The following is a 72,089-nucleotide window of genomic DNA, read 5'->3' as shown; positions in this document are numbered from 1 at the left end:
TTATATACCAAGTGATCTGGTCCCAAAAGATCTATCCTTCCAGCAGAGAAAGAGATTTATGCATAAGGTAAGGAATTTTTTCTGGGATGAACCTTACTTATTCTTAATCTGTGCGGATGGGGTTATTCATAGATGCCTCCCTAAAGTGGAGATGATGAGTATCCTTGAGGCTTGTTATTATTCACCAGTTGGGGATCACCATGGAGGAACCCGCACAACCCATAATATCTTACAATGTAGGTACTACTGGCATACAATGTTCAAGGACGCTCATGGTTTTTCTTCAGCCTGTGACCAATGCTAGCGTCAATGACATAGCCCAAATCAGGTCCTAATGATGTCAGGTATCTCAAGTCCAACCCCTACTGGAGAACACCCCTAATATCCAACCATAACAACCATACAACCTATGTCGGATGAATTCCAAACACATAACAAGATAAAGCAATAATATTTTAAAGTGAATAAATAAAGTCTATAATCATAATCCAACAACCTCAACCAATTATCCAATCGGTGCCAACCCCAATGCCAATACCAATACCAAGCCTGACACCAATACCGACACTGCCAATCTCGTAGTAGTCCAATAAAGCCTCTAACTAGAATTAATAATATCCGGTCGGGACATGCCCTCGACCATAGTCAAAACCAAACCAAGCAAATAACCAAAAATAAAAGAAGTCCCATGAAATGGAGCCTTCTAGAGTATACCACTTCAGTCTGACTCAAAAATATCCCCAAAATCCATGTCACTGAGCAGGGTGAATAGTAGTATGGCCGGTTTATGCATCACGCGAGGATAAAACCCCCAAAGATGATTAGCAGAGTGAATGCTAGAATATACTCAGGTATAAAGGTAAAGTAATGCCATCATTCAAAACCAAGTAAAATAATGATATGGAAACAAATATATACATATATATCGTATTAGGAAAGGGAACCGCGTTTAGAGTGTATTTGAAACCTTAACCTGGGATATGTAGCTCTGCCTTCCTATTTGTCTACCCACAAGCTATATGGGTTCAGCTCCCCTTATTGAAAGGGCCCCAGTGCGTGTTAGTCACACTAACCAGAGAATAAAACCTGAGATGGCTAGTACATCTCCCAAAATATAAGTATGACATCATGCACACTGTTACCAAGACAGAACCCCACATCGACAAATATGAATTTCTAGTATTGGTCCCCCTGGGACTCCACCTTCCATGAATTTGGTAACACAACCCCCTTAAGCCCATATTAAAACTAGTTACACATTCCAACCATTTACCTAGGAGTCTTTTTAATTCGACATTAACCATTGGTATCATCATACCAAAATTAGAGCTTGAAAGTCTATATTTTTATGCCATACCAAAATCATTAAACCAATTTAACTCAAAAGTTTTCAATTAAACTAAAACCATGTCCACCAATGCCTTTCCAAACCATATAAAATCAACCAAACCAATTCATGTTCCATTACCATTTATGTAGTGGAAAGATATCAAAAGTATGTGATAAAATCATTCTCATTGGCATTTTTAACAAAAGGGTTGAGGGCAATTAAGTTTTAAAACCATAACCAAGTAGATTGGGTAATCCAAAATACCTTGAAATCTAGTTACCATAACATGTGTTCGACAATGTCAAAATCATACCAGAAGCATGGAAGAAAATATAATTAAACTATGAGAAACATTATTCAACCATGAACATCCAAAATCCCTAACCATTATTTCAAATCATAACAATATAATGAAGAATCATACACTAAAACATATGGTCTTTGTAAAATAACAATGAGAGAGGAGTATCATGCCTTAGACACCAAGAAAGATGAAGAGAATCACTCTTAGAAGCCCCTAATTAATTGTCTTGAAAAATCCCTAGCCTCTTGCTTCAAGGAGAGTTTTGAGAGATTTTTAAGAGTGTTTAATTGAGAATAATAGGTTAATGATGTCCCAAAAGGTGTTTTATGTTGTGGTATCCAAAGGGGTTAAAATATGAAAATGTCTAGAATACCCCCAACTTAAAACTGTAAAAATACCACAGGTGGTTACGAGTCAACCCCGTGACTTATGACCACAACATACAACAAAGATAGTGAGTTGGACACCCAGACACTATCCACTATACAACTCCCTAACCCTCACTCGTGACCAGACTATACGACTAGTATGGTCCAGTTGTACCCAAGACAGAATCCAAAAGGATTGACACTGCATAATATACGACTCCACCTTACCACTCATACTCTATCCTCACGAATCATAGTGAGCCACTCATACTCAGAATCAAGTCAAGTCACTAAGTTATTGATTTGATTAAAGGACCAACCAAAAAAATCATTACCACCCTTAACAACTCATACCAACCCAATTGTAACCATACGAGAACCCCAACTACCATTCTCTAGACTTTTAACGGCTAGGGTTACCTGAATGTACCCTTACCATATGACTCGTATAGTGAGCCATTACTAGGACAATAAGCTCAAAGCTTACAAAATTTCCAAGGGCAAAAACCCAGGGTATTTCAATCAAGACAATACCTCTAGGTGCATGAACTTTCTATGACCCTTATTTTAGAATTAGAATTGTTTGATGTATGGGGAGTGTACTTAATAGGACCATTTGTGAGCTTTTTTGGTATGAAATACATTCTTATGTAGGTGGACTAGGTATCCATGTAGGTGGAAGAAATTATGCTCCCCAATAATGAAGGAATAAGTGTCACCGCCTTTTTTAAAAAGTATATCTTTTCTCGATTTGGCATACCACATGCAATCATTACTGATGGTGGGTTGTATTTTTGTAATTGCTTGTTTAAGAGTCTGATTGAGAAGTATAGAGTGAAGCATAAGGTGGCAATGCCTTAATGCCTGCATACTAGTAGACAGGTTGAGGTGTCCAACAAAGAAATAAAGTCTATTTTGGCAAAGACTATGAATGCCAATAGGACTGATTTGTCAAGAAAGCTAGATGATGCATTATGGGCTTACAAGATAGCTTTCAAGACTCCTATAGGTGCTTCCCCATATCATTTGGTGTATGAAGAGGCATGTCACTTACCTGTTAAACTTGAGAACGAAGCACTATGGGCATTAAATAAGTTGAATTTTAAGTGGCAAGATGCAGCAAAGGCAAGAATAAGTAAGATGAATGAGTTGGATGAATTTCGAGTCAGGGCTTATGAGAGTTTTTTACTTTCCAAAGAGAAGATAAAGTTGCACCATGATTGCAATACGAAAAAAAGAATATTTGAGCAAGGTGACCAGGTTTTTCTATATAACTCAAGACTTCACTTGTTTCCAGATAAGTTGAAGTCTAGGTGGTATTGTCCATTGACTGCGGTGAGAGTGTTTCCATATGGTTCCTTATAATTTAAACATGATGGTGAAGCCCTGTTCAAAGTGAATAGGTAAAGAGTGAAACACTATATGGGTAACACTGAAGAAAGTAAGGTAATTGAGAAAATAGACCTTGGTGAAGTCTGAGTAACCAAGATAATTGTGTTGTGCCCTAATGTTAAATCAAGCGCTATATGGGAGGTAACCCATGGGGTTGGTTGGTGAAGTCTGAGCATCCAAACTAGCCACGTCATGCCATGATATTAAATCAAGCACTCGTGGGAGCTAACCCATGTTTTGTACTTATTAAATTATAGGGTAACATACTGACTCATTGTGCAAGAATTGATATTTCAGGAGTCAATCAGGAAAATTGCAGAAATCTTGACCCACGGGACTCTTTATGAGTCGTTACTTGACATCAGACTTATAACCAAAAGTTTTATAGACCTGGAACTCAGCCTACTCAGGTATTTGTTCTCTGAAGTCATTACGACTCCCAGAATAAGTCGTAGCCTTTGGTTATGACTTGTCACCTTGATTCGTATTGACTAGGGGACCCAGGTAAGGTTCCAGTCATTTGTAGAGTGAGTTCAAAACTCATAAGCAATAGTTATGAGTTGTATTGATCACTCATAACCAAGCCTACCAGTGCAGGCATCGCGGGTCAACCTGACCACATATCACTAATTAAAACAATAAGGAACCCAAATTAAGGTACCTAAATTGCAAATTCCCAAACTCCCTTTATTACTCTTAACTAGCATAGCTAAAAAACACTCCACTTTCATTCCTAAAAATAAGAACTAAGCAAGCCTAATCTTCCTAAGTTTTGAAAGTCTCAAGAGGAGGCCACAAGTTCACTGAAGACAAGAATTCAATTCCCTCCCAAAATATGTAAGTGTTTATGCTTAAAAACTCTATGTATTAGATTAATTCCTAAAAGTGGTGGAAGTTTCTTGGATTTCATGAGTTAAAAGTATGTAAAAATTAGTAATTAAACCTTATTCTTGAGAGCTGTATATTGAAGGATGTTAATGAGAGTGAAAATAGGCTTTATGTTTAATATTTATGCTTAGGAATGATTATGTGGAGTATTGGTTTGTCATTGAATAAAAATTTTTGTAAGGAGATTGAGTTTTGGAACCAGCTACATCTAAAACTCCATGTTGCAATGGATACGAAACTCTAAAAACTTGTAAACTCCCTTAACGAGCCATTCAGGACTCCTAACCACTGACAACATTAAGGATTAGATGAGTGTGGGTTCTGGTATTATTATAACTCACTTGAACTAGTCGTAAACAATCTTTATGACTCGTAATAAGGAGTCATAATGATTGAGGATGCTTGTGAAGTATATGAACTTATCTAGTCAGCTTAGGAGTGTTGGTAATGAGTCATGGTCTAATGTTACGAGTCATTAGGAGGACTCGTAATCTAACCAACAACTACTTATCTTGCCTCTGTCTACCTTATGACTCATCCAAACATTTCGTACCAGTTGTTATGACTCATACCCCTCAGTTGTAATGAGTCCAGTAAAGGCATAATGATACCAAATTTTCTTGTCTTTCTTTCCTCTTCATGAAATTCTCTAATTGGTCTTAGGAAAATAGGTTCAAATGGCTCCAAAAGGTGATTCATCATCAAACCAACCACCAAAGAAGAACACCAAGAAGAAACTTCCCCAAAAGTCTAATTACCATTTAAGAAATGAGAACACAGATAAATCAAGTGGTGACCTTGTAGAATACCCACTGAAGGGGAAGGCAGACCTAAGGGAGAAACTACCTCAGAAAAAGAAAATAGTCATAGAGGATGACAAACCTCCAAAAGGGCCAAAAAGATAGAATCCCTACACCTTACCACCTCATTCACTATCCCAGTCTGACGAGGGTAGTAAAAATAACACGAGGAGGTTGAATCTAACTCAGAAGAAAATGGTAAGGGTGAGGAAGAAAGTGGAAACAACGAGGAGGTTGGCTTTAATTTTAGAAAAGATATTGATGAGAGTGAGAGTGAGGAGTATGCTACCCCCATTAACATACAACCACCACCACCACCACCTCAATCCTCTTATTCATTGAACCTGCTTCGATACCTATCATTGAATGGTGGGGGGTACCTTGAGATACAGGATACCTATAATTAGGGGATAAAAGTAAACGCGACCATAAGAAAAATGAGAAAGGGGATATATTTGGAGAAAATCTTAACTGCTGCAGACATGTCTAAGATGCATGAGTTTGAGACCAGATTACAATAATATCAATTTTAGTGGATGACCATAGATTTGAGAAAATTTTGTCCCAAACTAGTGCGAGAGTTCTATGCGGCCTATAAGGTTGAGCTAGAGAGGAAATACCCATAGGGAAACTTATGAAAAAGTGGAGATCCAATTACTTCCCTAATGATTCATGGATTTTAGGTAAATATTTCACTGCGAAATATTTCAAGATTCTTGGCTGGACCCAATTTCCAACCACCGGTGAATACAGTCGAAATTGAGTACTACATGGATGAAATACACAAATTAACAAGAAAACAACTAGGTACAACAGTCAGGATGATGCATTTTCGATAGATAACAAGTCTGATTGCTATAAATGGAGAGGAAACAAGTTAGGTGGTTGGTGGTTTAGAAATGAACTTTCAACAGATTGCAAGAACATGCTAAACTTTGAGTCAAAGGCGTGGTGGACTATATTCTGACATAGATTATGTACCACCAATAGGGACAATGTTCTTAGTCCTGACCGTGCAATATTGATAGCTAGATTCATGGTAGGGTATGAGTTCGATGTTGCATAATTCATTGCCAGAGAGCTATATGATCGAGCTGTGGGTACTGATGTAATTTTGGCATTCCCATGCTTGTTAAATCAGATATTCTTGGATGAGGGTGTGCCAGTACTTCTAGATGTGGATTAGTTTATTGAACAAAAGAACACCACAGAATTGGGACTAATTTGGAATGCCACAAATCCCATAATTAGGCAGGCCAAACAAGGAGCAACAATGCTAGCTAACATAATGCATAATAAAGAAACCTAGGGGACCACTACTGCCAGATTTACTGAGGTAGATAACACTCTAGTAGAGAGTGGGCCATCTGAGACTCAGCCTTTTGATGTAGCAAGTATATCCAGTACTCCGACCCTTCTACAGACTACTGCATCACATCCACCCATGTCCAGAACAATTCCACCAGGACACGTGGTCATTGCACAGGCTATGTGAATAAAGTTATGAAAAGATTGAGCTCCCTAGAGAAAAAGGTGCAGTTGATGGAATCAGGAGTAAAACCCTAGGTTGAAAACATACTAGACGATCAAAACACAAGGGTACAAAGAAGGTCAGTTTGAGATAAGGCTTACTTGATAGCTTGGAGGTGTTCAAGCTCTTGATTTAGTAGGAGTTAAGGCTGAAATGGACGGATTACAAAAGTTGGTAAATAAGTTGCATGGGAGGCTAGTTTTTACCAGATCGGTTATGATGGAGATCTAGTTAGAAGAAAAGGTCAAAAATATTTAGGGTATTAAAATCAAAGAAGAAGGAGAAAGGAGAAAGAATGAGAAGAAAAGAAAAATATAAAGAATTGAAAAAGAAAATATTAAAGTGACAAAAAAATAAGTGTACAGAGAGAGAAGGATCGACAGGTAAGGGTCCAAGAGATGGCTGCCGGTGCTAGTAGTTTGAGATCGGCTACGGATGTTGATACGTACAGTGGCACAAACCCAATACCTGATATACCATTAAGCGCACCGGCCACAACTAGTTCTACTACTATGAAAACAGTCCTGAAAGCTGATGGAACTACTATTGAGAAGAGTTGGTCTCGATATGAGGGTCCCCATGATGACCTAGTATGAGATGGCACCTAGGATGCCTAAGTATGTCCTTGATCCCAGTTTTACATTGCTATATGCACTAGGGACAGTGCATAGGTTTTAGTTGGGGTGTACCACATTCACCACGGGTTGTGGTTGCTATGTTTCAAAATCCGTAGGCCACAATAAGAATGATGAACCAACATGTGTATGTGTGTCTGGGTGTGTGATTCTTAAGTGAGTAGAATAATAGGCATAGGCAGTCGATAGTTTTGTTCTAAGTGATACGTGATTCTAGTTGAATTTTATTTTCGAAAAATATTCATACCTCTCCTAAAAATTTTAATTATGACAAATTATGTGTTACATGTATGTGTTAGGGACAACCGTGAATCTGATAATGGCATTAGAATTAGAGACGAAACAACTGCGGTAAACAAATGCATAACTGGATAAGTAGTAACTAGTAATGTGACCCTGTACGATGTGTGTGTGAGGTGTTACCGAGTTCCTGGTGTATATGGAGTCCACAACTTGCCTGATTACTCTTGTCGGTTAGGAGATAATCATATGACATTGTTGCTATTAGTCCACTTTAGCCTAAATTGCCCAACCAAATAATATAAGTGTCCCTTGATCCTAATGTTTGAGCCTTAATAAACCTAGATTTTTTGTTTATCCTAATTCACCTTCTTGTTCAGACTATAATGAGCCTATTTTGGCCGTGGTCCTTCTTGAGAACTGTGCACCTCAACTCAGCCAAATCGGCTAAGTTGAGGGTGGCTATCATAGGGGTGCGTGGTATAGAGCAGGTATGAAGAAAGGATATGAATAAAAAAGAAGGTTGGGTGTGGTATAAATATTTGAAAAATAAAAGAAGATCAAGAAAAAATTATGATAAATAAGCAAAAGAAAAGAATAAGGAACCACACCCAGTTTGAACAAATAACAAAAAGAATAAAAAAGGAGAAATAAGGATGGAGTGAAAGAAAAGTTGAGAAATAAGTGGCCACCAAAGTAATCATAGTGTCAAGGAGGCATAGTCACTGAAAAATTCCCAAAGATACTATACTAGCCCCAAAACCTCCATTACAAGCTTAACAAAGTCCTATAGTGATCCTAACCCAATTGTTCGAAAACTCAAGTAAAGAACATAGGGGCAAGCCTATGGAATTCTATGTACACCGACTGAAACTTGTTTGTTAGTGCGAGTATCTCTTGACCATCCCCAAATAAATATGTTGATCTATCTGAGTGAATGGGACCTCTTTTATTGTGAGAATACATTGGTTGCATTGTTAGATTACTACACTGTTCGGGTAGTGTAATTTGTATTTATGCCTAGTTGTCCATTGCTAATGTAATTCCATTATTGGATTCCTTTTTGTCACATCAGTGTACCAAGTCACTATACACAGTAGTCTTTTTAAACAATAAAATATGAGGGGGTGAAAAGTGTTCATGAACTAATTGATAAATCGATTGCCAACTGTGTGGTAGACTCTTTGAAGTTAAGCATCATGTTTTTCTAGGTTTGATCTCTATTTTGCCTGAGTATATGCAAATATTCAAAGTTGAGGGTATTGATGTTCCATGGAAACATGGCACATTTCAATGCTTAAAACAAGGAATTTATGCTTGGACTTATGTTATCTTGTTGGATATGATGTGGTTTTATATGTTGTTAAAGGTGAAATAGGTTAACATTGGAGTTAGACTGAAACTATTGAAGAAAATTCAGAAAAAATTGATGAACTGGTAAGGCTACGAGTCAACCAGACACTATATGACTCATAGGCATACTCATCATGACACATAAAGCAAGAGTGAAGCTGAGAAACCAAGTAAAGTGTGATCACGACTCATAAGAAGTAGCTATGAGTCATTGAGAACAATCGTAAAGTAAGCAGAATAAAAGCAAAAGTCCATAGGAGAAGTCATAGACGACTACGATTCATAAGGTCTAACTACGACTCATAGTGGAAAATCGTAAAGAAACCAATGTTCAAAGCCTTGAAAGTTAAGGCACAAGTGATAACGAGTGAAGGCCATGAGTCGTAAAGACTCTCTATGACTCATGGTGATGAATCATAATGAAAATATAAGTTTGGAGCCTAGAAGATGAGAATTCACTGGAATGCCTACGACTGACAACACACGCCTTGTAAGGAGACCTTATGAGTCGTAATGAGTGCCGACTTACTTTTTTTATTATGTTTTTATTAGGATTTTTTTGTTATTTTGGGATACTTTAAATACCTTAGTGTTATTCCTTTATTAGGTTACGCACTTTTATATCACTTTTGATACTTTTAGCAAACTTTGATCATTAAGATTTAGTTCTTGAGATTTTGGGTTTGCATTCAATTGGAGACTTTGGATTTTTTTTCTCTTTCATTATTGTACAATTAATTACATGTGTTCTTTATTGATTATCATGGATTGTTACATAAACATGAGCAACTAATTTCCTTGACTAGGGTTGTAGGAACCCTAACAGATTATCTACATTAGGGAAGTAGGAGATTTATCTATTCTACTGCAGTTGCATGTATTGCAATCTTTTTTGTATTTATTGGACCCAAGATGTTGTCAAAGCTTGGGGATTTCTTGTATTTGAGAACGTCCTCACAAGGGAGTTTAAGATTGGGAAAAGGAGATTACAATAGTGATTCAAGGATATAAACACTCATCTAATCAACTCAAGACTCAAAAGGTGAGAGTTGTATTGAGGTTATAGACAAGGGACAATAAGGAAACACTTTGAGACTCTCAAGTTAAAGGATGAAATCTATTAACGTATTCACAAGACTATTGATAGTACATAACTTATCAACTTGGCATGCATAGCAATAGGATAGAAGGGTTGAACACGAGAATCTTACATAGTTGTGAAGCTAGGGGGAACACAGTCCTAGTGTTCATCTTTTTTTGTTTGCAGACTCAAGTATTCAAGTTCAGTTACTTATTACTTTTGACTTCAAATTCTCCCAATTTAATTTTACGCATTGCTCATGGACTTTGTCAAGTTTGAGATACTGTTCAACATTATCCTTGTGGGTTCGACACTAACCTAAGTTGGGTTACTATATTTGGCATCGGTGTAACATACTTCTTTGGATGTTATTTTTTGTGTGACATATGGTTGTAGCTTATGCTTTCAGTTTGCTTGAGGTGCATAAAAGGAATTACCCGACTCATGACTTAGAGTTGGTAGCTGTGGTGTTTTCATTGAAAATTTTGTGCCAATATTTGTATAAAGTGTATGTGGATATTTAGTCAGACCATATAATCTTGAATTATGTGTTCACATAGAAGGAATTGAACCTTAGGAAAAGGCGGTCGCTTGAATTGCTTAAGGATTATGACATGAGCCTGCGCTATAACTTAGGGAAAGCTAATGTTATTGATGATGCTCTTAACAGGTTGTCCATGTGGAGCTTGTCTCATATTTAGGAGAATAATAGAGGATTAGTAAAGGATATTCACCAGCTAGTAAACCTGGGAGTTTTTCTTTTGGACTCCAATGATGGGGCAGTGATCGTCCAGAAAGTGGCTAAGTTATCTCTTATGGCCAAAGTTAAGGAAAAGTAGGTTCTGGATCCAATACTTATGCAAATCAAGGATTATGTGGCTCTTCAAAAGGTTATGGCTTTTAAAATAAGGGGAGATGACATTCTGAGATATCAAGAGAGGTTATATGTTCATGATGTAGATGGGTTACGGAAGAGGATTTTGACCGAAGCTTATGTGTCCAGGTATATGATTCATCTGGGTTCAATAAAGATGTATCATAACCAGAAAGAAACTTTACTAGTTGAATAATATGAAGAGGGATATGGCAAGTTTTGTTGGCTTGTGTACTGTTTGTCAAAAAGTCAAAGTTGAATATTTGAGGCCAGGTAGAACTTCTCAAGAATTAGCTCTAACCATGTGGAAGTGGAAAATGATTAATATGGATTTTTTAATTGGTCTTTCATAGTCTTGAAATAATTACGATTCTATTTGGGTCATTATGGGTAGAATGAGCAAGTACGCTCACTTCTTGCCTGTAAGGACTAATTACTCAGGAGAGGATTATTCAAGTTTATACGTTCGGGAGGTAGTTTGGGTGCATAGATCCACAGTGTCTCTTATATCTAACTGAGGTATGTAATTTTCTTCTTATTTTTGGTATTCTTTTTGAGAAGAGGTTGGGTACTCAGGCGAACCTCAGTACTGCTTTCCACCATCAGACAGATGGATAATCGAACCGTATAATTCAGACTCTAGAGGATATGCCAAGGGATTGTGTAATTGACTTGAAAGGAAGTTTGGTTAATTATTTGCTATTGATTGAGTTCACATGTAATAATAACTATCATTTCATTATTCAAATGCCCCCTTTTTAGACTCTTTATGGTAGGAGGTGTAAATCCCTAATTGGATGGTTTGAGGTGGGTGAGACTAGGTTGTTTGGGCTGAATTGGTACATCAAGCGATGGAGAAAGTGAAGGTAATTCGAGAGATACTTAAGACTGCTCAGAGTTTCCAATAGTCTTATATGAATGTAAGGCAAAAGAAGTTAGAGTTTGAAGTCAACAATTGGGTGTTCTTGAAGGTTTCTCATACAAAATGAGTTATGTGATTTGGAAAGAAGGGGAATTCCAGTCCCCATTGCATTGGATTGAATCAAATTTTAAGGAGAATTAGAAGGATTGCTTATGAATTGGACTTACCAGAAAATTTGGCCTCGGTTCAACCCATTTTTCATATTTTGATGCTCAAAAAGTGTGTGGGTGATCCTTACTTAGTGGGGGCCATTAAGAATATAGGCGTTAAATACTCATTGTCCTATGAGGAAATCCAATCAAAATCTTGGATAGGCTAGTTCAAAAACTGTGAACTAAAGAAATAGCTTTGGTAAAGGTGTTGTAGAGGAACCAAAATGTAGAGGAGGATACATGGGAATCAGAAGAGGATATGTTCGCTAAACACACGTTCTTGTTTCCAATGATGGGCGAAAGAGCATGAGGTATGGTTCTTATTCATTCTCTTAGAGAATTTCAAAGTTATTCTTGAGTCCCTTAATGTCCTTCTGTATATTGTACTAAGTGTGTCCTAATCTCTCATTCGGGACGAATAATCCTACGGGGGAGAATGTAACGCCTTAGGTGTTACAAGGTCTAAGGCACAATAAAAATGTTCATAACTATGTTAACCCCTAGATTTTTCAATGAAATTAATTTGGTACCTCTTTAGTGTTTTAAATATAATTTTTGAATGGAATTATGATATGTTATAACAGGACCCTTAGGAAGCATTTTGGAATTTTGGAACATATTTGGGTCATGTTGGGACCCCTAAAAACTAAGAGTCTGCATTAAAGGCATGCCACGGAGGGGTGTCACACTCTTACCCAGAACAAGTGAAGGTCTATGATAAGAGCATCCCACGTTTTTGTCACTTCATGATAAAGGTATGCCATACCCTGGGGTTGGCGCGATAAGGAAGTTCCACACCCAAGGGTCCCAAACGTGAATTCTTATTTTTTTTTAGTTTGGGACGTGGGCTTTTTGGTCCTTTGCCCTTTTAAACGACCTTAATCATCCTTTGACCCTTATGTCCCATCAGTTATCAAGGTTTTTTATGTTCTCAAAAAATCTTGCTCCAATATGACCTAGCTGGCGAGCGATCCCAGTTTGTGATAGAGAACCAGACAGCAAGCGAGCTTACTTTTCTTCGCTTCTTCTCCACCAAGCACAGAAGTTTAAGGACAAATGTTGATCGGTGACTACCTAAGGAGAGGTTCACTATGATGGGGGGTACTTTTTTTCCCTTAAGGAAAAAATGAAATGCATAAAACTATGCTTCTTCTCTCAACTCTCAAGAAAATCAATTAAGGTTCTTCCCAAGGATTCCACCGTCAGTTCTCTAAATTCAAGTGCTTCTTAAAATTCCTCAGTCACAAAGGCTTGTTGAACACTACCCACTTAAATTATTATTTTAATGTGTGAATTTTGCATTAATTTTACTTATTTTAGTGATGTTCTAAAGTTGGGTTTGAGTATTGTCATTATACATATTAATCATTGATTTTCCTCTTTATACATGTTATTTCTTATAGATTGTGAAGGATTTTGGTGATTTGAACATAATTATTGAAAATATGCATTTCATTACTTGAATTTTTAAGTATTTAATATTACGAATGATTGAAATTATGACTTTCAAGTTCTTTGAAAAAGATTTGTTCTAAGATGATGAATATAGATGATACCCCATCTTTTGATATGTGAATAGTGTTGAACATTATGACTTGTTTTGAGATTTTTATGCACTTTAATGATGAATATGATTATGATTTTGAATGATGGGGTTAAGGAGTCATTAATGTTTTCTGATAATATTTTCTTGGCATGATATGAACGGCTTGAAAGTCTTTCTATGGCTATACCAATATGAATATGCCTAATGAATGACCATGATTAATGTTATGTGAAAAATGTTTTAATTGGGCTCTAAATGGAATTATGTACCTTCATCGCAAAGGCTAAATCCTCGTGACCAACGCTCGAAACCTATGTTTAGCAGTATAAGGATGTTTTTCCTTAAATGGATGACCAGATAGTATCGTTGACATGATGATAGTCCTTAACATGAGGACAATATGTATGGTGGCTCTAGTCTATACCTCACTTTCACCTAACTCAGTACGTGCGACCAACATGGACTGGGGCCTACAGATTGGGTATTTTTTGACCCATATATCCCATGGGTTACTAGATGATGGTGAAAATATAATGAACTGCTGATGATTTGGGCAAAATATTTATTTTTGTGGTATTTGACTATTTTACCCCTCCCCATGATTGCATTATGGTATTTCTGGGGTGTAGAGATGATTGGCATAATTCCCTATGTATTTCAACGTAATGATGTAAGTTTGTGTTTTTTGGTGCATTGAAAAGTCTTATAGTTGACAATGGCCAATATCTGTTGATCTGTGTGTCGGATGAAAAAATGGACTACACCAGCAGATCTGAAATGTCAGTTTTAGGTTGGTAACATGGTTGGTGTGGTTTTATGGATTTTATATCTCATTTAAACCCTCAGTTTGTAAAGTTGTCAAATCCAGTTTCGGGAGTCAACTCTATGAAAACAATATCTTTTCAAACATGTGATATCTCTATTGAGTTTGGAGCATTGACTTTGAAAGGGCAGCATAGTCTTTTTGTATTCTCAAGATTTTGAATGATTCCCGAGGGGTTTATAGAGACTTGGTGCACCCACATAAGCGACATTTTGGCTGCTTAAGTGTAACGCCCCAAAAAACGAGTCCCAGAGCGTCACACGATGCTTGAGGCTACGAGTAGCCCTAAGCTAACCCTTTGAACCATTTTCATTCAGTTCAACACAAATCAATGGGGTTTCCATAAATAACCCTCAAATATCAACAGAGTAATCATTATCCAAGAATAAAAGAATTTTAGAAAGATAACAAAATAGAACTTATTAGTCAACTCCCAACATCTATACTATTCTGAGAAGCCTCTAAGAAAATTAATAATACCAGCGAGCCATTGAGACATGCCCCAACTGACTCATACTCAGTTATCAAATGTAAACAATTCCATGAAACCAACATCAGACATCACATCCTCGGAACATGAGGACTCACTACAATAGAGGATGTAGAACAGCGTGCCCAAAGAATCACTGTTGAACTAGAACTGAGCACCTGAACCTACATTCTGAGAAAATGCAGCCCACATCCGAAGATGTGGATCTGTACCATGGAAAGAAACTGAGTATATGGGGGGGTATGCAGTTGTATAAACATCATCATGATAAATATTTATAAGAAATATGCAGGATGTATGAAAGATTCACATAGCCCGAAGAAAATCATCATAATCATGAGAGGATGAAATAAGTACAATAACACATGTGAGTCATCATATAATTTGTCAATCACTTTCAGTTCATCAAGAATATCAATTCTCATAATGTAAATATCATTTAAATCTTTCGAAAGAATAACTTTCTCAATTCCACTTTCAAATCACTTCACCATTCACCATAGACATAAGGAAACACACACACACTGGGAGATCTTATAACCGACATAAAATATGTGAGCTATATGGATTCCAACGTACAACCCACGTTGGGGAGAGTGTCCTATCTTTGCCATCGGAGTACGACTATCGATTTCAAATCCACACAAACTAGTGATCACTATATAAATCAGCCTCGAGCTCACTCCTATGGGGGCATGTAGTTCTAGGGAAGTAAGGTCGCTTTATACCTCCCACTGGTTGCTAAAGATTTCTCCCAGACTTTGCTCAAATCATTTTAATGACAATCCACAACAAAACAATTTCAGTAATATATAAATATACATCGGGAGCCATCATGCTTCCCATCTATCAAAATCAACCACGTTGTGGATTTCTTTCACTCGAGTTCAAAACAACTCCATTAAGACCAAAAGATCAAATCATTTAAAATATCTTAAATATTCAACATCAACGTGCCTATAACACACACTTTCTAAAAAAACACAATTTCCAATGGGGATTCATGACCCAAATATCAAAATCATGATAAATATCATTCAAGATTCATGCTTTATATCTCTACACATGTAAATTTATCTTTCAAAATCATAAACATCAAGATTTTATAATAATCATCATAAGATATGGGTTCATGCTTCAAATTCGTAAAACTCAAATAAAAATCATGCCTTTGTAAAGAAAATTACTTTTGGGCACAAGAACGAAAGAGAGTTCTTGTTGAAAAACCTCACATACCTTTAATGATGAACTTTAGATCGATACTCATTTTTGAGATGTTAATAATGCCTTTGAATGATGGTTCTTAGAGTTCTTGAACTAGGAACTTGGAATCTTGAATAATTTTGCAGAATTAATGGTGAACTTTGGAGGTTCTTGAATATGATGTAGGAGCTTAGGGTTTTCTTTTCAAGGAATTTGATGAAATATAACATATAATACTTCTAATAGGCTTTAGTATAGGGTTTGGACAGATTTTGGGTGAGGGGGAATGACCAAAACGCCCCTAAAAATTAAATAATTCTTGAATCTGTCCTTTGGTGGACTGTTTTGATAGTTTGAAGTAGATCAACCATAACGTTTTACTCCGATATTCAAATTGGATGAAACTAATTTCATTAGAAAGAACACTCTCATATATTTCCATTGATATATAGTATCTCACCCAGATCATTGTGTACGAGGAGTTATGATCATTTGAAGTTGACCCAAAAATTCATTTTTGATAGCCTGAAGTAGATCGACCATAACTTTTTGCTCCAATAGATAAATTGGATGAAACCAATTTCATTGGAAAGAGGACTCATAGAGATTTCCGTTGATATATAGTAGATCACCCAGATCATTATGTACAAGAAGTTATGTCATTTAAAGTTGGAGAAAAAATACGCCAGGCCTCACTACTTTTCCCTGCACGTTTTATTGTTCACTACTATTCATGGTTCGATCGGAATGTTCATAACTCGTCGCTCGAGTGTCCATTTTGGATAATCCACATATCATTAGAAATATTATTTGATACTCTATGAAATGGTGGGTCATAATCTAAGACATTTTGCATGAAAAATTTATAATTCATTCTAGAAGATAGAACCCAACACGTTTAAGTATAAAATTTCAATGAAAAATTTCCTGGGGTATTACATTAAGTGACCCAATTGAGCAGTAGAGATTTCACTTACATGACTCCTGTGTTGTGTATCCGAGCGTCGCCTAAATGACAATAGGGTCGTTTATGCGATACTCGCTGATAGGCGATGTATCGCATAAGCGACACCTAGTCGTGTAAGCAGTAGTCACTTAGGCGAACTGGTGTCATAACCCAACCTCAAGCCTAATCATGATGGGTATCTAAAGTTTACCAAGGACCGGAGACCACACCCATAGCCTTTCCAATCAAATTATAATCTAAATTCACCCTTATAGCCTGTCCAATCCAAACATAATCCAAATAATAACAAAGCAGAAGACAACCAAGGAATACAGATAAAACAATTAATGTAACTCAAGAATAAGCTCTAAGAGGCAACAACACCATCTAAACTACACACATTGTCCAAGAAAGCCTCTAAACCAATCCGAATATCAAACTAGGTCGGTACATGCCTCCGACCATAAAAGTAATAATGAAAATGATAATTTTAATGTGAACTCTTCAATTCTAAAATATGGAAAGAAACTGATGGAATGCCAAATATTTTTGAAAGATGGAAGCTCACAACTTCACCGCAAACCAACCAAACCATGTAAAGCTGCATAAATCAATAAAAGAAACCCATAAGACCCTACATTATGAAAGGATGTAGAATTATTGGACGGTTAGCACGGTAAGCTCTAGCATAAAACTCAGGGAAGTGAGAAAATAATGCCATTTCAAAATCAAATCAAAACTTAGTGTACATGTTCACATACATGAATATATATATGTATATAAGATGCTGGGTCAGGGAATATTGTTTAGCATGAAATTTAAAATTATTAACCTAGACTGCATAAATCTAACTGTCCTAAGGGTACCCACGAGATTTATGGGTTAGGCTCCCTCCACTGGAAGGGCTCCAGTACGTGTTAGCTGCACGAACCGAAGAACTCCCAAGAAGTTACAAGGAATCTACGACCCCAACCATTCCATAATATATATAAAGTGTGAACTATTCACGTGACCACCAAAGCCCAATGCCGGCAAATGTGGTTTCCAGTATCCATCACACCGGGACCTCCACCTTCACAGCGAGCTACACAACCCTCTTTAAGAGAAAATTAAAACATTTACACATTACCCATCCATTTAACCAAGGAGTCAACCATTTAGGCATTTACTGAATGGTATCATAATACCAATTAACTATGTTGCAAGACAATTCCATTATGCCAAACAAAACCAATTAGCCATAAGACTTCAAAGTTTCAATTTGAAATCAATCCATGGACACCAAGGCCTTTCAAAACTATTTTATCTGTTTAGCCATTAAATCAATGCAATAGTTTAGTAAAGTATGAAAAACCATGTAATTGTCCATATTTCTAAACCAATTATGCAAGTGGGTTGAGATTGTTACAAATTCCAAACCAAAATCCATAATTTTGGGGGGAATCCACAACCACCATCCCATCCACATATTCATATCAAAAAACATAAAATAAAGCATGAATACCAAATTCAAAACCATGGGGAACCAACCAAGTATCAACCATTCAAAACCCTCAACCCATTATTCAAAATCCAATAATTTAATTTACATAAACCACGATTAAACACATGATTTTTATAAAATAAATTTTTGAAAAGAGATATATGCCTGAAAATACCAAGAATTTGGAGAATAATCCTCACTTTAAGCCCTAGATGACCAACCCTTAGAAACCCTAGCTTTGTTCTTGACTTGGGAATTTAAGAGAGAAGAGTTATATTTTTTATTTATGTAATGAAAGATAATAAGTCCCCTAGTGTATTTAGGTCGTAGAAACATAGTGGGATAAGATAAAATGACACATTTTCCCTTAATAAAAATGGGAAGGAATTATTACTCCCAATCTCTATGGGTCACGTGACGACTCGTGGTTACTGGTCATGAGTCATTTCTTAGATGCGTAGTCTGGAAAATGACTCAGGGCCACCATACTAGTGTGATGATAAGTCATACCCTATGACTTTTCACCATTCATCATGACTCGTGACTCCTAATCATAGCCTATGTAGAGACTTGTTACATTACACTAGTTTGGTCATGAGTCACCCCCTTACGACTCATGACCATTCCTTATGACTCCTAAGGTCCTAATATTGATCAAGGTATAAACATCAGATAACCTTACTGATTGGAATACGACTAGTACCATAAGACCCATAACAAGTGACTACTACTCGTCACTTGGGTTGTTGGTTGAGCAGTGAGCTCATTCACAGGGAAAATTTCAAATTTTGAAACTTGGGGTATTGGATTACCCCCCTCCCCCCCAAATAATTCATCCACAAATAAGGTATCAAGGAACCCATTACCATGAATACAAGATAGAATGCAACAACAACACTATGAACAAAACCCAAAAGGCGACAAGAGTGAAAAAGGAACCCATACCCGAAACACTTCCATCCAATGTAGGAAACAAGAACAAATAATTGGAATTTATGTCCTCTTCAACTTCCCAAGTAGCTTCTTCCACCTTTATATTAATCCAAAGGACTTTCACCAAATCTACATCCTTAGTTATTTACCTACGAACTTGCTTATCTAAGATCTCAACTAAGATTTTCTTATAGGAAAAAGAATCCAAAATACTGACATCCTCTATAGAGACAATCAAAGAAGTATCACCCACACACTTCTTTAATTTTGACACATGGAAAATTAGATTAATAAAACCCAAGCTCGCTGAAAACTCTAATTCATAAGTAATATTCTGAACTCTCCTCAAAATTTGATACGATCCCACATAATAGGTGTTGAGATTCCCTTTCTTCCCAAATCAAATCACCTGATTCATTGGAGAAACCTTTAATAACACCAAATCACCTACACCAAACTTCAACTCCCTTTGACTCACATCCGCATAATATTTTCAGCAACTTTGAACAATCTTAAGTCTCTCTCTAATAACTTTCACCTTCTCCATAACTTGGTGAACCAAGTAAGGACCAAAAACCTAGTCTCACCAACCTCAAACCACCTAATAGAAGACCTACACCTCTAATCTGATATGGATTTATAAACCCCAGTGTTATTATTCGGGCTTATTTAGCCTTGTTTTAAGGACTTCTGGTGTGTTTAGTGTGTTAATATTGATATAATTGAGCATATACGTGTTTAATTATGTTATTAAAATTTTTAAGGTGTATCTCAAACAATTTTGTACTTAATTTGGTCACTAAGAGTTCAAATGAGAAAACTAGTGTTACTAGCTTGAGCTAGGTGTTGTTCTAGTTGATCTCGATGAGCTCTAGTGAGTGTAATGAGTTGATAATGTTATTATAGTGTAATTATGTGTGTAAAAATATGTTTATAGTGTTAAATATTCAATTGGATAAAGACGAGAGTCAAATAATAAGTTAAAGATCAAAGTGGGCAAAACTAGTTTTTAGCTTAAGTTTCTAGTTCATTGTCTTAAATGTTTTGTTGTTTTGAGTTTTAATCTGTGGTGTTTGATGCAATAGGATTCATGGTGAGTTAATTATAATGATATATGGATTATTAAAAATCTATTAATCAAGTGGAAATAACACCACAAGGGTTGGTATGGAAGGAAAAATGCTTAAGACAAGTTTAGACGTCAAACGGACTTTCCAGTATGTCTCTGCGATAGAGGGGCAACACACACCAATAGAACGACGTACACCCCATTTCATGGGAATGATCAATTCACCACGAACCTCATTACCTAGGAATAACAAGGGCGCCGAGGACCCCAATCCACCGATAGCTAAATTTTCTTCCTATAAATAGGATAATTAAACTTGATGTTATACACCTTAGACGACTTTGAAACTTGGATAGGGGATGTAAAACACTTAAAATAGGTTTTTTATTTCTTTAATTTAGTTTATTTATGGATTTTTATCATGTATTCATTTATCTTAATTATGGTTATGTCCATGAGTGGCTAAAAGCCTCCTTTTCGGGGTTAAGGCCAAGATAATAATTACTATTGATTTGAATTGATTTGGTTTTGATTGGTTATCAGATTTGGTTGTTTATTTATCCCTATTATATCTATTTTAAGGATTCACGACCCTTAGAATACATCTATTATCATCTTATAAGCCTAGGAGGAGGAATAAGAGGATAGGACATGGTGGCAAATATAGCAAGGTTCTTATTTTTTTATAAAATAAGGAATTTGAATTAGCATCTAGGATAGGGATATACCTAGAAGCCTTGTTTGTTTCACTTGTAGGATTACATGTTAATGCATCTAAATGGATTATTGCATCCCCGTTCAACGATGTAGTTGTAATGTCCATTTAGGTAGAAAATTAGAGAATCAGGAGACTATGATCATACTGTAAACCCCGCGAATCAACAAAAAAGATAAGTAATCTCACCAATGAAGTTTAATATCATAGTATGATTGTTCATAGTTCTTTAACCCAGTTTTCATTCTTATTGATTGTCCAAGCCATTTATTTTTCTGCATTGTTTACTTTAGTTTTCAAATTCCAAACTCATTTGATTTCCTTTGCACCACTTTAATCTCAATAGTGAATTAGAATTGGATAGTTGCTTAAAACTAGTCCCTGCAGGATCAATAGTTGGCTTCTAAAGGGTCACTTTACTACTTAGTGAGAGTACGTACACTTGCGTGTGCACTTGGACGCAATAAGTTTTTGGCGTCATTGCCAGGGATTGTAAATTGACAACTATTTTATTTTTAGTTTTACTTTTTATATTTCTGTGGTGTTTTTATGCTTGGTATTGGTATTGAATTGACAGAAAATAGGTTTGCAGACTAGTATGCTAGTAAGGGATATGGAATTGGTTGAACCAAGCCCCAAACCCGAGCAAAATTTTCACTAATTGGGGAAAAAAACATTACTTCTCTACCGCTTCCCGCAAATTCAAGAGGAATAAGACAATCCTTCTCTTATGGCTGAAGATCCATCAATCTGCAGGATAGTTTGCAAAGTGGCAATCCCACTTCCAATGAATTTGACCTCCCCTTTTCAAAAATCGGCTACTGAAGGTAACTTTGAGATAAAACCGAACATGGTGAAGCTTTTGCTCAGCAGTGTATAGTTTATAGGGATTTCACGTACAAATCCACAAGCCTACCTGTGTATCTTCTTGGAGATCAGTGACACATTTATCCCTACGGGTGTGTCAACTAACTATGTTAGGCTAAAACTTTTCCCCTTTTCACTACTGGGGGTAGTGAAGAATTGGTTGAACATTGAGCTGTCAAGTTTAATCACAACTTGGGATGACCTAGCTCGAAAATTCCTCATCTGATTCTTTCTATCTGGTAAGACTGCGAGACTGCATAGTGAGATTGTGAGCTTCGAATAGAGGCTAGATAAGACTTATATAATGCGTGAAAGAGGCTCAAAGCTATTCTTTGAGACTATACACATCATTAGTAGTCCAATAAGGTACTAGCTCACACTTTTGTTGAGGCACTTGATCACAACACAAAATTTTGCTAGATTCATCTATAGGTGGTAAAGAATTGGAATAGACGTATGATAAGCTATACACCTTATTGAACTACATTGCACAAGGGAATCCTAGTGGTATGCTGACTCAAGAAGTTCTCCAAAGATGGTTGTAGGTGTGTTGGAGGTGGACCAATTTACTGCTATACCAACTTAGATTAATGTACTACAAAATCAGTTAAATACTCAGCTCAGCCATATAAAATTAGGGGTTACATAGCGTGCAACAACAACTAATGTAATTCATCAGATAAGTACTTGGTGTGAAGTTTATGGAAATAGTGGTTATTTTGCAATCATGTGTGGTGAAAATACTGAGTTAGGAATTTGTATGTTCAATTCTCAAACGTCAAATTATGGGAGCTCCTACAATCAAAAGTGGAAAACTCAGCCACCAATTCCATCATGGAACTACAAACAGCAATAGGTTTAAGGGAATCAGGCCACGACTCAAACTAGTAATATGGAAGAGTTGCTGAAACAAATTATAGCTACTCAAGTACAATTGGCAGCAGATATGGAGAGCCAATAGATGGTTAGAAAGAACTTAGAGATGCAGATCGGTCAGTTGGCAAGAACGCAAAATCCTATGCCTCAAGGTGGTTTGCCAAGCAATACCGAATCTCCTAAGTAAGTGATGGAAAACACTTTAAGGAATGGTAAAGATATAAAAGAAGAACCTCGAAATACAACTAAGGAGGTTGATGAGAAGATAGTTCCTAAGAAGGTAGATGACAAAGTTGCTGAAAATTCGAGGAAGCCTGAGTACTCGAAAACCAAAGTTGCTGAATAGGTGAAGCAGTGACTACCATCACCTTTCCCATAGAGGCTTATAAAAGCAAAGGAGGAAGCGTGATTCAAGAAGTTCTTTGACATGTTCAGAGAGCTTTACATTAACCTCCCTCTTTTAGATATTTTTTAAGGAATGCCCAAGTATGCTAAGTACTAGAAGGACGTGGTCACTAATAAAGTTAAGATGTAGGATATTGAGATAGTAGCACTCACTGATGAGTGCAGTTCTGTGGTGATGCAGAAGGTGCCCAAAAAGCTAAAAGACCCTGGAAGTCTTACTCTCCCTATTTAAATTGGAAACAATGAGGTGGTATACGCACTTAGTGATTTAGGGACAAGTATCAACTTGATTCCCCTCTCCTTATTCAATACTTTGGGCTTAGAGAAGTTGAGACCGAGCTTTGTGATACTCCAATTGGCAGGCCAGACCCTAGCCCATCCTGAAAGAATCATAGAGTATGTTCTCATCAAGGTTGGTAAGTTTAGTATTCCTGCTGATTTTATTATTTTAGATTTTAGGCAAATAAAAGAGTGCCAGTCATCTTGGGACATCCATTCTTGCTGACAGAAGGAGCATTGATAGATATGAGAGAGGGCATGCTCACAGTGAGGTTGGATGATTAAGAGGCGGTTTCCAAAGTATACAAACCCCTTAACATATGATCCCACTACAAAGATTTATGTATGATTATATTGATTAAAGGGGATAAGTGTGGCGTAGTGGAGTTTAGTCCACCAAAGACCTCTTTGGACTTTCTCATTGAGTGGCCTAAGCCACAAATACCTTAGTCCAAAATGATGCAGATTGATAATCCTGAAAAGGCTATTATTAAGAGAGTCGTTGACCTTGAGAGTTCACAGTCAAGAGGTAAGAAATGAATAAGAAGATGGCCACCAAGTAGGAGGAAGAGCATGAAGGAAAATGGATGAGTCAAAGATTGAGTTATGCCGCAACACTAAATGAGGTGCTTCTTAGGAGTCAACCCAAGTTAAGGTAGGTTTTATTTTTCCGTATTTTTAGTTTTATTTCACTAGTTTTTGTTTTTGTTGAGTCACAGGTTGATGAAAAGTTTGAGTACCAGAAAACCTGAGCTAAGAAGTATGGCGAAGACTAAATGTGGGGTCCTCAGACCCTCTTGATATATAAAGATGCTACTAGCTAGACCTAGAGACCTCAATGGGTATTTCTATCTCTACTTTAGAGTATACATTGAGGACAAAGTAGATTTTTAAGTGTGGGGTGGGGAAATTCCTATTTTTAGGAGTAATTTTAAATTCCCCATTTTTAGGAGTAATTTTAATTTTTTTTATTTTAGGAGTAACTAGGATGTTATTGTTAGTGTTATGTGTGATTACATGATGCAAGTGTTTCAAATGTACAGAGCATGTTGATTATGTGAATTGCTACTTTTGAGACTCCTGGGCTCATGATTATGACTCTTGTACTTGTTAGCTTAGTGATTGAATTCTTGCTTCTGTTTGGTTAAGAGTATATAATAATCCTACTTAAGTTGAGCATGTGTCATATGTGTGTGAGGTGTTTGTATATTATTTATTGCACTTGATGTCTAGAACTTGCCTTATGTGTATGCAAAGCAAAATAAAGTGTGTGGGTTTAGGAGATGATATAGGCATTTCTTTGATAGCCTTGTTTCATACCTTTTTTTGACCTACCCCTGTGCATAATCCTAGCTAACCCCATTGAGCCTTTAGCGTATTCTTTGGTAGCCTTATATGTAGCATGTATCCCTTTCTTTGACTGACCTTAATTTTATCCAAAGCTCCTAAGCACTTTAGTTAAAAATTAATTAAGTTAAGGAGTTGAAATTCAAAAAGGAAAAGGTGAAAGTAAAATCCCAAAGAAACATTTTTTGGTTTTGAAAATTGGATATGTATTGTGGTTGCGAGTTGTGTAATAAGAAGAATAGATATTGTTTAAACTGAATAATGTGTACATAGAATACTTCTACTATATTTTATGTGAATGAGTTTAATGAGATGGGGCAAAACAAAATATAGGGGTAGACAAAAGTGGTGGAAATTTGTTGTTAGAGGTGAATTAAATGAAAAGTGTGATGTATTAAACTTCTTAGGGAAGATAGTCAATATTATTGGCCAAAATAGTTGCTACCCATCCCTTATCCTACATTATAACCCTTAAAGACCTACTTGATCCTGAGATTTATCATTCTGCTATTAGTTTAGTACTACACTAAAGGCAAGACTGTGGTTCATCTTGTGTAACTTGTGAATTCCTTGTGAGAGTGAGCGTAACTTGATTCTTATACCAATTATGTGAAAACTGCATCTATGCATGTGAGTGATTATGGGTAAAAATCTCATGGTGAGGGAACATGTTTGATGATAGTTGGATGAATTATATGATGTCTTTGATAGAACAATATGTGTGATTTTTCCAACTAGCTGAGTCAATTCTTGAGGCTAGGATGTTTTGGAGTAGTGTTTTTGAACTTTTAGTACATAACATGCTTAGTGTAGAAACTTGCCTTTTGTGTAGTTATTATAGTAATAGCTTGAGTTTCTTGATTGTAGTAGAAGTGTAGAGTCACCCCATCTTATGATGCTTAGAGTAAATAGTTGTTCGAGGACGAACAAGGCTTTAAGTGTGGGGTGGTGTTCTGAGGAGGATTTATACACTTCAGTGTTATTATCCGTGCTTATTTAACATTGTTTTGAGGACTTCTTTTGTGTTTAACGTGTTAATAATGATATAAGTTAGCATACAAGTGTTGAAGTACGCGATTACAATGGTTAAGGGGTATTTCAAAAAAGTTTGTACTTAAATTGGTCACTTAGAGTTCAAATAAGAAAACTAGTGTTACTAGCTTGAGTGGATGTTGTTCTAGTTGATCTCGATCAAATATAGTGAGTGTAATGAGTTTATAAGGTTATTATTGTGTAATTATGCTTGAAAAAATGTGTTTATAGTGTTCAAGATTCAATAGTTTCAAGCCGAGAGTCGACAATAAGTTAAAGATCAAAGTGGGCAAAACTAGTTCTTAGCTTAAGTTTCTAGTTCATTGTCTTGAATGTTGTGTTGTTTTGAGTTCTAATAAGTGTTTTTTGATGCTATAGGATTATTGGTGAGTTTATTATTATTACATATGGATGATTAAAAAGCTTTAAATCATGGGGAAATAAAACCACAAGGCTTGGTATGGAAGGACAAATGCTTAAGATAAGTTTAGACGTCAAACGGACTTTCCAGTGTGTCTCCGCGATAGAGGGGCGCCGCGCACTCCATTCCCTAGGAATGACTAGAGATACACACACCCAATTACATGATAATGACCAAGGTTCTATGGGAATCACTTCCTAGGAATGAAAAGGGCGCTGCGGACCCTATTCCACTAAAGACCAAATTTTCCTCCTATAAATAAGACACTTAAACTTGATGTATACACCTTGGATGATGTTGAAACTTGGAGAGGGGATGGAAAACACTTCAAATAGGGTTTTTATTTCTTTAGTTTAGTTTATTTATGTATTTTATCATGTATTCATTTATCTTGATTACTGTTATGTCCATAAGTGTCTAAAAGCCTCCTTTCTTGGGTTAAGGCCAATAATATGATTGGTATTGCTTTGAATTGATTTGGTTTTGATTTCTTATCATATTTGGTTGTTTATTTATCCTTGTTATAACTGTTTTAAGGATTTGCAACCCTTATAATACATCTATTATTGTCTTGTGAACCCAAGAAGAGGAACAAGAGGATAGAACATGGGGGCAAATAGAGTAAGGTTCTTATTCTTTTATAAAATAAGAAATTTGAATTAAAGTCTAGGATAGGGATATACCTAGAAGCCTTATTTGGTTCACTTGCAGGATGACATCTTAATGAATCTAAATGGACTATTACATCCCTTCTCAACGATGTAGTTGTAATTTTCATTTAGGTAGAATATTAGAGGATCCAAAGACCATGATCATACTATAAACCCCGTCAATCAACAACAAAGATAAGTAATCTAACCAATGAAGTTCAATAGCATAGTATGATTGTTCATTGTGCTTTAACCGTGGGTTTCATTCTTATTGATTGTCCAAGCTATTTATTTTTTCGCATTGTTTGCTTTACTTAAGTTTTGTAATTCCAAAATTGTTTGATTTCCTTTTCAGTGATTTAATCTCAATAGTGAACTAGAATTGGATAGTTTCTTAACACTAGTCCCTATGGTATCGATACTTGGCTTCTAAACAACCACTTTACTACTTCGTGAGACCACGTACACTTGTGTGTGCACTTGGACGAAACAACCTCCTACCATAAAGGGCCTCAAAAAGAGTCATCCCAATACTAGAGTGATAACTATTATTATATGTGAACTCAATAAGAGGTAAGTGATCCACCCAAATTCCCTTAAAGTCAATCACAAAAGATCTTAGCAGATGTTCTAAAGTCTGACTGACCCATTCCACTTATCCATCCATTTGAGGGTGGAAAGTGGTGCTAAGGTTCAACTTGGTCCCCAAACTTTTCTGAAACAAACACCAAAAGTTAGAAGAGAATTGCGTACCTCAATTTGAAATGATGGACACTGGATCTCCATGCTACCTAACTATCTCCTCAATGAACAACTTTGCATAATCCTCTCCAGAAAGTAGTCCTCATAGGCCAGAAGTGAGCCGACTTAGTCATCCTATCCACAGTGATCCAAATAAAATCATACTAATTATGAGACCACAGAAGACCCATAATGAAATCCATATTGATCATATCCCATTTCTACATGGTCAAATCAATCTCTTGAGACATACCACTAGGCCTCAAGTGCTCAACCTTCACTTGTTGACAAACCATACACTTAGCCACATCCCTTTTCATATTGTTCCACCAATAGATTTTCTTCAAATCATGATACATTTTTATTGATCCAGGTGAACTGTATACTTCAAATCATGAGCCTCAGTCAAAATCCTCTCTTGCAGCCCATTAACATTAGCAACACATAACGTACCTTGATATCTGAAAATACTATCACCTCCAATCTCAAAAGCCATAACCTTTTGTTGTCCCGCATTATCCTTGATCTGCATAGGAATAGGATCCCAAGATTGCTTCTACTTCACCTCAATACCAAGAGATGATTTAACCAATTCTTTCACAATTACCCCTCCATCCTCAGAATCCAAAAGATAAACTCCCAAGTTACCTGGCCGATAAATATCTTTCACCAATCCTCGCTTCTCCTCATCTACATGAGATAAAAATAACCAAGGAAAACCTGCTAAGAGCATCAACAACCATATTAGATTTACCTGGATGATAGTGAAGACTCATATCAAAGTCCTTTAGCAACTCAAGCCATCGCCTCTGCGAAAGATTCAACTCCTTTTAAGTAAACACATATTGCAAGATCTTATGATATAAATAGATGTCTGCATGCACCCCATATAAATAATAGCACCACATCTTCAAAGAAAAAACCACATCCGCCAACTCCAAATCATGTGTTGGATAGTTCCTTTCATGAACCTTAAGCTGCCTAAAAGCATAGGCCACAAACCAGGGTCAATATTGGCGCAGATGTCAACTTATCCTTTAGCTTCTCAAAGCTACCCTCACATGCATCAGACCATAAGTAACTTCACCTTTTTCTGAGTTAACTTCATCAATGAAGTAGCAATAGATAAAAAGCCCTCCACATACCTCCTATAAAACCCATCCAAGCCCACAAAGATTCAAATATAAGTTGGAGTCGTGGGATTAGGCCACCTCTTAACCGACTCACCTGTCTGTGGATCCACATTGATCCCCTTGCTAGAAACAACATGCCTAAGGAATGTCAAAGAATTATCCAAAACTCACACTAAGAAAACTTAGCGTACAACCTTTGATACTTAAGGGTCTACAATACAGTTCAGAGGTGATTGGCATGATCCTTCTCACTCTTAGAATACACCAAGATATCATCAATGAAGACAATAACAAACAAGTCTAAAAACAGCCTGAATACCCGATTCATAAGATCCATAAAAGGTTCCGGAGCAACAGTCAATCCAAATGACATAACCAAGAACTCAAAGTGACCATACCAGGTTTAAAAAGTAGTCTTGGGAATATCACCCTCCCTAATCTTTAACTGATGACACCTCAAATAAAGATCAATCTTAGAGAAGCATCTAACACGCTGAAGCTGGTTAAAGAGATCATCTATCCTAGGAAAATGGTACTTATTCCTCATCATCACCTTATTCTATTGCCGATAATCTATACACATTTGAATGACCCATTTTTCTTTTGCACGAAAAGCACAGGGGCACCCCATGGAGAAACACTAGGGCGGATTAAAACCTTATCAAGAAGATCCTTTAAATACTCTTTTGGCTCATTTAACTCAGTCGGAGCCATTCTATAAGGAGGAATAAAAATAGGGTGGATATTCGATTGAAGATCTATCTCGAAGTCTATTTCCCTATCGAGAGGAATACCATGAACATCCTTGGAAAACACTTTAGGAAATTCATTTACCATGGGGACAGATCGCAAAGAGGGAACCTCAGAACTAGAATATTTAACCCAAACCAAATGATAAAGACAACCTTTAGAAATCAACTTCCAAGCTCTAAGATAGGAAATAAACCTCCCTTTAGGCACTAAGAAAGTCCCATCGCATTCTAATTCCATTCATTAGGGAAATGGAAACTGACCTCTCGGGTCCTAGAATCCAAGGAAGCATGACACGAATAAAGTCGATCCATCCCTAAGATCACATTAAAAATCCATCATATTAAGTTCTACCAAATCCATAAATGTCTCCCTTTGAAAGATAGACACCACACAACTCCTATAGATCCTTCTAGAAACTATAGAATCACCTACCAGAGTAGACACAAACAAGGGGGTCAAAAATATTTTGGGGACCAAAACCAAAATGCACAGCCGTATATGGGGTCACATAGGAAAGGGTAGACCCCAGATCAAATAAATAATACATATCCTAAGAGAAGAGTTGTGATGTACCAGTAATAAAGTTAGGGGATGCATCAGATTCCTGATGGGTGGCAAGAAAATAGAGATAATTTCGGCCAATGTCAGTACCAAAAGTAGCACCCTTTAGTGTAGAAGATGAAGAGTTGGAGACTAGAACTTTATTAGACCCAATGGGTAATTTATCCGTAGGTCCATCCTGATTTATATGACCAAGCTGATGATAATTAAAACACTGATTTCTCCCTTCATTATAATACCCTTAGTGAAGATGATCGCAAAATCTACAAAGAGGATATGGTGGGGCTGACTAAGCTCCATTATCCTGAGACTGGGCACCCTGTGCCTTAGTAACACTACTTGTCTAAAATCAACGATCACCAAATAGATTAGGATAAGGAGCACTAGCCAAAGAAAATAAACCAGAGTTTCACCAAGTTTTGTTTTTGCTCTACTGCCTACTATCCCTTTCACTATTCTGCTGAACCCCACCCTGCTCTAAATACATGAACTTCTTATTCTGCGTTTCTCCCATCTTGGCCAGCTTTTTTTCTCATGCTCAACTTATTGTATATAAACCATAAGCCTGGAGATATACATATCATCATTCAACATTGCAGGCTTACACTCCAATACCAAGTCACAAGATAAACCTAAAGAAAACTTCCCCATTTTATCCATCATACTAGACACCAACTCTAGATCATAGTGAGACAACTAATGGAATTTAAAGAAATACTCTTTCACACTTATCCTACCCTGCCTCAAGTTTACAAACTCTTCTGCCTTAGCTTCCCTCAACTCCTAAGGAAAGCAATGATAAAAATAAGCACCATAGAACTCCTTCCATATTTCCTGCTCAACATCTTCTCCCCTCGACTGCTCTAACTCATTATACCACTAATATGCTACATCATTGTTGATATGTAACAAAATCCACATCCTCTACATCAGTAGCGTGCATCACCCTAAATAACTTCTCCATCTCATCAATAAACCCTTAAGGATCATCCTCAACCTTAGAGCTAGTGAAGGTTTGGGGATTCAACCTCATAAACTTTCCAACTTGACTAACCTCAAAATAACTCACAGTAGCACCAATAGGACTAAAATGACGAGACTAGAATATCACCAACCAAGTAAGAAGATGAATAGATCGACGAAATTTTGTATTAGAGATATCTCTTTGAGGTGACTGATCATGAGTTTCACTAATTGGAGAAAGATTAGTGGAGATTAATGAAACCCCTACTGGAGCAGCACAATCAGGAGCACGGAACCTAGATCAAGTTCGTACTCCATAGGCAAGGCGAGTCCCCTTCACATTACCCTCATTTGGGGAAGAGGTGCCAATAGAGTTTCTACGAGCATCAGATCTTCGCAGAGGCATGATTTGAAAGGCGAGCAAATTAGGAATTAGAAAAATGCCACGACCCTAGACTCTGTTGACCAAAATAAAACACAATAAAGGGAAACATTCCTAATTACTTTGTTGTCTCCCCCTTATAAGTTTTGCATGCTACACAACCATAAAAGGGACTTTACTCAAAATGGCTTTGTGGAAACCCAACGACCCTGAACCTGTGCTCTGATACCAAGCTTGTTACAACCCAATCCCCGACCTAGTCTTTATGGGTATCTCAAGTCTACTAAAAACCGAAGACCAACCCCATAGCGTTCCCAATCCAAATATAATCTAAATAATAGCAATCGGAAGATAAACAGGTAATAAAGATAAACCAGTTAATGTAACTCAAGAATAAGCTCTAAGAGTTAACAACACCATCTAACCCACACACATTGTCTACAAAAGTCTCTAAACCAATCTGAATATTAAACAAAGTCGGTATATGCTCCCGACCATGACAATGATAATGACAATGATAATGTTAATGTGAACTCTTTAATTCTAAAATATAGAAAAAAACTGATAAAATGGCCAAGCTTTCTATAAGATAGAAGTTTATCTCTTCACTGCAAACCAATCAATGAACCAGACAACGTAACACTGCACAAACAACAAAAGAAACCCCTAGGACCCTATATCATGAAAGAATGTAGCATTTGGAGATAGTTAGCGGGGTGAGCGCTAGCATATAACTCAGGGAAAGGATAAAATAATGCCATTTCAAAATCAAATCCAAACTTAGTGTACATATTCACATACATGTATGTATATATATATATATAAGATATTGGGATAGGGAACAAGGTTTTGCATGAGATTTAAAATCATTAACCTAGACAGTATAGCTCTAGTCATCCTAAGGGCACCTATGACCTGTATGGGTTCGGCTGCCCCCACCAGAAGGGCTCTAGTGTGTGGTAGTTGCACGAACTAGAAAAATCCAAGAAAGGGCCCGGGAATCCACAACCCCAGCCATTCTAAAATATATATATAAATTCTGAACTATGCACATGACCATAAAGGTCCCTACCCCTGCAAACGTGGTTTCCAGTATTGGTACCCCCAAGACCTCTACCTTTCTTGATGAGCTACACAACCCTCTTTAAGCTCAAATTAAAATATTTAGACATAACCCATCTATTTAACCAAGTATTCATCTATTTAGGCATTTATCGAAGGGTATCATCTTACCAATTAATTATGCTTGCAAGCCAGTTCCATTATGCCAAACCAAATCAATTAGCCATAAGACTCTAAAGTTCTAATTTAAAATCAAACCATCGCCACCAAGGCCTTTCAAAACCATTTTTATCAGTTTATCCATTAAAGCAAAGCAATATTTTAGTAAATTATGCAAAATTATGTAATTGTCCATATTTCAAAACCAACTATGTAAGTGGGTTAGGGTTAGTACCAATTCCAAAAAAAAACCCATAATTTTTGAGAAATCCAAGACCACCATCCCATCCACCATACCCATGCACATATTCAAATCAAAACCATAAAATAAAGCATGATTAACAATTTCAAAACCATGGGAAAACCAACCAAGTATCAACCTTTCAAAACCATCAACCCATCATTCAAAACGTAACAATTTAATTTATATAAACCATAATTATACATATTTTCATAAAATAAATTTTAGGAAAGAGATATATGACTGAAAATACCAAGAATTCAAAGAAGAATCCAAACTTTGAGCCCTAGATGACCAACCTTTAGAACCCTAACATGACTCGAAGCAGGGCCTTGTCGTAATGGGCTTCCCAAGTCCAACCAGGACTGGAGACCACCTCCATTACCCAACCCAACCGATCTATGCACATCCTGTGTCAGATGAATTCCAAATATATAACAAGATAACATTATTGCATAATTTAAGACTTTATGATAGGTCATATCTGTGACCACCCAAATGAGTCCAACCATCTGATACCCAACCGATAACCAATACCAACCTAACCATAACCATATGAGTTCCATAATAATTATATAATCTCAAAATAAAAGAGAATGGAACATCCAATAATACAGTTAACTGGTATCAGCCCCAATACCAATGCCAATACTAAGGATGATACCCCTACCGATCCCGCTTATTCTAACCTATAGTAGTTTTATAAAAGCTTCTAACCAAAAGAATACCAAAATCCAACTGGGACATGCCCCAACCATATCCAAAACAATATCCATAAATAAATTAAAGTATGAAATAAAATCTATGAAATAAAGCCTTTCAAAAAGATGAAAGCTCACCACTTCAATCCAATAGCTAATCCTGAAGTCCGATCGCTAAGTAGGAGGAGTAGAACGGTCGAATCATACATAACATGGGGATACAGCCGCCTGAATAAGGGTTAGCGAATGATGATAGCATAAACTTAGGATAAGAATAAAATAATGCCATTTAACAAATCAAGTAAACCATCCATATGTGTAAAACTATACATACATATATATAACCATTCCTGGAAAGGGAACCGAGTTTAGCATGCTTTTAAAACCATTATTCTAGGTATGTGTAGCTTAATCGTACTTAACCACCCATGGGCTATATGGGTTCAGTGCAACCCCCTGAACAAGCCTCGATGTGTGAAGCCGCACAAACAAGAGATACCATAAGAGTAAAGGATTCCCAAGTACCCTTCACCCTCAATGATACATATGTACAGTGTACTTAGAGTATTCCTGTGTACCTTGTAGTATCATATAAGGTGACCATAGACTATCCATCATATCAACAAACATAAGTTTCTAGTGTTCGTCCGTTGGACTCCTACCTTCACAGTTAGCTCTCACACCCTGCCTTTATTGCCCAATTAAAACTATTTCTAACCAACCAATCCATTGTTATTAACTGAGGCTATACATGGTGGTATCTTAATACCAACTCTAACATGTAAGAATTGTCCCTAGCCAAAACTTTTTGAGATCAAGGAATTCCAATGTACCCATAGATCACATTATCCAATTAACTTGGGGGAGTCCCATGTACCCCACAAGTGTTCCATTATTATGATTACTTAGGGGATTCTATTGTTCCCCACAAGGATGATTGTTAAACACAAAACCATTCTATTTTGACCATTCCAAATGATTTAGCCATTTAGGGTTCCATTACTAAGTTTAAACCATGCATAAGTTCCATTAAAAATCCAATAATGTAGTGAAAACATTCTCATAAGCATTTTATCGAACACATTGGGGGCATAGTATTTCCAAAACCGAATCCAATTACCAAATATCCATTCCCAAACAACCAATTATCTAAAACTACCATTAAATCCTATAAAATCATAATTAAAACATGGAAAAACCATAACAAAGCATTTATAACCAAAATCACCAAATTATATTTGAAAATCCAAAACCATACAATAATCAAGCCATGAAAACATTATATAAAGCCATGCCTTTTGTTGGAACTAATATTATGGGAAGAGAACATGCCTTAAACCAAGAAGATGATGGAGAGACATCACCAACACAAGCCCCAAATTAATCCTTAAAATGAAACCCTAGCTTCCTTTGCCCAAGAACTTTAAAGAGAATTAGAGAGGGGTTTTTTTAAATGTTAATAGAATAATAAGACGAATAACCTCCCAAGTGAGTTTAAAATCCTGGGGCCTTATTAGGTTAAGTGGGGAAATGTCCAGATCGCCCTAACTTAAACTACACCAAAATACTGCTAGAGGGATACGACTATCCATACTAGTCATACCCTCCAATACAGTGAAACCCACCACTCATACCCAAGGCCATCTCCCTTAGACCTAACATTGTCTAAGGTAAGACTCACCCTAATCCATGTCATATCTATGCATACGATTGGTACCCATAATCCATACCCTAGACAGAATAAAATCTAAAAAGGATTGAACAATGGCCACCTGCTTAAGGATTAGAAAGAGATTCATTCCTTTAGTTAGAGAGTTGAATGGAAGGGAAGTCCAGGAAGAAGAATACGGAAGTTAGAGACTACTTAGTCAGTAGATCTTAGACGAATGGGAACTGTGCAATCTATTAGTACAAAACTGGGTATTGAAGTCAGAGACTCTACTTATGCTTGTAGAGGGATGTAAGGAGTCCTTGGTACGACTCATACCCTGGTTTATGGCTCATGGTGAACCACTCGTACTCAGATATAACTTAGTCTACCCAGTCTAAGATTAAGTGAAGGAAATACCCAAACAAAATAACCTATCTCTACTAATATGACTCATACCACCCAAGTTGTATCTATTTTAAAAACCAGATCCAACTTACTAACCAATGCTGGTCAGTATATGACTAACCCATACTATTCATATCCCAGTGCATGAGTCATTTCCTCTAGTCGTATGCTTTCTAGTAACTAAAAATCCAGGAAATCTTTTAAGGTAGTAACTAAAAATCCAGGAAATTTTTTAAGGGCCAGAAACCCAGGGTGTTTTAGTCTCCCCAACTAGGAATAGTCATCCCCGAATGACGGAAAAGGTAGGGTAATCACAAGCATGATTTATTTGTATTATCAAGTATCAATCCAACCATTAATCGAGTTTTCAAACACAGATTCAAAGCTATTAATCTTTCCTATAACAAAGTTTGAAAACAAAACTATGTTGAAGAACACATACCTTTTGCATGAATCCAAAAGGTAGAAAATATATATAGATACTTAGACTTTATGTCCTCATCTGCTTCCCATGTAGCCTCTTCCACCTTGTCGTTCTTCCATAGAACCTTAACCGAGGTGACTTTCAAGTCACCCTCACATTGGTAATTCCTAAATATTTGATCATATAGATCAAACTATTTACTTAAACCTTCCAAACTTAAAACCAATTAAAAATCTTCAAACCACAAGTCCTATCATTATTTGCTAAACAATTTCTTCATCATAAGAATGGATTGAGTTAATTCACAATATTGAACCATCAGTCATAACTTTATTTGATATCCTTGAATCTAGATCTTGGGATATCTAGTCCAATAGGTATATTAACCACCATGATATTTTGTCCTAGGATTTAAACCAATTTTATTGAATGATCTCTCAACTCTGTATCTAGTTAGGCCTTTTGTAAGTGGGTCTGAAACATTATCCTTTGACTTTACATAGTCAATCATGATAATATCACTAGATAAAAGTTCTATAAAGGTATTATATCTCCAGATTATGATGAGATATATTATTCAAAATCATGCTCTGCCCTATGTATTACAGTTTAACTATCATAATGTATGCATACTAGTGCCAAACATTTAGGCTAATAGGAAATATCTTTCAAGAAATTTTAGTGCCATTCAACTTCTTCATCATCCTTATCTAAAGAGATAAATTAAGATTTCATTGTAGAGAGGATAATACTTTTCTATTTGGATGATTTTTAAGAAACCACTCATCAACTAAGAGTAAATACAACACGTTTACATAGTCCAATTTTGAGTTACTTTTACCTTCATTATTTGGAAGTGGAAAGCTCACATCTAACAAAGTCTTGATAATATCAAAATTCAAATACTTGAACTTGTCACGTACCTTCCTAATATAATGAGACTACGATAATACTAAGCCTTTTGGAGTTCTATGAATTCTTATTCCTATGATCATATCAACAACCCCAGGGTCTTTCATATCAATTATTTTTAGCATTCACTTAGTATTATTTATGTTAGGAATGTCTCCACTAATGATCAACATGTCATACACATACAAACTATTAATGAATTTGGGATTTGAAGTATTTTTCATGTTAACAAATTTATCACATTTATTTATCTTGAGTCCATTTTCCATCATGGTTTTGTGCAACTTTGCATGCCACTATTTGGGTACTTGTTTTTGTCCATAAAGTGACTTAACAAGTTTGCACACATTCCTATTTTTTCAGGAACTACAAAACCCTCGAGTTGTTTCATGTAAATTTCTTCCTCCAGTTTTCTATTTAAGAAAGTTATTTTCACATTTATTTGATGTATTTCAATACCATATATCATATCTAGTACAACCAACATCTTAATAGACGTTATCCTTGTTACTGGCGAGCATCTGTTGAAATAATCAAGACCTTCTTTTTGTCTAAAGCTTTTAACGTCAAGTTTTGCCTTGTATTTATCAATAGTTCCATCAACTTTCATTTTCATTTTAAAGATCCTTTTCAAATCTAAAGTTTTATTTTATGTATTAAGATAAAATAACTCCCAAATATGGTTGTTCAAGATTGAATCAATTTCACTAGTGACAACCTCTTTACAAATGGATGAGTCCATAGAAGACATTGTTTCTTTGAATGTTTAAGGCTCATTTTCAAGAAGAAATGTTATAAATCTAATTTCAAGGAATTCGATGTAATATGACATTTACTATGCCTTGTGATCTCTTAAGTAAGTAAATTCTCCTTTAGTTCATCCATCAATCGTATAGACCCTTCACTAGACAAATCATGTCTACTTTTATATGGATAAATATATTCAATGAACTCAAGATTATCTGATTTTATTATCATATTATCATGGATATATGAATGTTCAAATTTATGAATAAAAAATTGGCATGCTTTACTATTTGTAGCATGTCTAATGAAAATATGATCCATAGTTTTTGGCCCTATTTTCATCCTTTTGTGTATAAGAACTTGAACTTTGTCTAGACAACCCCAGACTATGAAATATTTCAATTCGCATTTCCTTCCTTTCCATTTCTCATATGGAATAGATTATGTCTTATATGAGTCACTGAATTGATTATTCGATTAGCTATAAGTATAGCTTTCCTCCATACATTTGTGGTAAAGCTGAACTTATAAGTAAGACATTCATTATCTCCTTCAATGTTCAATTTATCCTATTTGCAATTCTAGTTGATTAATGTGACTATGAGGAAGTATCATGATGGACAATTCCATCTGCAAAAGGATATTCATACTATCAAGCCCTATCACTTCTTATTATTTGAATCTTTTTATTGAACTACAGTTTTATGTTGCCTATATGCTTCTATTGTGTCACCCTTACTGTTTAGCAAATAAAACCAGTAATATATAGTGCAATTGTCAATAAAGTTATGAAATACTTTTTTCCACCATGAGATGTTGTTGGCTATATATCACAAATGTCTGTGTGAATTAAGTCTAAGGGATCAAAATTCCTTTCAACAAACTTATACAAATGCTTAGCATAATTAGGTTCAACACATATTTGACACTTTGGTTTATTTCACTCTAAGTTAGGAAAAACTTTCAAACTAATTAGTTTTTGCAAGGTCTTGCAATTGACATATCCTAAATACTCATGCCATAAATCATTTGACTCAAGTAAGAAAGAAGAACCAAAAATTTTATTCATATCAATAGCCATTGCATTGATCATAAGAAGGACCTCTATGAGGTAATATTTACCTACATACATATAATGCCTCATAAATTTTGATGATATTAGTTATGCCTGTAGAGATTCGAAAGCGAGTTATTTGGAGCTTAGAAACTTGAGAACATTGTCTTAGTTGCCAGGGAATTTTAAGGGGAAAGAAATGTAAGAAAAATATATTTTGGAGCCTAAATAGTATGCCTCCACACTTTCCCCGTACCATGAAGCAAGGGGATAAGTGACAAGACCAGAACTAGGCCTTGTCATAATGGACATCCCAAGTCCATCCAGGATCGAGGGCCACCTCCGTTACCCAACCCAACCTCAAAATATGCATACCTTGAGCTGGATGAATTTTGAATGCATAACAAGATAGCATTTATTACGATTCCAGACTCTGGATAGGTTTGTAACCGTGACTAACCCAAACAATTCAAACCATCAATTACCAACCACAACCATAACCAAACCAATATAAAAACCAAGTTCCTGTCCATATCATAATATAAAAGGATGGAACAATCATAAGGTTAGCCAAACGGTATTAGCCCCAATACCACTGTAAATACTAAGGCTAGCATTAATATCGACACCTCCCATTCCAACCCGTAGTAGTCACACAAAACCTCTAACTAAAAGAAAAATAATATCTGGTTGGGACATGCCCCCAACTATAGCTAAAACCAATATCCATAAAAAACTAAGTATGTAAAGACATCCATGATATGAAATAGAGCCTTCTGGAATATGAAAGATTACCACTTTAATCCAATAAATGATCCCAAATCCACTCACAAAGCAGGAGGATTAGAATAGTTGGTTCCTACATCGTGTGGGGATACAGCTGCTCGAAGACAGGTTAGTGGGTGAACGCTAATATAAACTCAGGATAAGGATAAAATAATGCCTCCAGTAAAACCAAGTAAATCAACCATATGCACACAACTATATATATATATATATACAACTATGTCTGGAAAGAGAGCCAAGTTTAGCATGCCTTTAAAACTATTAACTTAGGTAGGCATAGCGTAATTGTCCTAGAACTACCCACGGGCAATATGGGTCCAGTGCAACCCCCTGAACAGGCCTCGATGAATATAGCTGCATGAATTGGAGATACCATAGGAGTTTGGGATTCCCAATTACCATTCTCTATCCATGATACTTATGTACAAGTGTACTTAGAGGATTCCCATGTACCTCATAGTATCATATATAGTCGCTACGACTAACCCTTATATCGGCAAATAAGATTTTCTAATATTCGTCCATTGGACTCGCATATTCACGGTTAGATATAACACCCTGCCATTATTGACCATTTAAAACCATTACCATCTAACCAAACCATTATTCCATTATTATTAACCAAGGCAATGTGTAGTGGTATAATCATACCGACTATAGCTTGCAAGCAATGCTCTTATCCAACCTTTTTATGTAAAGGATTCACATGTATCCATAGATTACATTATCAAGTTAACTTGGGGGAATCCCATGTAGCCCACAAATATTCTATTATTAAGTTTACTTGGGGGAATCCTGTGTACCCCACAAGTGTTCATTATCATGTTTATTTGGGAAATTCCAACGTACCCCACAAGGATGTTTGATTAACCATAACCATGACCACCAAACCTTACCATTTAACCATTCCAAACCATTTAAACTATTTATACCATTTAGGGTTCTATTACCAAACCATTCCATGCAATAGTTCCATTAAAAATCCAATAATATAGTAAAAGCACTATGATGGGCATTTTATCAAACATGTTAGGGGCATAGTGTTTCCAAAACCAAATCCAATTACCAATTAACAATTCCCATGCAACCAATTGTCCAAACCACCATTAAAGCATCTAGTTACATAATTAAAACATGGGAAAACCATAATTAAGCATTTAATACCAAACCCCAACATATATTTGAAAACCCCAAAACCATACGATAATCATGCCATGAAAATATTGGATAAAACATGCCTATAGTTGGAACTAACAATGAGGGAGGACTACATGCCTTAGATTATGAAGATGATGGAGAGAAATCACTTGTACTAGCCCCAAATTAATCCTCTAGATGAAATCCTAACCTTTCTTTACCCAAGAGATTTAGAGAGAATTAGAGAGTATTTCTAAGTGTTTAAGATTAGAATAATAGGGTAAATAATGTCCCAATAGTGATATAAGTAGTGGGGCCTTATGATGTTAAGTGGGGAAATATTCAGATGACCCCCAACATAAACTACTTAGAAGTCCCGTAGAATGGTACGACTATTCTGTACCAGTCATACACTTCAATACGAGTGATACCCACCACTCGTACCCTAGACCTCTCCCTTGGACCCAACATTGTCCAATATACGACTTACCTAAACCAAGTCGTACACAACCATATGATCAGTACCCTTAAACCATATCCCTGGCAGAATAGAATCAAACAAATCTTGAACACGGTCTACCATATGAGTCAATGGTATGACTCGTACCCTAACTTACGGCTCATGGTAAGCCACTTGTACTAAGATCCAAGTTAAGTTACTAGTCTCAAATTAAGTGAAGGAGAAACGAACCCGTACAAATTGTTACCCATTGTATGGCTCGTACCCACCCAAGTATTATCCATTCTAGAAACCAATCCAACCCGTAAACCAACACATGTTAGCATAAGACTAGACCATACCAACCGTACCTTAGCATACGACTGGTACCCACAAGACGTATGATGTCCAAAAATAAGAAATCCTAGAAATTTTCCAAGGTTCTAAAACCTAGGGTGTTTCTGTCTTCCCTACTAAGATCATTCATCTCCAAATGACGAACAAGGTAGTACAAACATGAGTCATTTGTATTATCAAACATTGATCCACCCTTTAACCAAGTTAGAAAATAAAGATGCAAGGATTTATTCTAACCTTTAGCTAAGTTAGAAAAAATGATGCGATCAAGAACACATACCTTCAGCACGAATATCCAGAGCAGAAAACAAATGCAAATATTTGGACTTTATGTCTTCTTCCACTTTCCATATAGCCTCTTCCACCTTGTGGTTCTGCCATAGAACCTTAATTGAGGCTACATCCTTGGTCCGCAATCGATGAACCTACCGATCTAATATCTCAATCGGGACCTATTCATAAGACAGAGAATCTGAGATATGCAATCCTTCCAAAGAAACCACCGAAGAAGGATCATCAAGACACTTTCTCAACATCAAGACATAAAATAATAGATGAATGGAGCTCAAACTAGAAGGCAACTGCAATTCATAAGCCATATTACTAACCCTATAAAACCACATAATGACCAATATATCGGGGACTAAGCTTCTCCTTTTTACCAAAAACATCACACCTTTCATGGGAGACACCCTTAGGAACACCTTATACCCAACCTTAAACTCCAAGTCTCTATGCCTTACATCCGCATAGGACTTTTGGCAACTTTGGGAAGCATTAAGCCTATCCCGAATCACCTTCACTTTTCCATATCCTGATAAACCAAATTTGGATTGAACATATCTACCTCACAAAAATCTAACCACCCAATAGGAGATCTACACCTCCTACCATACTATGCCTCAAAAGAGGCTATTCTAATGCTAGAATGATAGCTATTGTTGTAATTAAACTCTACCAAAGGCATATGCCTAACTCAATTACCACCATAATCAATCACACATGCACGAAGCATGTCCTCTAATGTCTGAATAGTCCTCTATTCTTACCTATCCATCTACGAATGGAAAGCGGTACTCAGACTAACCTTGGTCCCCAACCCTTTCTGAAAAGACTGCCAGAAATAAGATGAAAATTATATACCATGATAAAAGATAATAAAAATAGGTAACCCATATAGCTTTACAATCTTATAAAGCTACAACCTTACATAATCCTCAGCCAAAAAGTTAGTCTGCACGATAAGAAGTGATCAGACTTTGTCATCCTATCCATGATGACCCAAATCAAATCAAATTAATTTTGAGATTTAGGAAGACTGGTGACAAAATCCATATTGACCACCTCCTGTTTCCATTATGCCAATTCCATTTCCTAATACACCTAACCAGTCCTTATATGCTCAACTTTGACTTGCTAATACACTATACAATTGGCCGTAAATTTAGCTATATCCCTCTTCATACCATTTCACCAATAAATCTCCTAGAGATCGTGATATATTTTTGTCAAACCATGATGAACAACATAGTATGACTCATGCACCTCAGCTAATATCCTTTGTCACAAACCATCTATGTCAGGAACATATAACCTCCCTTGGTATCGCAAAATACCATCACTACTGCTCTTAAATACCATCACCTTTTGCCCAACTACATCACTCTTGATTTTTATCAAGATAAGACCTAGCATTTGCTTTGCCTTAATCTCTGCACTAAGAGATGACCGAACCACTTCCTATACCATCATGCCACCATTATTAAAGTCCAAGAGATGAATTTCAAGATTATCCACATGGTGATTATCCTTCACCAATTCCTTCTTACCCTTATCCACATGAGCTAAACTCTCCATGGATAACCTATTAAGAGCATCAGCAACAACATTAGCCTTACCTGGATTGTAATAAAGACTCATGTCCTAGTTCTTGAGAATCTCCAACCATCTTTTTTGCCTAATACTTAGCTCCTTCTGAGTGAACACATACTATAGACTCTTATGATAAAAAAAAGATGTCCACGTGCACTCCATACAAATAATGCCACCAAATTTTCAAAGAAAAAACTACCGCTAAAAGCTCCAAATCATGAGTAGGATAATTCCTCTCATGCACCTTCAACTGCCTAGAAGCATAGGCAATAACCTTTCTATGTTGCATCAAAACACAACCAAGTCCCACCAGGGATGCATCATAATACACCACACACCCCTCATTGCCTTCAGTCAAAGTGAAAATTAGAGACAAAGTTAGCTTATTCTTTAGCTTCTCAAAACTTCCCTCATAAGCATCCAACCAAACCCAAGAAGCTTCGAATGATGATTGGTATCATGGGTCTAGGCCACCTTGTAACCACAACCATCTTTGGTGGATTCACCATGATCTCTCCACAAGAAATAATATGACCCAAAAAAGTAACAATGCTCAACCAAAACTCACACTTAGAGAATTTGGCATACAACATCTATTTTTTCAAGGTCTGCAATACCACATGGAGGTAATTGGCATTATCCACCTCACTCTTTGAATAAACAAGAATGTCATCAATGAATACAATGATAAAAAAATCCAAAAACTATTTGAAAACCCTGTTAATCAAATCCATAAATATTGTTGGGGCATTAGTTATGTCAAATTACATAACCAAGAATTCAAAGTACCCATACCAAGTATGAAAAGCTATCTTGGGGATATCTACCTCCTTAATCTTAAGCTGATGATATTGTAATACCCCAAAAATGGGTCCCGAGATGTCATCGATACTCGAGACTATGAGTAGCCTCAAGCTAACCATGTAAGCCTTCTACAAAATCTGGAGCTCATAATAAAGTAAATGCAGTTATATAGTAAAAGCTAAAATATAAAATTTTGTATGAGCTAAGCTGAAACTATCTGAATATAATATTTAAAAGTACTAAACTCAAGAATCTAGTCAATCAATACTGGAAATTTGAATCATATCTAGCAATCTGACAAGCCTCTACTACTAATAACTAGAGAGACACTGGGACAAACCCCCAGTTGACTTAAACTGTCTGTGAATACTAAATCATCTATACTAGTAAGTTGAAGAACTGAATAACTGGGTCCCCAAACTATGAGGACTCACCAACTATTGGGATACAGATAGAGATGCTCAAAATCACTCATGCGTCTAAAACTGAGCACCTGAACCTACATTATGAGATAATGTAGCACATAGACGTATATGTGGGTCAGTAATTCTGGATTGTACTGAGTATATGGGATGAATGCACAGGTAAATCAATATCTCAATATTATTATAAATTTCTAAAAGAATGCATGCTAAATGTAGATGATTTAGATAAGCTGGAATATCTAAAAATTGATAATCATAATCATGAATAGCAAAATATGTTGGATAGATCTAGTGAGTCAAAACATTGAGTTTCTAAAAGTTGTACTTTTATTCTATTTTCAAATCAAGTTGTCTGACTGTAGAAAGGACTCACACTTATATCTAAAATCTAAAAGCTGATATTTGTAACTAATGACTCATATAAAACAATAGCTGAATAAAATTTGTGAGCCTTTACACTTAGTTTCTAAAAGCTTTTCTGTTATTATTTACTCTTTTCTGTAAGCTATAGAGAGGTTCTCCTAACCGACATACACTATGTGAGCTACCATAGTATGCTACATCTAGTTCCCTTATGGGAAAACCTCACGTTAGGGAGAGGTGTCATACTCTTGATAAGGAGTATAAACTAATCTAAGTGATCACATCTGTATCTGTTAACCATATAGAAATGGGAATAATCAGATAATCTAAACCTATGTTGGCTCATAGTTTTGGGGCATGTGAATATACCTAACTCAATGCTAAATACTACTCTGTTTAATCTGTATACTCATTCTGTAGAAAATCCACTTTAAAAACTAATATAAGGGTTTACAATTAAAACCTCTTGTAAATTTATTTACTGTAAACTGTAGCTAAATTTGTAAAGTGGATTCCATATCTAAGCTGAGATTAAAAGATCAAATCTTTGTTCAAAATTTGAATATAACAAGTCATGGGATACTTAAAATCATAATCTTCTTGAAATAACAACATTCACACTAGGACTAATAACCTATGCATCTATTTCATGTCAAATAATTATAAAACTCATGCTAAGTAATGAAAAAATTGATAATTTAAGTCTAGATCTGGAAATTTCTGTAATACACATGAAGATACAAAAGTAGTCATGCAATTCACATCTGAATTACTCTAAATCTCAAAATCTTGCAAATAACAATATTGGTTATGAAACCTAATTTGAAACTCATGGATAATCATACAAAATCATGCAACTTTGTAATTAAAAACTAGTTTTTGGCACAAGGATGAAAGAATTATCCTTGTTGAAAACCCCACATACCTTAATTGATGATTAGATGAATAAACATGAACTTTGAGTTCCTATTTGTGCTCTTAAAGATAGATTCTTGAAGTTCTTGAATTGGGAGTCTTTAATTTTGAGCTATCTTGGAAAAAGAATGCTGGAATTTGGATTTCTTCGGGATGAAGATTTGATGTTCTAGGGTTTTTTTGAGAGAAAGTTGATGAAAAGTGAGAATAATAGGCTTGGAATAGGTTTAATCCTCTATTATTCATGATTTTGGGGCTTGGGAAAAGACCTAATTGCCCTTTTAAAATTTTACTCGGAACAGGAAATCCCGATTTTATCTCCCACCGCGATACGCTGCTATCGCAGAGGGTTACTGAAAAAGGACAGTCGCCATTTTGACCTTTGGCATGATGCGGCATAATTGCATAACATCACTATAAAAGGATGAGTTCCATTTTGAACTTCACTGCGACACGGTGTCTATCCAATTGGGAATTTTAGCGTGATACAGGCTAATTGTGATGAGCTACTAGAATGGGATGAACGGGAATTAGAGCTTCACCATGACGTGGGCTAATCGTGGTGCTTTATTAGAATTGGACAATTTTGAATCTGTTCTTCACTGTGATGTGGTGCTTATCACGGTGATCTGCTGCTTTCACTAAAATTGCCATTACTTCTTAACCGGGCATCAGATTAAGGGAAAATTGGTATTGTTGAAAAGATAATTCAATTATCTACACTTTGAAGGGTCTAAAGCTAGAAAATTATACTCGTATCATAAGTTATTCATTTTTAAAGTTGACCCTTGATGTCCTAGGAGCTAAACTAAGCTAAGAAAAGTATAGGGTATTACATTATCTCCCCTTTGGGAACATTCGTCTTTGAAGAGACTAGTTAAACTGAAGATTTTGAGGAACTGAGGTTATATATGCTGGCATGCACAACTAAAACAACTGCATGACTGAATCTAAAACATACTGAGTGATTGAACTACTTTACTAGTGCATGAATTTACATAAAGACAACTATATAGCTAAATTTGAGACTAGAAAAGAGATAAATTAAGGAAGACTGTTACCTTCGGTTGAATCTGAGTTTGTAGAGAAGAGATGTCTTCTTTACTTGGTCCGCATGTCTAGTTCTTCTTCCCAAGTAACTTCCTCAACAGACTGATTTTTTCACAGAACTTTGACCAAGGAAACTTCTTTGTTCCATAGTCTACGGATCTGATGATCAAAAATCTCTATTGGAACTTCTTTGTATGAAAGGTTATTCTGAATATCTGTGCTTTCTAGAAGAACTACAATAGCTAAATCGTCCATGCACTTCTTCAATAAGGACATATAGAACAATGGATAAATTGATGATAAGTCTCCAGGTAGCTCAAGCTCATATATTTCCTTTCTCACGTGACTCAAAATCCTATAGGGGCCTATATATCGGGGGCTAAGCTTCCCCTTTTAGTCAAATCTCTTCACCACCTTCATGGGTGAAACCTTTAAATACATAAGATTATCTACTTTAAACTCAAAATCTCTCATTCTTACGTCTGCATAAGATTTTTGATGACTCTAAGCTAATTTCAATCTCTCTCGAATCAACTGAACATTCTCAATGGCTGCAAACACCATATCTAGCACAATCAAAGCGACCTCACCCACTATGAACCAACCGATTGGTGATCTATATCTCTACCTATAAAGAGCTTCAAATGGGGCCATCTGAATACTAGAATGGTAACTATTATTGTAGGTAAACTCGATCAATGGAAAATGGTTATCCCAACTGCCTTTAAAATCAAGAACACATGACCTAAACATATCCTCTAAGGTTTGAATGGTCCTCTCTGCCTGACCATCTATCTATGGATGAAAGATGAACTGAGATGAACTTGGGTACCAAGACCTTTCTAAAAGGCTTTCCAAAACTGAAAGGTAAACTGAGTACCCCTATTTGAGATGGTGGACAAGGGAACTCCATGCAATCTAACCAACTCTTTGATATACATCTTAGCATAATCTTCAGCTGTGTAGGATGTGTGAACTGGCAAGAAATGAGCTGATTTAGTTAATCTATCTACTATAACCCAAATTGACTTGCACTGACGACGCAAATAGGGTAACCCTATCATAAATTCCATGTTTACCTTTTCCCATTTCCAAGTGGGAATACCAAACTCCTGCAAAGTGCCACCAGGTCTTTAATGCTCTACCTTAACCTATTGACAAGTTGCACACTTGGCTATAAGTTATGTGATATATTTCTTCATACCACTCTACCAATAGACTTCCCGCAGATCACGGTACATCTTGGTGGCTCCTGGATGAATGGAATAACGTGTACTATGTACCTCTACTGTAATCTGCTACCTCAAATCATCAACACATGGCACACACAATCTACTCTAGTATCTCAACACACCATCTCTCCCTTGGGATAAAACCTCTATCTATTGGTCTTTAACTAAACCATTCAGCTTGACCATACTAGAGTCCTTATCCTGCTTATCTTTAACTTCAAAAACTAGAGAAGAGTTTGAACTACTCTGAACCCAAACATACCTTCAGCTGAGTCACCAACCTCACACCTAATCTAGATAATTGGTTATCTTCCCAAACTAGTTTTCTCTTATCATTCTCCACATGAGTAACATTGCCCATAGACAATCTACTAAGGGCGTCTACCACTACATTGGCCTGACTCGGATGATACAATACACTCGTATCATAAACCTTTAACAATTCTAACCAACTTCTCTGATGAGGGTTTAACTCCCTCTGAGTTAACACATACTGCAAACTTTTATGATTTGTAAACACATCAACATGCACCCCATAAAGGTAGTGTCTTAAGATTTTCAATGCAAACACAACAACAGGTAACTTGAGGTCATGGGTAGGGTAGTTCTTTTTGTAAGGGTTAAGTTGTCTAAAGGCATAGGCTATTACCTTATCTCTCTGCATCAAAACACAACCCAAACCAATTTTAGAAGCAACATAATAGACTATTAACCCATCTGTACCATAAGGTAGCACCAAAACTAGGGCTGAAGTAAGTCGAGTCTTCAACTCCTGAAAACTCTTCTCACAGGAATCTGACCACTGAAACTTAACTTTCTTCTGAGTCAATCTAGACATAGGGGATGCAATTAAAGAAAAATCCTCAATAAAGCATATATAATAGCCAGCTAAACACAAGTAACTTTAGATGTCTGATGGAGAGATACGTCTAGGCCAGTTTCTTACTACTTCTATCTTTTGGGGATCAACTCTAATGCCATCACTGGAAATAATATGATCGACAAAAGCTATTTATCTTAGTAAAAATTTACATTTGTTGAATTTGGAAAACAACTGGTGATTCTTAAGAGTTTGTAACACAATTTTAAGATGGTCTGCATGATCATCCTCAATACGAGAATAAACAAGAATATCATCGATAAAGACTAAGAAAAATATGTACAAATACTATTTGAACACTCTGTTCATCAAGTCCATGAAGGCTATTGGGGTATTTTTAATTTGAAGGACATGACTAGAAACTCGAAATAACCATAACGGGTTCTGAAAGCTGTTTTTGGAATATCACATTCCCTTACTGTAAGATGATGATAGCCGGATCTAAGGTCTATCTTGCAGAAATAACTTGCACCTTGGAGCTAGTTGAAAAAGTCATCAATCCTAGGAAGAGGATATTTGTTTTTGACTGTGACTTTATTCAGCTAACGATAGTCAATGCACATTTGCAAAGAGCTATCTTTCTTTTGCACAAATAGAATGGAAGCGCCCTATGGAAAAACACTGGGCCTTATGAAACCTTTATCTAATAGATCTTTAAGCTGCTCTTTTAACTCTTTAAGCTTGACTGGAGTCATACGATAAGGAGGAATAGAGATAGGCTGAGTATCTGGAAGAAGTTCATTACCAAATTTTATTTCCCTATTGGGAGTTATCCCTGGCAAATCTTCAATAAAAATATCAGGAAACTCATTGACTACACAGACTGACTGAACTGTTGGAATTTCAGACTTAGTGTCTTTGACTCAAACTAAATGATAGATGTACCCTTTTGAGATCAACTTTCTAGCTTTAAGATAGGACATGAAATGACTCTTGGGAGATACTAAATTACCTTCTCACTTAAAGACTGGTTTATCTGGAAACTGAAACTGCACCACTCGGGTGTGACAATCTATGGGTGCATAATAAAAATGGAGCCAATTCATACCAAGAATAAGGTCAAAGTCAACCATAGCCAACTCTATTAAGTCTGTTAATATGATATTATGAAGGATAGTGATAGGACACTTTCAATAGATTTGTTTGGCAACAACTGACTCACCCACTGGGGTAGAAACTAAGAAGGGATCAGGGATCTTTTTAGGACCTATTTCAAAATTTACTGCAACTAGTGTGGTCACATAAGAGAAATTTGACCCAGGATCTAACAACATATAAATATCAAGATGAAAGACACAAAGCATACCAGTAATAACATCTGGTGAATCCTCATGCTCTTGATAGGATAGTAAAGCATAAAGATGATTCTACCACTAACCGCCATTGGTACTAGGTGTGCACCCTGAGGAGGGACTAGGCAACCTAGAGAATCTAGTGCGCTAGAAGACTAAGTCTGGGGACAAACATCCTTGTTTCCCTGATTAGCATACGGATACTCTTTGATTTCATAGCCTAACTTACCACAACCATAACAACCTTTCTGTCCCAACAAGCACTCACCGAGATGATTCTTACCACACTTAGCACATGAAGGATAACTTAGTTTTACACTCATACTATTCAGAGATCTGGACATAGAAGTCTTACCCCACTGCTCTTGCCTAGTTCTGGGGGCAGGAGCACTGGCTGAAGATAGAGTAGGCATAGATGAACTATTCTAAAACTGCAAACGATTTCCCCCTTTAAACTTTGTCTGGCCATACTCAAACTGCCCAGTTTTATCTTTTTTATTTCCCCTCTCTCTCTTTTTCAAATTTTTTGCCTCTATCTATTAAGCATGAATCATCAACCTAGCAAGGTCCATATCCCTAATAAGCATGGCAGTCCTACACTCCTTGACTACCAAACTAGATACTCTAGTATCAAACTTACTCATACTCACCCTAGTGTCAGCCATCATATCAGGGGCATACTTAGACAACTGGTTGAACTTAAGGTAGTACTCCTTCACTGACATCGAGCCCTGCCTCAGGTTCACAAACTTCTTTATCTTAGCTTCTCTCATTTCATGTAGAAAGATCCAGTCTAGAAATGCATCCTGAAATACTTGCCAACTCATAGAAGCTATATTCTCACCTCTACCATTCTTTCACATAACCACCCAATCGTACACTACATCCTTCAATCTATAGTATGCCTACTATACACTCTCCTCTTTGGAAACATGCATAATCTGGGTGATCTTTTTTACCTCATCTAAATAAAGTTATGGGTCCACATCTAATTTTGACCCGAAGAACTTTGGCGGATTTATTCTCATAAAGTTTCAAATTCTGGCTGTTGCTAAATAACCATTCTACTAAAGTGGGACCATCACCTGATGGTTGCCCTGAACATTGGCAGTCACATCTTAGGCCAACACATGAAAGGCAACCCAAAATTCAGAATGGGATACATTCTAATTTAGAGGGTCAACAGGCAGGGATGGCTGGTTATCATTTTTGCGGGTGTTATCTCGACGAGAAGGCATAGTTAACTATCATGTAAGAGCATGAGTTAAAATTAGATAGAGATACTGTAAGCATGGTAGATCATGAAAGAAAGAGATAATTTCCTAAAAATATCTCGTAGCCTCTTGCTCATAAATATGGCGCGCTTAACACCCATGATTAAGACTCTACGTAACGCGGCTTGTCTGATTCCCTAAGACTCTTATAACCTTAGGCTTTGATACCAAGTTTGTAACACCCCCAAAATGGGCCTCGAGATGTCACACAGTGCTCAAGACTACGTAACTCCCTAAAGCTCATAATAAAGTAAATGTAGATATATAGTCAAAGCTAAAATACATAATTCTGTATTATCTAAGCTAAAACCATCTTAATATAATATTTAAAAGTACTAAACTCAAGAATCTAGTCAATCAATACTAGAAATATGAATCATATCTAGCAGTCTGACAAGCCTCTACTACTAATAACTAGACAGCCACGGGGACAATCCCCCAGTTGACTCAAACTGTTTATGAATACTGAATCATCTATACTAGTAAGCTGAAAAACTGAATAATTGGGTCCTCGAACTATGAGGACTCACCAACTATTGGGATACAGATAGATATGCTCAAAATCACTCACACTACTGAAACTGAGCACCTGAACCTACATTATGAGACAATGTAGCACATAGAAGTATATGTGGATTAGCACTTCTGGATTGTACTAAGTAAATGGGGGTGAATGCACAAGTAAAGCAATATCTCAATATTATTATAAATTTGTAAAAGAATGCATGATAAATGTAGATGACTCACATAAGGTGGAATATTTGAAAACAGAAAATCATAATCATGAATAGCAAAACATGTTTCATACATCTAGTGAGTCATAACATTTAGTTACTAAAAGTTTTACTTTTATTCTATCTTTAAATCATGTTGTCTAAGTGTAGAAAGGACTGACTTTTATATCTAAAATCTGGAAGCTAACATCTGTAACTAATGCCTCATATAAAGCAACATCTGAATAAAATTATGAGCCTTTACACTTAGTTTCTAAATGCTTTTCTATTAATCTTTACTCTTTTTTGCAAGCTGTAGGGAGGTTATTCTAACTGACATACACTATTTGAGCTATCATAGTGTCCAACATCTAGTTCCCTTATGAGAAAACCTCATATTAGGAAGAGGTGTCAAACTCTTACCAAGGAGTATAACTTAATCTAAGTGATCACATATGTATCTGTCATCCATATAGAAGTTGGAATAATCTGATAATCTGAACCTACATTGGCTTGTAGTTCTGGGGCATGTGAATATACCCAACTTGATGCTAAATAATACTCCCTTTAATCTGTATGCTCATTCTATAGGAAATCCACTTTAAAAATTAATATAAGGGTTTACAATGAAAACCTCTTGTAAATCTATTTACTGTAAACTGTAGCTAAATCTATAAAGTAGATTCCATAAGGAATTTGGCACTTTGCAACTGATCAAATAAGTTATTTATCCTTGGGAGAGGATACTTGCTCTTAATCGTCACCTTATTCAACTATCGATATTCAATTCACATCGAAAGAGAACCATCCTTCTTATGCATGAATAGTACTGGTGTACCCCAGGGGGACACACTAAGACGGATGAAACCCTTATCTAAAAGATCCTTAAGTTGTTTCTTTAGTTCCTTCAACTCAGGTGAAGCCATTCTATAAGGAGAAATAGATATTAGGCGAGTGTATGAAACCAATTTAATACCAAACACAATCTCCCTATCCGGAGGAACACTAGGAAAATCATCCGAAAAGATCTCAGGAAACTTATTTACCACCAGAACCAAATGTAATAAAGGACCTTTCGAGTTAGAATCGTTAACCCAGACCAGATGTAGAGACACCTTTTGGAGATTAATCTCCGAGATCTAAGATAAGAAATTAACCTCCCCGTAGGAGCAAGGGAACTACCCTTCTAATCAATTATTGGTTCACCAGGGAACCTAAAGACAACCTTATAGGTCCGACAATCTAAAGTCCCGTAACAAAAGTGTAACTAATCCATTGCTAGAATAATATTAAAATCCACCAAATCTAGTTCAAACAAATCCACCAAAGTCTGCCTACTACCAACAGATACCACACACCCCCTATAGACCCTTTAGCAATCACAGAGTCAACTACCGGGATAGAAATAGAAAAAGGATCTGAAATAACCTTCGGATCAAAATAAAAATACACAACCACAAATAGATTCACATAAGACAGAGTGGACTATGAATTAAGAAAAAATACACGTTATGAGAAAAGATTTGTAATGTTCCCGTAACGACATCAGGTGGTGTGTTAGCTTTCTACCGAGTAGCAAAGCATATAAACCTATTACAACCTGTACCAGTACCAAAAGTAAAAATAGATCCAAAATCAACACTCTTTGGTGTATGAGCAGAAGATGAAGCAACTGGAGCCTTACTCTCTCCCGAAGTACCCTTAGCAATCGGATAATTTTTGAGCATATGGCCTGACTGACCATATTTAAAACACTTGTCCCTCTCCTTATCAAAGAAACCCCTATACAACCTACCACAGAACTGGCAAAAAAGGCATGATGAGGCTAACTGCGCCCCATTCGCCTGAAATTGGGTACCCTATGCCCTAAAATTATCACCACCCTATTGACGTCTATCACCCGACTATTTCAAGTAAGAAACACTACTTGTAGAGAAGGAACCAGAACTCCCCAACTTTTTCTTTAGTCACTTACCACCATCCCGACTACCTTATTGTTGAGCACCACCCTATTCATATGACCTAAACTTCTTACCCTACCTTTCCACAAACTTATACTACTTCTTCATTTCCTCTTCTACCTATTGTATATGAACCACCAACCTATAAATATCCATATTATTGATCATCAATGTAGTTTTTCTTTCAAGGATCAAATCTTGAGATAGTTAAAAAGCAAACTTTCTCATTCTTGGCCTCATATCAGACACCAATTCTAGAGCATACCTTGACATCTAATGAAATTTCAAGGAATATTCCTTGACTGACATTTTTCCTTGCCTCAAATTAACAAATTTCTTCGCCTTTTATTTCCTTAGATCCTGATGAAAGAAGCAATCAAGAAAAGCATTAGAGAAATCCTCCCATAAAGTTGACTTCTCAACATCACCTCTCACCCTATCCCTCTCCTCATACTATTGGTATACTACATTGTTAAGCTGATAAGCATCAAAATTCACCCCTTCCATATTTGTGGCCTATATCACCCTAAATATTTTCTCCATCTCATCAAATTAACCCTGAGGATCCTCCACCACCTTTACACCATTAAATGTAGGAGGATTAATCTTTATAAATTAGCCAACCCTTGTATCCTTAGCAGATGAAACACCAGATGCATCTCGCTCAACTTAAGAAGTAATTAACAAAAAAATAATATGAATCGATTAATGAAATTCCACATTTATCACCTCACCCTGAGGAGGACTAGTAGAAACTGGTAGAAATCCAGAACAATCAGGGAGGGTATCTCTAGACCGAGTATGGATCCCCTGAGTAGTACGTGTCCCTTCAATATTATCCCCAGTTGGGACAAAGGAATTTCTTTGCGTCTCAAATCATCGAGTCATAATCTAAAAAGTGAACAAATAGAATTAGAGAAGATTCCAAGACTTAGATTCCAAGCTTTAAATTAGAATACAATGAAAGTGAAACATTTCTAAATGTCTTGTAGCCTCTTCCTTATAAGTGTGGTGCACTAGATACCCTTAATAGAGACTCTACTCGACATGGTTTCTTGGACTCCCAATTGACCATGAACCTAAAGTTCTGATACTAACTTGACATGACCCAAACTAGGGCCTTGTTGTAATGGGCATCCCAAGTCCATCCAAGATTGAGGACCACCCCCATTACCCAACCCGACCTCCAGTGTCTGTCCATTGCACTCGCACTTTTATGGTTAGCTATCACACCCCACCATTATTGCCCAATTAAAACCATTACCATCCAACCAAACCATTATTCCATTATTATTAACCAAGGCTATAAGTAGTGGTATTGTTATATCGACTATACCTTGCAAGCAATGTCTGTAGCCAACCTTTTTATGTAAAAGGATACCCATGTACCCATAGATTACATTATCAAGTTAACTTGAGAGAATCTCATGTACCTCACAAGTGTTCCATTATTAAGTTTAATTGGGGAATCCCATGTACCACAAAAATGTTTATTATCGTGTTTATTTAGGGGATTCCATCATGCCCCACAAGAAAGTTTAATTAACCATAACCATAACCACCAAACCTTACCATTTAACCATTCTAAACTATTTAAACTATTTATACTATTTAGGGTTCCATTACCAAACCATACCATGCAATAGTTCCATTAAAAGTCCAATAATATAGTAAAATCACTACCATATGCATTTTATCAAACATGTTGAGGCATAGTGTTTCCAAAACATAATTCAATTACCAATTAACCATTACCATGCAACCGATTGTCTAAACCACCATTAAAGAATGTAATTATATAATTAAAACATGGGGAAATAATCAATCATTTAATATCAAAACCCCAACATATATTTGAAAACCCCAAAACCATACAATAATCATGCCATGAAAACATTGTATAAAATATGCCTTTAGTTGGAACTAACAATGAGGGAGGAGTACATTCCTTATGTTTATGAAGATAATTGAGAGAAATTACTCGTACAAGCCCATATTGATCCTCTCAATAAAACCCTAGCCTTCTTTTACTCAAGAGCCTTAGAAAGAATTAGAGAGTGCTTATAAGTGTTTAAGATTAGAATAATAGGGTAAATGATGCCCCAATAGTGATATAATTGATGGGGCCTTAAGAGTTTAACTGGGGAAATGTCCAGATTACCCCTAATTTAAATGACTTAGAAGTCCCACAGAATGGTACGACTACTTTGTACCAGTCGTACCCTTTAATATGAGTGATACCCACCACTCATACCCTAAGACTCCACCTTGTACCCAACACTATCTAATATATGACTTAGCCAAACTGAGCTGTACCCAACCATACGATCAGTACCCCTAACTCGTATCCCTAGCATAATTGAATCAAAGGAAGTTTGAACACAGTCTATCATATGAGTCAATGGTACAACTCATACCCTAACTAACATCTCATAGTGAGCCACTGATACCCAGATCCATGTTATGTTACTAATTCTCAAATTAAGTGAAGGAGAAACCAAAACATACAAATCGTTACCCACTATACGACTTGTAACTATTCAAGTTGTATCCATTCTAAAAACCAATCCAACCCTTGATACTCCCAAATTACAACTCTCGTTAGAGAGTGTAAGTGGTCGCTATCAAATATAGAACCCAACTGGGTTGGGTGTTAAATCCCATAGCGAATATTGTGTTTACTAAGTACTGTGATTATTACTAGGCTATTGATCGAAGATTCTAGAATAGAGGGGGATTTTGATTTATCAATTGTAGTCAAATATTTGTCACAGAGAGTAATCCAAATATTGATTTTATTGTAAAGAGTAATTCAGTAAGAGAAACAAACTAGAGGTATGGTTACTAAGATGCTTAAGCAGCTATGGTTGTGAACTATTTTGGATTCCCAATGAACAATTCTAACTGCAAGAGTAATTGAACTCTATGGTTTACCCATTAGTTTCTCAACCTAAATGAGTAACTTATCCCTTAATTCTTTCTAACTTAAGGAACATATTATTAATTCAACTAAATTCTCACATGGGTTGATCCAGTTAAGGAATCTACCCTCTATCCAAAAGTTAAATCCTTTAGATTTACTAAGATGCTTAAGAAACTAGGGTTGTGAACTATTTTGGATTCTCAATGAACAATTCTAATTGCAAGAGTAATTGAATTCAATGGTTTACCCATTAGTTTCTCAACCTAAATGAGGAACTTATCCCTTAATTCTTTGAAACTTAAGGAACATATTATTAATTCAACTATATTCTCACATGGGTTGATCCAGTTAATGTATCTACCCTCTATCCAAAAGTTAAAGCCTTTTCCCAATAAGAACTTTTCTATTTGAACAAGTGTTGTTCTTGGGATCATTTTTCAAGATTGCAATCAAGAAAAGTCATTAAAGTGAAGAAGAGTTTATGCAATATCAATTACTCATGGGAATCTGCTAGATTCACAATCCAACATCGGCTTTTCACATCAAGGCTCCCATAACCCTAGTTATAGGAGCATAGCCACACATTTCCACCTAAGAAAGAGAAGAAACCATTGTGTTATTCATAAATTAATTCAAAGTTTACTTTCAAAAGTCACAATTGTTGTTCTTCAATCTTCAATAAAAAATATAATAAAGGAATCTAGATCCACAAATCTCCAATGAATCTTAGACAAAAGCTATGTAACAATCTATTTCAAGTATGAAAAAACCCTCATAAAAGATAAGAGATAAAAAGATACCTAATAAAACCTAAGACTGGGTATTTATATGTTCCCAGGTAAAAAGAATTTAAACTTCAAAATTATAAAATCTGTGTCCAAAGTAACAGCTAAAATAGTGGTCCATCAAAAGTCTGACGGTTCACCAAATTAGTCGTCGTTGATGTTCCTTGAAAGCCCAGTTCTTCTTGAGTATGACGGCTAAAGTGGTGGTCCGTCAAAAGTCTGGAAGTCCACTATATAGGCCATTACTGATGGTCCTAGAGAGCCCAGTTTTTCTTAAAACTGACGGCCAAAGTGGTGGTCTATCGAAAGACTGACGGTCCACCACATGGTGGTGGTCCATCGAAAGACTGACGGTCCACCACATGGGCCGTCAATGAGTCATCTGAAGACATGGTTTCTATTTAGGCTCGACGACCACATTGGTGGTCCATCGCAAGACTGACGGTCCACCACATGGGTCATCTCTGAGTATTTCAGGATACCTTATTCTGTGTAACACTGGCGGTTGAATGGGTGGTCTATCGCAAGACTGATGGTCCACCATTTTAATCATTAGAAGTTTTTTTCTACTAATTTTCTGAGTCTTATCTTGTAGCTTGCTCCTTACCCTGAAACACTAAAAATAACATTAAATGCAACCTTGGTTGCTTGAAAACATGCAATTTTCTCAAGAAAAAGATGAAAAATATTTCGTCAAAAGCCAAAATATCAACATCCTCAACTTAATATCATTACTTGTCCTCAAGTAAATCAGCACCAAATTGCAAATATAAATAATACAATGATGAGCATTTACTACTGAACCACTTCTCACACAACCACTCACTTGTCATCCAAATCATATGGTTTAACATGTCAAAGTATAAATCAACATTGTTTCAAATTCAATTCATCTACATAATATGGATACAAGAAACTATAGAGATCAACCAAATTAAGTATGACGCAAGTTGCCCTCACAGACAAGGAGATCCACCACTCAGTATATTTTGTAGATACAAATCAAAACCCTCTCACTCATCAAAAAAGTAACCAACATAGTACATGTACCCATAATCATACCTTTATCATCCAATGCCCACATTATAGTTGAGTTCCAAGATCAAGCAGGTATTTTCTAGGCTAGAAATAAGGTATCAGGCTAGGGTAGGAAGGAAATTTTGGGTAAAAGTGACTAAGGACTAGGCTTGAGCTCTCTTTGCCTTTAAATTCTTATTACCAAGGCCAATGCTTTGCTAGCTCACTTACCCTTTTCTCGCTCATTCATGCTTAACCATAATAACTTTCTTTATATATATATATATATATATATATATATATATATATATATATATATATACAAGCATCAGTCAGCCTCAACTTAGGTTGATGCCATAAGTAAAGGTGCACATTGTCTTAACTAGACCAGGGCCAAATGCTCAAATTCAACGTCTAGACTAACTTTTCCTTAGGCAGTTAAAAGCCCTACAATAGCCACCCTCAACTTAAGTGTTTTGCCTATTTAGGTACATATTTCCCATTACTAGGCCAGGGCTAGAGCTAGGATTCAATAACCTAAATTATAATTCTCGTTAGAGAGTGTAAGTGGTCGTTGTCAAAAATAGAACCGAACTAAGTTGGGTGTAGAATCCGATAAGGAATACTGTGTTCACTAAGTATTGTGGTTATTACTAGACTGTTGATCGAAGGTTCTAAAATAGAGGGGCATTTTGGTTTATCAATTATAGTCAAATGTTTGTCACAGAGAGTAATCCAAATATTAATTGTATTGCAAAGAGTAATTCAGTAAGAGAAATCAAACTAGAGTTATGGTTACCAAGATGCTTAAGTAGCTAAGGTTGTAAACTATTTTGGATTCCCAATGAACAATTCTAATTGCAAGAGTAATTGAATTCTATGGTTTACCCATTATTTTCTTAACCTAAATGAGTAACTTATTCCTTAATTCTGTTAAACTTAAGGAATATATTATTAATTCAACTATATTCTCACATGGGTTTATTCGGTTAAGGCATCTACCCTCTATCCAAAAGTTAAAGCCTTTAGATTTATGTAAACCCTTCTTTTCCCTACAAGCACTTTTCTATTAGAACAAGTGTTGTTCTTGGGCTCACTTTTCAAGTTTACAACCAAAAAAGTCATTAAAGTGAAGAAGATTTTATGCAATATCAATTACTTATGAGAATCTACTAGATTCACAACCCAAAATCAGCTTTTCACATTAAGGCTCCCATAACCCTGGTTATGGGATCTTAGCCACACATTTCCACCCAAGAAAGAGAAGAAACCATTTTGTTATTCATAAATTAATTCAAAGTTTACTTACAAAAGTCACAATTGTTGTTCTTCAATATTCAATAGAAAATATGATAAAGGAATCTAGATTTACAAATCTCCAATGAATCTTCAAGAAAAACTATATAACAATTTGTTTCAAGAATGGAAAAACCTTCATAAAAGATAAGAGATAAAAAGATACCTAATAAAACCTAAGACTAGGTATTTATATGTTCCTAGGCAAAATGAATTTAAAATTCAAAATTATAAAATCCACGTCCAAAGTGACAGCTAAAGTGGTGGTCCATCAAAAGTTTGATGGTTCACCAAATTAGACGTCACTGATGGTTCTTGAAAGCGTAGTTCTACTTGAGTCTGATGGCCAAAGTGGTGGTCCTTTGGAAGTCTGGCGGTCCACCACATGGGCCATCGCTGATGGTCCTGGAGATCCCAGTTTTGCTTAAAACTAATGGCTAAAATGGTGGTCCGTCGAAAGACTGAAGGTCCACCATATGGGTTATCATTGAGTCATCTGAAGACATGGTTTTTAGTTAGGCCTGACGGCTACATTGGTGGCCCATCGCAAGATTGACAGCCCATCACATGGGCTATCGCTGAGTGTTTCAGGATTCCTTATTCTGTGTAACACTGATGGTTGAACTGGTGGTCCATCACAAGATTGATGGTCCACTATTTTAACCGTCAGAAGTCTTATTTTGCTAATTTTCTGAGTCTTATCCTGCAGCTAGTTCCTTACCCTGAAACACTAAAAATCACCAGTAAATACAACCTTGGTTGCTTGAAAACATACAATTTCTCAAGAAAAAAATAAAAAATATTCCATCAAAAGCCGGAACATCAACCCACCAACCAATACTGTTTATCATACGACCAGCCTATAGCAATCATACCCCATCATGCGACTGGTACCCACATGTCGTATGATGTCCAGAAACCAGAAATCTAGGAAATTTTCCAAGATTCCAAAACCCAGGGTGTTTCAATTAGAAAAATAAGATTTTAACTCAAAAAAGTGGAGGTCCATGATATTTTTGTGTCATGAAGCTAGAACTTTGTGATTTCAAGGGTTTACGAAGGTGATACTCTAAGATTTCAAAATGTCACGGAGGTGTTATTTTTGATTCCTCCTCTTATTTCGCTATGTATTTTTAGGATCTTTTGGTCCTTTTCTTTCCCAAAATTGTCCCCCAACTATTTTAAATGTTTCCCTACTCTTCTAATTACCCTAAGTTAAAACTGAAACCCTCATTTCATCCTCTCTAAGAAAATAAAACTCAAGTTCTATAAGCTAATCCTAAGACCAAGTTTTAAGATTCTACTTCTAAGATCTTTGTCAAAAGGCATGTTGAATACTCCCTACTTCAACTTTTTTTATGTAGTGTGACTTAATTAATTATCTAAATATCATCGATGGTTTGAAGCTGGGGTTGAGGTTTGCACCTACAAAAATCTTAATATTGATTTTCCTCTTGTTATAAATTATTTTCTAATTACTAGTAGAGGGTTTTTATGCTTGAAACAACTATTTGAAATGTTGTTCTTTCATATATGAATTTGAAAGGTTAAATGATAAAATTACATCTTAAAGTCTTTTGAAAATATTTTGAAATTACAGTAATTCATGCGAATGTCATCCCATCCTTTGAACTGACAAAAGTATTAAAATTTATAAAATCTTTCAAGACTCTTATGAAAATTTAACAATAATTATGTATATGACTTTGAATGATGGGGTTAAGGGGTCAATAATGATTTAATGATAAAGATTTTTGGCATGATAATAATGACTTGCAAGTCTTGGTATGATGGTACCAAATTTGAATGTCTTAAAAAAAGTTATAAAATTATTTTAATTGGGCATAAAGAGGACCGAGTTGTTTCACGGAGAAGGTATAGTGCTTATGACCAATACCTAAAACCAAATTTACCGACTTGGGGAGGTCTTGTCCTAAAAAATAGAATACCGATGTATGTTTGCTTTGCTCAGGGGTATGCAATTAAATTTATGTTATGATGTCCTAATGATGAATGCTCAGTCTATGTGGCTAATATGGATTAAGTCCGCTCCAGTTGGATATGGACTTTACCTATATAAAATGTGGGTTACGTAATGTTTGTGTAATTACTTAGTCAAAAATAAAAGTTCTCAAGTGATTATGTTTCTTTTGCATTTTTAGTCACATGCTCTTTATTTTTTTATGTTGGTTTTATATTATGAATTTAATAAATTGCTTTGGTACCGTTCCTTAGGTTGTATGCTAGTACTCATCATATTGACCATCCACAGATGCTTCATTCTTTCATGATGTAGGTTCTGAAACTCCCCCCCCCCCCCCCCCCCAATCGGTTCAGTATTAGGATTTCTCTAGAGATAGCAGAAATAAAGTGGTGAGCCATCCATTTCTCAAAGGGATATGTTTATTTCATTTAGTTAGTATTGGTTTATTTAGCTTTAAGGTATGTTTTTTTCATTCATTTAGACTTGTTTTTTTTAGCTTTAAGGTATTTATCGGGGACATGTTCCGAAATAGGATATTCACTCTTTTAGTTAGTGACTTCATAGGCTGAGTTAGTCAAATGTTTCTTTTTACATTTAAAGACTTGGGTTTTAAATTATTTCTTTTATTGAACTTCATATCTCATGGGCATAATTCTTTACTTTATTATGACTATTCTTATGATGATATTCTAAGGGGTCTACTTGGGCCTTCATTGATGTGAGATGCCCGTTCTGACCAGGTTCTAGGATTGGGTCATGAAAAACTTGGTATTAAAGCACGATTAAGGGTCCAGGGTATCAACAAAGTTGTGTCGACTGTAGTCCTTTTTATGGGTGAGTAGCGTGCCACACTTATAAGAGGGAGACTATAAGGCATTTAGGAAAGTTTCCCTTTTTCCATGTTCTAGTTTGTTCTAAAGAGTCTAGTTATAAGTAAATTTTCTCACTCCTAACTTTTCTCGGGTTCTATATCATGCTTCCAAGAAGAGCTAAGGGTAAAAATGCTTCACCTAGAACCTCCAACCCCATTAGGACAAATACTAAATTGATTTGTCCTACTCATAGGATGCAGACCAATAATAAAGGCCACACTTCTAATTTCATTGCTCTACTGGGGTTTTAGCAACCCCGACTAGTCCTCCTCGAACACCTTAGACTGGAACCTCACAAACTTAGCCTCTACAGGGAAAAGTTTCTAATGTTTAGTTCAGACAGAGTATCCATATGCTTACTCAAATTGTGTCATCTTTGTCCCTCCATTTAGGTAGTGCTTGTTTTGTTGTAGGATTTTAGGTGCTACTCGAGTTGGCCAATTTATGTGGTTGAAACAACCAAACTTTCAGGGGTCTAGGGTTGAGAAAGATCCTCAAGAATTTATTGATGGAATAGAAAATATTTCCAAGTGATGCATGCTAGTGATACTGAAGGGGTGGAGTTTACATCCTACCAATTGAGAGGGGTGGACTATCAGTGGTATAATGAGTGGGAGGAGTGTAAAGGTGAATATATTGCACTTGTCGTAAGGGGGGATTTTTCTTAAGCCTTTCTTGATCACTTTTTCCATAGAATTTGAGGGAGCAAAGGATGAGGAGTCTATGAATTTGAAGTAGGAAGATAAGTGTTAACGAGTATGCACTGAAGTCTACTCAATTGTCTCGTTATGCTTTGAAGTTGGTGTCTTGTATGAAAGATCGGTTTTGGAATTTTGGTTCTGGTCTCTTTATTCGATACTAGAGTATAAAGTGGTGATGTTGAACAAGACATAGATTTATACAGATTAGTGCTTTACATACAGCAGGTTGAAGATGAAAAGAAATGGCAAGTTGAGGCCAAGGAGCGGTAGAATAAAAGGACTAATCCATCAGCAAAATGGTTAAAAGGGCAGACAATTATTCAAAAATAAATCTTGGGGTAATGATCAAACATTGCTAGTGCACCATCCCTTAAGACTTCGGTTGATTAGAGATTCCAGCCTAATAATGTCCATAGGATATAGGGTACCTACTTCCAAGATAGTGTGGCACAATTGGATCCATCTTATCCTACCTTTTGCACTTGTGAGAAGCTTCACCATGGAGTTTGTCATTTTAATAAGGGGCGAGGGGTGTTACACTTTTGTCCAAGCTAGTCATTATCAGTGGGAATGTCCTTCAACTAGGGGAACTTTTAGGAAAAATAAAGCCCAAGCTATTCCTTTTTCAACCCTAGCATCGAAGGGCACTAATTTTGGTATTGTCGAAGGTCGCAACCGTTTGTATGCCCTATCTACTTGTCTTGATTAAGAGGCCTCACCAGGTGTTTTCATGGGTATGTTACATATTTTCTCACATGATGTTTATGTGCTACCTGACCCTGATTCCACTCTATCTTATGTAACCCCTTATGTGGCTGTGAATTTTTGATTTGATCTCAAATATATTCCTGAACCTTTCTCAGTTTCTACCTCTGTTGGTGAGTCCACTATCGCTAGGAGGGTCTATAAAAATTGTGTTGTGTCTATCCTTTATCGAGATACTGTGGTAAATTTTGAAGAGATTTACTTGGTAGACATTGATATAATTTTGGGGATGTATTGGCTCCACTTATATTATGCTACCATGGATTGTAGAACTAGAAAAAACATTTTCCATTTTCCAATGAACCATTCCTAGAATGGGAGGGTAGTTCCCTGAAACCAAAGGAAAGATTCATTTCTTATCTTAGAGCATGAAAGTTGATATCTAAAGGTTGTTTATACCACCTAGTCCTAGTCAAGGATTCTAAAGCTAAAAGTCCTTTACTATAGTTTGTTTCAACAATTAATGAATTTCCCAAAATCTTTCCTGATGACCTTCCCAGAATTTCCCCGATATGGAGATAGACTTTGGGATTGACCTCTTGCCCGATACTCATCCCATTTCTATTTCACAATATAGGATGGATCTTGTGAAGCTAATGAAGTTGAAAAACCTTCTTGAAAAGGGTTTCATTTGTACTAGTCTCTCTCTCTGGGGTGCACTGGTACTCTTCATACGAAAGAAAGATGGGTCCCTTCATATGAGCATAGATTATTGCCAGTTAAATAAGGTCATAGTGAAAAATATGTACCCTTTTCCTATGATTGACGATCTCTTTCACCAACTTTAAGGTTATAAATGTTTCTCTAAGATAGATCTCCATTAGGGTTACCATCATTTGAAGGTTAGGGAAGATGATATTATTAAGACCACTTACTCAACCCGGTATGGGCATTATGAATTTTTGGTTATATCCTTTGGTTTGACTAATGCACCTGCACCCTTCATGGATCTTATGATAGGGTATTAGACAATTTTTGGATTTGTTTGTTATATTCTTCGTCGATGATATCTTGGTGTACTCCCAGAGTGAAGAGGAGCATGTCAATCACCTCCGGATTTTACTATAGACCTTTGCAGATAAAGAGTTGCATGCCAAATTTTCCAAGTGCAAATTTTTGCTAAGTGTTGTGCTTTTTCTTGGGCATATTTCTTAATGAAGGAATTAAGGTGGATCCCCAAGTGATTGCGGCAGTGAAAAAGTTCCCTAGACCGACAACTCCAACTAACAATAGCAGTTTCTTAGGTATGACGAGTTACTGTAGGAGTTTTTTGAAAAGTTTTCTTCAACAGCTGCTTAACTAACTAAGTTGACTTAGAAAAATAGGAAGTTCATGTGATCTGATGTTTGTGAGGGCAGTTTTTAGAAGTTGAAGGATCGATTGACTTCTGCCCAAGTTTTGACGCTTCTCGAAGGAATTGAAGGATTTGTTGTTTATTGTGATGCTAGTACTTGGTTGTGTGCTTATGGAACATGGAAAAGTTGGGGCATATGCTTTCAGGAAAGTTAAGGTTCATATGTCATTGCCCAAAAATCAAGGGGCATGATGGCACTTGTCGCGGCAAGCCTTGGCAAGTAAACCTATCACAAACTGATATGGAAAGGAAAATAATACCAAAACACAAGGTAAGGCTTCAAGAATGAAGTCGAATCACTCACTGACAACAACAACAACATACCCAGTGTATTCCTACCTAGTGGGGTTTGGGGAGAGTAAAATGTATGCAGTCCATACCATCACCTCCGAAGAAGTAGAGAAGTTATTTCCGAAGCCAAACCAAACATATACAACATTATCAAAAAAAATAACAAAGATACCATAAATCTCCCAAAATCTGGTGTCACAATGTAAGATCCCAAACTATATCTCGAGCTCAAAATATACAACTGATAGTCCACAAGGAATATAATCCATCTTTGAATATGAAAACAAGACATAAACTAAACCAGAAGAGGTAGTACATCAACTCTGGAAGCATAGATTGACCACTACCTTAAAAATATTCCAACCACCGCCCAAATCATCTATTGTGCGACACACTCATACCTTGATCTGCATCGAAAGGGTGCAGTAAGGGTGAGTACAGGCCACTTGTACTATTAGGTATCACAGGCAGACTGAGCAAAGTAGAAAATAAAATATATAAAATACACACTTTGGGCACGTCACCTGCAATAAGAAAATATCCAAAACGGTATCCCACACCATCACTACTAATAGTTCTACAATATACACATATACCAAAAAAACAAGTACAAAAAAGAAGCACAAATAGATAGATATTACATAAAGAATGAAAATACACACAAAATGTACATAGTGTATGAAATGCAATAAAGATAATAATGATGATGATGAGATGCATGAGGTTTTCGCACAACCTCTGTATACACCTACCAAGTTGTGCTCCCAAGGTAGAACTGATTGAGGATTAGTCAACCCTTGTACAATCCAATATCCATAACTTCTCTCCAGCTCATACACCGCCAGATGATTTTTAAAGATATCACATTTTCTATCAGAAAAAACCAGTATTTCTACGATGGTAGTAATGTTTCATGAATGTGTATGATATAATGATGTAATGCTCAAATCAACAAGAATGAGACTTTCCAAATTCAACTAATATACCAACCATGTGAGCCAGAATCCACTCAATATGCCAACCATCCATGAATCCAATATAGTCCTTAAACCAATAGAGTAGATATACAATAATATGCCATTTGATACCACATAAATACCAACTTAGACATTTTTTCACAAAGAAGAATACAACCAATTACATAAATACCAGGACAACAACATCATATAAGACCCCGCACGGTTACACATAGCAAAGAATGTCACAAAACCACCAAATAACAATATCACAGAGCCCCACACGAGCACATCACAATAATAAAGCCATTTTCATAATTAGTTCACACACCCATAATATGATTTTATATCAACATTAGCTACCCAGCACAATCTGAAGGAAGTTAAGACTTAACCTACCTCAAATAAAGAAAAATGAGTCTAGAAGCCTTCAACACAGAGCCTTCCCCTCACGAACGGTCTCAAAATCAACTAAAATATACAAATCTAGAATCTACACATTAATAGAAAGCCATCGATACCCATATTGGCCATTTTTGGGTTAGGGTAAAAAAGGACCCTCGAAATGAGTTTTTAAAAAAGAAGAGTACAACTAGAATTTTAGTTCAAAAATATATTACCCTTGATTATAGGAACCCATAAAAGAAAACCTAAGTGTAAACGGGTTAAACTTAGGGTTTAAATTGAAGAATTACTAATTTAGGCCTTCGGGGAAAAAATCCCCAAATTTCACTTTTGTAATCGAGTTTTAACAAAATTTAAATGGCGATAATCGAAGAAAAATAATTGAAATAGGGATTTGGAGCTTAGCAAAGCTTGAAAATGGAATAAATCGCCCAAAAACTCCAAAATCCGAAGCTCCAAGTCTCAAAATGGTAGAAAATTGAGAAATGGGTATATATATACTCAGGTGCCGCTAAAGCAACCTTGGAAAACTTTAGCGATCAACCCTAAAGCGCCCAGGTGGCCGCTAAAGTGGTACCTTGCCTAGGTGGCAGGTCGTTAATGCAGACCCTGGGAAGCTTCAGCAGTCGTCTCTAAAACGCCCAGGTTATTACTAAAGTGATACCTTCTTGGATACCCAGTTCCGCTAAATCTCCCTCTGCTAAACCACCCAAAAGGCCGCTTTAGCGGGTCACACCTGCTTTTATTACACCAGCTGGAGACTTGGAAAATACCATGTCTCTGCAGACACCTCAAGATTCATCCAGAATCTCAAGAATGTAAATGAACTATACTACCCTACAAAATTTGGTGCTCTGGACTCAATGACGATATCAGATTTTTGAAAAAACATCATTTTCAGAAAATTGACCCTCCAAATTCAATTTCACAACTTCCCAAATCGAGGATCGAAATAAAATACAAAAATCATAAAATCACACCAACTATATTACCAACCTAATGGATGTTTCGGATCTGTTGGCGCAATTTATTTTGCCATCTGATGCACAAAATAATAAATGTTGACTAAAGTCCACTATAAAGCCTATTTTCACATCCAAAAACCCCAAACTCACACAAATCACATTGAAATGCATTGAAAACCATGCCAATTATCCCCATACTCCAAAATACCACAAACCAACCACTTGAAGGGTAAAATGGTCAAATCACTTAGAAATGAATAATTCACAAAAATCACCAAAAATCACATTATTACATCATCTACAACCAAGAATGTGATTCATTATCGAACTATAGGTGAGAGAAATACTTGAATCAGCGAAACGTTGAGAATAGCTAGCACGTATATCGGACTCTACCTCCCAAGTATCCTCATATATAAGTTGATATCTCCACTGGACCTTAATATTTGAAATATCTCAAGAATACAACTGCTTAATATCCCTAGCTAGAATGGAGATGGGCTCCTCAAGAAAAGACAACCTCTCATCTAACTAAACTGAACCCTACTAAATTTTGTAAGACTCATTCAGAATGTAACTGCCGAAGCATAGAAATATGAAAAATTAGATGAAAAATTGATAAATCTGGGGGCAACGCTAACTCATAAGTCACATCACCAATAGTACGAAGAATCTCAAAAGGGCCAATGTACATGTGGCTAAGCTTGCCCCGTTTCCCAAACCTCATCTTGCCCTTCATGGGATACATATGAAGAAAGACTCGATCACCAACACTAAATCTCAAGGAACAAAATCTTTGATCGTATAGCACTTCTTCCTACTTTGAGCCACTCAAAGTCTATCCTAAATAACCCAAACTCTATCCAAAGACTCACAAATCAAGTCCATATCTTGAGATCTATTCTCCAAAACCTCAAACTAACCAACTAGAGAGCAACAATATCTATCATACAATGCCTCAAAAGGATCCATTTTAATACTAGAATGGTAACTATTATTTATGCAAACTCTGTAACGGCCCAAAAACTAAGGGTCATAATGGCACTTGTTACGGCAAGCCTTGACAAATAAGCCTATCATACAAATTGATAAAAAGGGGAAGATAATAGCAATAACCAAATTAAGTCTCTTAAAACAAAGCCAGACAACACAATATAATAAAAGTGGATGAACATAACCAAACAAATCATACCATAATACCAAAACCTAGTGTCACAGTATAAGAACTAACTAGTACAACTCGAGATCAAAATACATAAGATATCCAAAATAGGAACAACTCTGTCTCTGAGTGCAAAATAAGGACATAGTCTAAATAAAAAAAGGTAGTAGTAGACTTTGAAAGCAAGAATCCAACTGCTACCTCACAAAATTCCAAAGTATCACCTGAAGTCAACCACCATAAGGAACACTCAAACCTAGATCTGCACCGAAAGGGCACAACAGGGGTGAGTACGATCTATTTGTACTTAGTAGATATCATAGGCCGACTGAGCAAAGCAGAAAATAAAACATACAAAATACTCACTAAGGGCACATCACCTATAATCAAAAAGTATCTCAAACAGTAGCCCACACCGTCTCCACTAACAGTTCTATAATATCCATATACACTATAGTAATACGAATAGAGAAGACAAGTATCAGGCATCACACATACAAAAATAAAGGAAGAAATACACATAGACAGGTATCACATCAAGGTAAATAATATATCACAAAAATGTACAAAGTAAATACAAATGCAATAGAGATGATGATGATAATGATGATAATGATGACGATGCCCAAGGTTGTCGCACAACCTCCATATATATTACGAAGCTAAAGCTTTTCGACGTAGGACACATGGAGGGTTTGTCAACTCATATACAACCAATATCCAATATCAATATCCATAACTCCTCTTGGGAACATCCTTTAGTAGAGGATTTGTAAGGTGTTAAATTTTCTATCAGAAAATGCTAGTGTTTCCAATATTTCTACGGTGGTAACAACATTTCATGAATGCATATGATATGAGGAAAAGATGCGCTCAACCAACCAAAATGGGAATTTCCATATCAAACTAATGCACCAATCAAGTGAGCCAGTAATCCACTTAATATTTCCACCATCTATGAAATCCAACATGAACCATATGCCAAAAGAGTAAAATACATCAAAATATACCATCAATACCACATTAGGCTTTTACGTAATACAAGATACAACTAATTTCACATACACAAGGACAATAATATTATATAAGACCCCACACGGGCACAACACAATAATATATCTATTTTCATGATTATTTCCCACACCCTTAACATGATTTTTGTACCAATATCAATCACCCAAGCCAATTTGAAGAAAGTTAAGTCATAACCTACCTCGGATGCTGAAAATTAGTCTAAAAGCCTTCAATCCAAAGACTTACTCTTCATGAAAGAACTCAGAATCAACTAAACTATAGAAATATAGAATCTAGGCATTTAAAGAAAGATGAAACCCATATTTCCTATTTCTGACTTGGGGTCAAACTGACCCTCAAAATGAGTTTTTAAAAAAAGGGTAAAATCATAATTTTCGTGTGGTTTGCTAGCATCGTCAGTAGTAATGATACGAACATGTTTTCCAAATTTTGGGGAGTCTACAACTGAAAATTCAAGTGAGATCAAGATTAAAATGAGGTCCTAATTGAAGAAAAATTATGTTTAAGCTATATCAGCAAAAATTCTCAAAATTTATTTTAAACTCAAGAGTTTAAGTTTTTTTGAAGATCAAATAAAAAAATGATAATTATAAGATTAGAAACTCACCCAAGTGAAAATGGGTTGAAATCGAGGTTTAAATAGGAGAATTAAAATTTTTAGGCCTTACGGACAAAAATCCTAATTTCTACCTTTCTAAATCCTGTTTAAACAAGAATTACATGATAAAATTTGAAGAAAATAGTTTAAATGGGTGTTATGGTTCTTACCCAAGCTTAAAAATGGATGAAATTGCTTAAAATCATGAAACCCTAAGCTCCAAGTCTTGAAAATGGTGAAAATGTCAAAATAGGGTATATAAATTAATCAAGGCATATGCGATCACCGGTCGGGCACGTTGATGACGTCCAAGCCATACCTCTTCTCAAAAGATGAAACAGTCGCTACCAAATATAGTAACCCAACAAATGTTAGGGTCGAATCCCAAGGGAATGTGTGGACTCATGACTCTCAGTTATTATAATAAATGGGCAGAATTGGAAAAGTAAATAGGGGGATTTTGAGTGTCAATATCGAACAAATGGTGAGTATCAACTTCGAGTGCAATCAAAACTTTTTGATAGCTATGAAACATGGGCCGAAGGAAAGAAGAACATCAAACAAAGTTGCGGTCAGAGCAAAGAAAAATATGCCAAAAAAGATTCACTTTGGCTTCTAGCTCACTTAGCTTAGTGT

This window comes from Capsicum annuum, unplaced genomic scaffold, assembly GCF_002878395.1.
Source record: "Capsicum annuum cultivar UCD-10X-F1 unplaced genomic scaffold, UCD10Xv1.1 ctg82882, whole genome shotgun sequence".
Lineage (NCBI taxonomy): Eukaryota > Viridiplantae > Streptophyta > Magnoliopsida > Solanales > Solanaceae > Capsicum > Capsicum annuum.
Note: the sequence above shows the minus strand (reverse complement) of the source record.